Below are 71,922 nucleotides of genomic sequence, written 5' to 3' on the forward strand. Positions count from 1 at the left end.
CTTCTGCTCAATCCATAATTGATCAATATATTTTGAGATCTTTCAATGTTTTATTCTAATCACAAATGCTCAAGCATCCAAATGCTCTACAGCACTTTAAGCTTTAAAAACATTTTAAATTAACCATATTCTTATCAGATTGTTGTTTTTTTTAAACTTAGGCATAAATGCTATACTTTGCCAAGCGACAGAGAGTGTAGAAGGACTGGGGTTCAGTTTCTGCCATTTCCCATTAAAAGGATCTTGGGTGGCCCATTTGGAAAAGGCCTCGGCCTGAGACCTCAGAGAGATCCTGCAAGTCTGAATAGACAGCCTGTGCTTAATGAATTGACTGATTAGAAGATGGTTGGATATATTGAGGATAGGTTTTGCAACACTGTATTGAATTGTCAACTAGGTAGGAAAGGTAAAATGGGGGAAAGTATTTTTAAGGAAGACTCCTCAAAAAAACTTTATTTAACTGGTGTTTTCTCTAGTGTGCCCTAATTTCTGTTTGTTTCAAGAGAAAAAATGTATTCGGCAGAATCTCAAATACCTTGTGGTGCAGGCCTTGTGTACACACATTTCTTTATACTGTGAACCGCCCAGGGACTTTTTTGTATGGGGAGGTATACAGATGTACTAACTAACTAACTAACTAACTAACTAAATAAGGGCCAGGAGTTGGATCCAGCCTGCAGGAACTGTTTTGTTGGCCTGCAAAACAAGGCATAAGAATATCTTACAGCAACAGCAGAAGCCATGAAGATCTCTTAGCCTATTCTGCTGACAAGCAGCTGCAGCTCAGTGCAGTTGGCCTCTCGAGCCCAAATGCGCCCCCCCACCATAGCCACAGCCCATGGACACCATCCCACATCCCCCTCGCCTTACCCCCAGACTCCGTCCTGGGGTTGGCATGCAGTTCAGGGGCCCCATTGACTGAGCAGGGACAGGGCTGATTTTCTGGTCACTAATCTTGGTTAAAATTGTGAGTCCCATCATGATGCAGAGATCCACAAGTAACTAATAATAGTTTACATTACGATGTAGATAATTTTTATGTGAGTTAATGTGCTTGGCCCCCACACACCAAGTCATAGGTGCTTGTGGCCCACCAGGGCATTTGAGCTGTGCATTCCTGTTGTAGTGCTACTGAAGTCTCCTTTAGCTCACGTCATTCACTTTCTTATAACAGCTCCTAGTTGCCCATGAAGGCCAGGTCTCTGTACTCCTTCACCACCTAGTAAGGCATAGAAGTCCTCAGGGCAACCATTAGCAGCAGAACCTCCTTCAAGAAGATGCCATGTTAAGCCATGTTAACAGAAATTCAATGTGAGGTCATTAACTGTGCCAATTGTTTTCTCACTGTGGATATCTTATTTCTTTAGAAATAGATATAGGAATGTTCTATAGAAATGTATATACCAGCTGTAATGCCTTGCTGAGTTGCAAGGAATGCTTTCCATGTGTGTAATGTTTTCCAAATATTTTTGTATATGTTGTCAATTAGTTTGCACTCTTGCAGTTTGTGACATTTTAATGTTTCTCCCCCAGATTTCACACAAATGGAAACAGAGAAGCAAACTGTGGTGATGGAATTCATTCTAACTGGATTTTCCAGCTTCCCATATCTGCGGATTGTGCTTTTTGTGGTGTTCTCCCTCATGTACATGGTCACTTTGGCTGGAAATATCATCATCATCACTACAATAAGGGTTGACCACAGGCTTCACACACCCCATGTATTTCTTCCTCTCCATTCTCTCATTTTCGGAAATCTGTTACACACTCACCATTATCCCTAATATGCTTGCAAATCTTGTAAGAGAAATAAGACTATTTCATTCTTTGGCTGTGCTACTCAGATGTGTATTTTCCTAGGCTTTGGGTGCTCAAATTGCATGCTTCTGGCAGTGATGGGCTATGACCGATATGTGTTCATATGCAAACCTTTACATTACCACGTTCTAATGAACCAAAGACTCTGTACCAAAGTGGTTTGTTTTTCAGCAACAGATGGATTTCTTTTTTCCACAACAGAGACAATAATCATATTTACATTGCCTTTCTGTGGACCAAATAAAATAAACCATTTCTTCTGTGATTTAGCCCCTTTGCTTGAGCTATGCTGTGCCAGAAACTATATAGGGGAAGTTGTGATTTTTGTTATTTGTTTTTTGGTGGTATTTTGCTCATCCCTACTGATTCTTCTCTCGTATATTTTAATCTTGAACACAATCTTGAAAATCCCCACAGCAGACGGGAAGCGGAAAGCCTTTTCAACATGTGCCTCTCTTCTTATTGTGGTGGTTGTGCACTTTTCAACATGTGCCTCTCTTCTTATTGTGGTGGTTGTGCTCTTTGGATGTGCTTCCATTATCTATCTAAGGCCCAAATCCAGATATACTCTGGACGAGGACACATTGATAGCTGTCTCTTACACAATGGTGACACCCTTGCTGAACCCCCTGGTTTACAGCCTGAAAAACAAAGATGTCCAAATAGCACTCAAGAAATCCATAGGCAGAAGAATATGTAGCAAGAGGATCTGATAGAGAAGTAGTATTAATGGACCTCTGGAAATGCACCCATCTTGCCCAATGCTGTGTTATAGGGAAGGAAGCAATGTTATCCCATGAAGAGGAAGTATGGTGCGCAATTAATATTGTAGCTATATGGACCAAATATAATTTTAAAGTAATTTTTAATTATCTGCCTACTTATCTGGATATTCAATATTCATTTGCAATATTCAATATTCATTTGTTTATTTTAACTTTAAAAATAATTTCTAATTTCCTGTTAAATAAATAAATAAATAAATAAATAAATACATGAAATGGTTTGAGAAGACTATGAAGCTCTCCTCACAATCAGTGCTAGAGCTGCACAAGTGGAGCCCATTTTAAGAACCTGATATCTACCAATCAGTTGCTTGAGAGGGATGACACAGAGTGCTGTATTTAGTCCCCTCTCTTTCTCCTACATAGGTGCTCTTACCTCTAGACTTCCAGGCCAAGGTCCAAGGCCTCCACACCCCCAGGGGGCTCCCAAATCCTCTTTTGTCTGTCTCGGATGGTGTGGTCACCGCACTGCCGGCCAGCACTGCACCAGGTGTGCTTATTGTGACCTGTGCTGGGCAGCCAAATGTGACCTTGGCTTTAGAGACAAAGGGAAAAGTGGGGAAATAAATATTTGGGATCGGAATTGTGGAGGAATGAGGCCTAGACCTCTTGGGTTTTGTAAATAAGCCCTTGTAGATGCATTGTATTATTATTGCATTGATATTCCTAAAACCCTTTTTATTGTAAATAGTATGTATAAAATGCTTGCAAAGTCCCTATGTTGCAAAGAATGCAGGCAGGGCCAAGAGTTCATGCCTGCTGTATTTTAGTTTCACATTTAGGATGTCAGTTTGACAGTTTGGTTTTGCAGGGAAGACCTTTTTGGAAAATGGAGGGAACTTTGTGTTACACTGACTGGGTTGTTTAAAAAACTGTTGGAGAAAATTATGTATATATAGAAGGCTGCAGGGGCGTAACGAGGCTGGAGTGGGCCCAGAGACAAAATTTTAAAATGGGCCCCTCTCTGATGCACACACACACACTTCACATGTGACTTGCCTCTGGGGGGGGGCCCTCGAAACGTGGGGGGCCCCAGGCAGCTGCCTCCCCTTGCCTAATGGTAGATACGCCCCTGGAAGGCTGTTTTTGCAGAGAATGAGTCAAAGTTGGAGAGTCCTGGGAAAAGGCAGTGTGCAGTTTTGGAAAAGAGAGAGAAGGAGAGTCTCTCTGAAGACACAGCTGGGGACTCAGTGAGCTTCTTCTCACGAGCAGTGAGAAGGGCTCCAGAGTGGACTGCAGGGAAGGCAGGTTAGACGTACCTTCCCTGCAGACGAGGAGCTCTTTCCCCCTGGGCGAGTGACAATAATGCGTTAATGAGTGTGTGATGCATTATTGGGATCCCTCTTGCCTCCCCCCAAGTCTGCCAGCCAGCTGACACACGATTGGCAGAATGGAGTTAGGAGAGTGCTCAGTCTCCTAACCCCATTTTGAGGGGAGGCCCCACAAGCGGGTTTGCCACTGTGGTGTTGCCGGGATCGGACATGATCCTGGCGCTTCACATGCGTGTGCAAAACCAGGCTGGGCTCCTTTAGCCCAGTTTTGCACACACATGTGAATAGCCTCAGAGATTGAAGAAGTACATCTTGGTGAGCTGAATGAACTGGGTCCAGTCAAAGTGGAGAATGTGAGGCCAGTCAAAGCTGAAGAATTGCTAGCCCAGGCTGGGAGAATCAGTGCTGTGGCTGTAACAAGAGCTGAAATCACAGAATAACCAGGCTGGATTGAACCCTAGGCCTGTACTGTGACCAGGTCAAGAGAAGGACAAGCCATAGTTGCTAAAGGTATTCTTCAAGGAAGTTAGGTTAGAGTCAGGTTAATAGATGCTTTTATGCCCACATTTTGTTTATTCCCTATGTTTTTTTGGTTGATGGTTATTGTTTTTTGTATTAAACTTGTGTAACAACTTTAAATTTAAATTGAACTAATTGCAAAGTAAAAGTACTTGTTTATAGCAAAATTGTAGCTTCTATTTACTCCACCCCATGCCTATAGACCCCACTACTCTACTAAAGTTTGTTTTTGGCCACAGAGGTTTGAAAGGCTGTTGTTGTTGAGTCAGCTAAAGCCTAAATGTCTACCTGGTAGCAGCAGTTAAACTTGTAATTTTCAGGGAGATGGGTGTCTCATGGTAGCAGCAGGGCATGATTCTCCACACATTCTCCACATGATTCTCCACACAGAATCTCCATAGATTCTCCAGTTGGTGGGATAGGCTGCTTATTCCTCCACAGGAATATGTTGTGTGTTGAAATGTTTCACAGAAACATTGCCTGCCTGGAGAGATGTCTCTGCCCTTGTGGGATCATCTTTTACCTGCAGTTAAGGAATGGATATGGAGGGACAAATTCATTGATGTGTTCCACCTTCTCTTCAGAGAACTAGAACCAGTAGTCAAATAAGGGGAGGAGAATAGGGATCTGGAAAAGTCTAGACGGAAGCCTATCATGCATAATTGGGCGAATTGGCTGTTCACTTTCATGATTTACATGGGGGTGGTGTTGCAGGTGCAGCCCACCAAGGGCTCTTGCTCACCTTGTAGATTCTGACACAACTGTGGGTTCTGTGGGGGACAACACTCAGGGAGCAGTTCCTCTTGTGCCAAAGGGTTCAGAGGGGGCTTCAGGGAACAGCAATCAGGCAACAAGAAGGGTGGAGGTAATGGAAAAGGGACCCAGCCCAATTAAGATCCCAGTGCTGGTCTGCCTGTTGTGCAAGTATTTGCTGCAGGACAGGGCATCTTATCTGTTGCATGGTTTTACTTTTGGGTTTCGCATCCCGTGCTCTTCCCCCTAGGTAACATAGGTCAGCATGAAACTTAAGATCAGTGCAGGGCATGGAAGAGGTGGTGGTCAGGAAAATTTGGAAGGAAGTAACACTTGGCTAGGTCTTGGGTCCATTTCCTATTCGCTTCCGAGCTCAATGTAAGGTCCTGTTCTGACCTTCAAAGCCTTGCAAGACCTGGCGCCTGCCCACCTACAGACCCGCCTCTCTCATCCAGTTACATCCCCCTACAGATCTGGCTAGCCCCTTCCTTACCAATCTTCAGATCGCTATTGAAGACTTTTCTTTTTCGCCAGGCTTTTGCCCTGTTGTTTATTTTTCTGTCCTTTGGTAGTTATTTTAGTTTTTAATTTAGAATGTAATTTTTAATGTTGCCTGTTTGCATCTTTTTGTGCACTGCCTTCGGAGTGGGTAGTATATTAAATGTCTCAAATAAATGAATGAATGAATAAATAAATAAATAAATAAATTTCCCGAGTTGCCTCTATCCATATTGAGAGTGTCTCCCCTGGGCGTGGTTAGGTACCCAAGAAGACCTTGGGGAGTTCAGGTTGATTCACCATCTATCCTTCCCTCGGGGTGCTTCTGTGAATGATGAGATACCCCAGGAGCTTTGCTCAGTGAGGTATACAGCATTTGATGAAGCTGTGCACATGGTCTACTCTTGTGGGAGGGGTGCATTATTAGCCAAGTGTGACATAGAATCGGCCTTCCGCCTCTTTCATGTGCACCCTGCCGACTTTGACCTATTGGGTTTTTGTTTTCAAGGGCAATATTACATCAACCAGGCCCTTCCTTTGGGATGTTCCGTGTCCTGCTCTGTGTTTGAGGGAACAACTTTCCATGTTGGAATGGGCAGTGAGGTGCAGGATGGGACTTAGTTCTTCTGTTCATTTTTTTAGATGATTTTCTTTTTTCAGGAAAGGAGGGTATCTATCAACATTGGGTTGTGTACTGAGTTGGAGGTTTCCTTGGCCCATGCAAAGACTGAAAGGCCTGCTACTAGGTTCACCTTCCTGAGTATTGAGTTAGATACTAGGGTGGGGTGCTCTGAGCTTCTGGAGGAGAAGTTGGTGTCTTTAAGGGCCCTTTTGGCTAAGTGTTCGCAGGTTTGGAAGGTTACCTGGCAGGCCATCTTAATTTTGGTTATCGAGTGGTGGCACCTGGTCAGGCTTTCCTGCAGTGCCTTATAGATGCGATGAAAGGGATTAGGGAGCTGCATTTCTGCATTTGGGTTACTGCAGCTATGAGGGCAGATTTGGAACTGTGGACAACCTTTCTTGGCTCATATAACGGGGTGTCATTTTGGTGGGATATGATGCTGCTAGAGGCTGAGCTTCAAGTGCAGTCTGACGCTGCGGGTGGCTTTAGGTTTGGCGTGTTTTTTAGGAGGTGCTGGTGTGTGGCTGGGTGGCCTAAGCAGTGGGAGGTCATGGGTATTACCAGGGACCTGACCTTCCTAGAATTTTTTCCTATAGTGGTGGCAGTCCGCATATGGGCTGATCAGTTTCAGAACTCCGCTATAAGATTCTGGCATGACCCCTGCAGGAGCTACCTAGGCTGGCGCTGCATTTGCAGTGCAGCCAGGAGCGGCTCTTCCCTGCCTTAAAGGCAGGGAAGAGCCGCTCCTGGCCGCACCGTGAATGCAGTGGCCATTTAACTCTTGAATGGAGGCTGTGCGGCCCCTGCTCGGGAGCTAAACCAGCACCATCAGATGTCAGATGCGGGGGGGGGGGGTCGGGGCCGCGGCCCCTTATTGGGCACGGTCCAGGTTCTTTGAACCCATTGTCCCAATGGTGGCTCCGCCCCTGCCTGAAATAAAATCCTTAATAGATGCACTGAAGATATGTAAGACCTCAGAAGCGATTGTGTTTTACCAGAGGCAATCAAGGCAAATTTAGAATGGTGGATTCCAGTTTTGGCCCCATTATTCACCCACATGGACTGCAGAATACATGTCTCCAATGACTGGGGTGGGGGGAATGACATCATAGTCCCTCTATACAAAAGTGGCAACAAGGATAACCCAGCCAATTATCACCCAATGAGTATGCTAAGTGTAGTAAGCAGATTGTACGCAAGACACCTCCTTTGGAAATTTTAGGAGTGGTTAGAAACAGAGTACTTTCTTGGCAAGGTACAAGCTGGCTTTAGAGAAAGGCACTCTACAGTTGATCAAGTGTTGGTGCTGCAGTATTTAGTAGCGGAATATTCTGATAGATCCAAGTCCGCTCTTTATGTGGCATTTGTGGACTTTAGGTTTGCGTTTCGTTCAATTTTTAGGTCGATTTTATGGGGGGGAAACAAAGCAACCAATATAGACAGACTTTTACTTATTCAGAAGTTGCTTTTACTTATTCAGAAGTTGTACTCTGATAACTTATGAGTAAGATGTAACCCTCAGGGGTTGTTATCTAATGCAATATCTGTGAAGAAGGGAGTCAGACAGGGGTGTATCCTGGCCCCCTCTCTTTTCAATTTTTACATTTCCTCATTGGCCACTAGCCTGGATAAGCCATTGTTTCATGCTCCAATTTTGGCAGGTATCCACGTTCCCCTTTTGCTTTATGTGGACAATACTGCAGTAATTTCGCACACACCAATTGGCCTGAAAAGGGCTCTTAGGAGCGTCTCACAGTATTGTTTGGAAATTAGCTGGAGGTTAATTACCAGAAAACAAAAGTTCTGATATTCACCAAAGGACATCAGATAATCAAGTGGTCAGTTGGGGGTAACAAAATCAAACAGGTGTAATGCTTTAGATATTTGGGGATAGTTCTTAGTGCTATGGGCTCTTGGAAGCCCCACATCTGCAGTACCATGCAGTCAGCTCAGAGGAGCTCCACAGTTATATTAAGATTCTTCTATGGCAAAGGAGGGGAATTGGTACTAGCTGCCCTGAAGCCATTTGAGGCCAAGTTGGCCCAAATTTTGTATGGCGCACAACTAGGAATTTACATCAAACATAAGGAGATGGAGACTGTCCAACCAGATTTTTGAGGGCAATTCTTCGTGCACCTAGATGTGTGTCCAATGTAAGTTTGTGGTTGGAGTCAGGGATTCTAAGAGTGGAGGCAAGAGTATGGAAGCTGATGGGCAACTATTGGCTGAAGCTCAAATTGTGCCCTGTGGGTTTGGCCCCTCTGGTGCCCACTGACAATTATAAACTGGGATGAGAGATGGTGCTTAGGGACAAATGCTTGTCCTATGGACTGTCCCCTGAGTACCTGTTGTCCTTGGGCTTTGTCCAGGCCCAGAGGGTATTTGCGCAGAGACTAGAGCAGGGCTGCTCAACTTCGGCCCTCCTGCAGATGTTGGCCTACAGTTCCCATAATCCCTGGCTATTGGTCACAGTGACTGAGGATTATGGGAGTTGTAGTTCAAAAACAGCTGGGGGGCCTAAGTTGAGCAGGCATGGACTAGAGGATGTAGAACACCAAAAGGATCTCAGTATGATCTCAGTTGAGAGTATTATGTAAATATCAGCTATTCTCCAGCAAAATATCTATCATTACTTACCTTCTTCAAATTACATAAAGCATTCTTCAGAGCCAGATTTTATGTGCTCCCCTCGGCAGTACCTTTTGGCAGGTATAATAAAACACCTCAAGCCAATAGGATCTGTCCTTGTGGTGAAGGAATGCTTGAGACAATACAACATGTTATTTTGTACTGTTCCTTCTATGCCAGGTTGATTACACCCTTGTTATTGAATAGGCCAGGTAGGGATGGGTCTTATTACACACGTTTTCTTATCTCTGGTGAGTGTGTAGATATTACCCAAAAGGTAGCCAACTTTTGTTTGACAGCCATGAAAATCAGACAAAGGACCACCGACGAGATGTAATTTGATCTTGCTACCATTATTATACTTACTGATTTGGTGGGTGTTTGACTTTTGTGTGTGTATCTGATCATTGATCATAAATGAAGTTCTTCTTGTGTTTATGAGGGAAGCAGCTATAAAACAAGGTGGATCACATGAAGTAAAATCTTGGACTTCTAAGGGGCCTAGAAGACCATCCAGTCCAACTCTGTGCTTCATAAAGGAAACCCAGATCTAGAGCCTCCACAACAGATGGTTGGCTGGCCAGCCTTTGCTTAAAGACCTCCAGTGAGGGAGAGCCCGTTGTTCTCCTAGATAATTTGTTTCATTGTTGAATTGTTTGTACCATTAAGAGTTTCTTTCCATATTCAGCCAATTTCTATCTTGTAACTTAAGCCAACTAGATCTAGTTCTGCCTGCTAAGGCAGCAAGCAACAAGTTTTTGCTCTCATCCATGTGACAGCCCTGTGTGACAAGGCATTTGGGCAAGCTAGGCAAAGTTGGAAAATCACACCTCTAATGGAAATACGAAATACACAATGTTACCTCTCAGAACAAGTTCCCCCACCTGTTCCCAACTTCTGCCCAGGATTCTTTGCCCAACTTGCCACTGACATTTGAAGCTGGGCAGAGAATCTTGGGTGGAAATAGGGCAGAAGTCAGGAACTGGCACAGGAACCAGAGGTTGGTGGGTTCAAACAACATGCCCTGCAGGAGCGCACACTCCTCGGGAACCTCGGGTTCCCATCTTACTTACTTCATGGTAGTCATGTCAACCACCGGTCCTATATGTAATAGGGTCCTGCTATTCCTTCCTGCCATAAACAACACATTTATAGCTTTCCTGAGAAGCAGTCAGATGTACATGCATTTCAGGATAAGTGAATTACTGTTGAAAGGAGGATAGGATTGTAGGAAAGAAGCATTGAAGGAAAGGAGGTCTGCACTGTAGCGATGTCTGTCCACCTTTTGTAATAGTTTGGGTAGCCCCTCCTTTCCCCATAACACAAAGTGCCAAACATCCATGCAGTATCATTCACTGAAAGGCTTTGGGCCTTCATTTTAACACCTGTGACTTGAAATACCACAAAATATATGCCATAGAGGAAGGCATTTTCTGACATTTAAAATATGTTTACCAGGTATAACACTTAGTAGCTACAATTGTCATTTGTTCCACCTAGGGTTGCCACATATTCAGAATTGGCCTAGACAGTCCATAAGTCAACGTCCTGTCCAGGATGTAGGAATAGTGTCCAGAGGTGTATCTAGGGAAAATAGCACCTAGGGCAAGGACTGAAATTGCGCCCCTGTCCAAACCATTACTTTTTTAAAAAAACACCAAGTTTTCAACTTCTAAAATTCAAAATTACTGATGGACTCTGAAGATATCTTACTGCCACTGCTTACAGACTTTACACCACAGGTGAGAGCCAAAAACTGACAGTCCTTTGTTTTGCACCAAAAGCTCACCCCTCTGGCAAGTCCCAAGGCAAATATACCTGTGGAGAGGGCAGAAACAAACACTCTCTCAGATACTGACCCAGCTGCTACAAGTGAAGAATATAAGGACATAAGAACAGCCCTGCTGGATAAGGCCCAAGGCCTATCTAGTCTAGCATCCTGCTTCACACAGTGGCCCACCAAATGCCTCTGAGAAGCCCACAGGCAAGAGGTGAGCCCATGCCCCCTCTCTTGCTGCTGCTCCCCTGCAACTGGTATTCAGAGGCATCTTACTTCTTAGGCTGGAGGTGGCCTATAGCCACCTGACTAGTAGCCATTGATAGACCTTTCCTCCATGAATTTGTCCAAGCCTCTTTTCAAGGAGGAGGAGAGCTGGTTTTGTGGTAGCCAGCATGAATTGTCCGCTTTGCTAAGCAGGGTCCACCCTGGTTTGCATTCAAATAGGAGACTACATGTAATGTAGCCTCTCTCTCTAATGTAAACTGCCCTGAGCCATTTTTGGAAGGGCAGTATAGAAATCAAATACATATAGACATACATATATACATATGAGTACAGTAAGATATTCCCTTAGGGGAATGGACCACTCTGGGAAGAGCATCAGTTTTGCATGGAGAATGTCCCAGGTTCAGTCCCTGGCATCTCCAGACTGCAGGTAGGAGTGGAAAAGACTCCTGTTTGAAACCATGGGAAAGCTGCAGCCCATCAGTGTAGACAATACTGGGAAGTCAAGCATCTTTCCCCCCTATACACATACACAACATGGCACTCGTGGGTTCTTGAGGGCACAAACAGCAACTGAACTCACAAGAATGTAATAATATAAAACAAGTATATTCATGCAAATATGCATTAGCAGAAATATTTCAACACACAACTTAACACATTCTGCATAATTCTTTATCCACTCCCCTCTCTATCGCTAAAGAAGCCAATATTTAAACAACTAAATTTCCAAGAATATAAAGATGTAAAAATAAAAACAAGGTAATGGGTTTTTTTGAGGGAGGATGGGGGAGACCTTGGAATTTTTGTTGTTTTTTAATGCAATTACTGTATATAATTTATAGCCATACATATGTGCTGCAATCACATCTCAGAGATTTTCACACAATGCGTGATCCACTTGTGGAACTCTCTGCCACAGGATGTGGTGACGGCCAACAACCTGGATGGCTTTAAGAGGGGTTTGGATAACTTCATGGAGGAGAGGTCTATCAGTGGCTACTAGTCAGAGGGCTGTGGGCCACCTCCAGCCTCAAGGGTGTGCCTCTGAGTACCAGTTGCAGGGGAGTAATGGCAGGAGAGAGGGCATGCCCTCAACTCCTGCCTGTGGCTTCCAGCGGCATCTCGTGGGCCACTGTGCGAAACAGGATGCTGGACTAGATGGGCCCTGAGCCTTATCCAGCACGGCTGTTCTTATGTTCTTAGAGAGAGAGAGAGAGAGAGAGAGAGGGAGAGAGCGCGCAGCTAGAACTGTGGTGTATCGCTCATTTGACAAATGAAACCTTCCACACCACAACATTGCAGAGTTATCTAGAAATATGCTCCTCACTTGTGGCTGACAAACATACTTAAGCAGAGAGCAAAGACTTCAGTGTAAGTTTAGTCACTCTTGTGTTTTGATATTTTTCCCACTCTAAGCCCTTTCAGACTCTACCTGCAGAATCTGCATAAAGAGATTTGCATTTCTGCCCACCTCAAGCAAAGAAGCAAGTCTAGCAATGCTGGAAACTTTTGAAAAAGCAACATGGAAATGATATGAGAAATGAAGAGAGGATTGTTAATGGATTGTATAAAGTATAAAGTTTACTAAAAAAGAGAGTGCCCGTTAAAGAATACAACCCTTCAATTATCAATATCTAAATATCAATTTAGTCTCCAGTTTCAGAGTAGACGGCTACGCTATTAGTTGAAGTCATTTAGCAAAAGGAGAAAGAGAAAATTATCTCTCTGCATCCCCACCCACTTTGCTTTTGGAATTTAAAAACTCTCCAGGGAACGGGCAAAAAACTGAAATGTGCTTGTCGGTGGCTCAGTCAGAAGAGGGACACTTTTGGAAGGCAGCAGTAAAACTTTGCTGTGTCTCACGCTGAAAGCCTGAACACACTTACTGGGGAGCAAGCACTCAGTCCAGAAGGACTTCTAAGTAAACAAGCACTGGCAGGGCTGCAACCCTGTGCACATTTACTTGGAGCAACCCGCGGGGCTCAATGGGGCTTGTGTTTGAGTAAAAGTGCTCGGTCGGGCTGTACAAGGAATGGAGAAGTTGGTTGCTCTTCATTTTCTTGCAGCCAGTATATAGCAATAGCAATAGCACTTACATTTATACACCGCTCTATAGCCGGAGCTCTCTAAGCGGTTTACAATGATTTAGCATATTGCCCCCCAACATTCTGGGTACTCATTTTACCGACCTCGGAAGGATGGAAGGCTGAGTCAACCTTGAGCCCCTGGTCAGGATCGAACTTGTTACAGGGCGGCAGTTTTACCACTGCGCCACCAGGGGCTCTATACTCGTTCCTGCCTCAGGACAGAGAGAAAGCGCCAGGAAAGCAGCAGCAGCAGTGAAGAGGGGATGGGACCGAGGCTCCCTGTGGAAGAAAAACACAGGGGGGAGAGGGAGAGAAGCGATGTTGCCATCAAAAAAAGGAGGTCGGGGTCCGGGGGAGGGAGGAGGAACCCTCAGGGGTGATTGAAGGGAAGGAGGTGAGAGGTTTCCCTCCTCCACAAGGACAAATAGAATAAAAAACAAAAGCACAAATGCTTCCTCCTCCTCCTCCCTCCCTCCACTTGCACAGGACCCTGGACTTTCTTTCTCAGGTTGCAAGGCACCTTGAGCAAGCACAGAGCAACTAACTTCTCCATTCCTTGTGCAGCCCGACTGAGCACTTCTACTCAAAAGCAAGCCCCATTGAGCCCCGCGGGTTGCTCCAAGGAAATGTGCACAGGGTTGCAGCCATACAGCCCCTGCCAGTGCTTGTTTACTCAGAAGTAGAAGTCCCGCAGCCTGCTTCTCCTTCTCTCACCGCCCTGAAGAAACACAAAAGCTGCCCCGGCGGCAGCAGCAGAAGGGAGGGAGGGACGGGAGGCAGGGGGGAGGAGGATGGACTACAGCTGAAAATCCTCTTCTCCCACTCATAAAGTTCACTAGCTGACCAAGAGCAAGCCACCACTTTGCGCCCTGACTAAAAGACAGTTCCAATAACAATAATGGGGTGAGGGAGAGGAGCATATATGCCCCCTGGGCTCCTTGGAGGGAGGTGGGGAAGAGAAAGAAGACTCAAAGCAGCGACATAGCAGCAGGTTAAGTTTTCCTACAGAGAGGACACAAACACTGATAGCACGTACCGACCACAGCAAGCTCCTAGTCTCTGTCTCTCTTACCCACGTGGCCGTCTTGTGCGTGCAGGCATGTGCTGATTCCGGCACCGGGGTGCCGCCCATGCTCTCCACAAGCCAATGGGAGAACGCCCACCCACCGGAGCCAAGCGCCAGGATTCAGAGATCTCGCGACTCGCCCTGCATGAGTGTGTGGGGGTGCGGGCTGTGGTACGGCGGCAGTGGTGAGCAGCGGGCCCACCTGGTGGCGCTTGCTGGGATTGAATTGGGGGGGTTTAATTTTTTTTTTAATTGTGTTGCTTGGGGGCATGGCATGGCAGGCATTTTGCGCCCCCTTCAGCTGGTGCCTAGGGCACGTGCCCTGCCTGCCTCACCCTGGTTACGCATCTGAAAGTGCCATCCTGGATATGAAATGTCTAGGAATGTGAGTGGGAGGTTTGCTTTGATGAACTTTACCAATTTTTCCTGGTGCCCTCTCCTCCCTCCCTCCATATTCTCATTGCTTCATTTTACTGATTTGATTCAAAGTCCCCTAATGTTCTTTCATCACAGATCTTGTGTTTCTGATATATATATATATGGTTCCAAAAACAGCAGCAAATGAAATCATGCACAAAAACGTGAATTAAAATTTCCAGTATGAATAAATGTATTAAAACAATCAAATTGGAAGAAGCTGCAAGGCAAACGGCAAGTGTCTTTGCGGTACTTATGCTTATTGGAACTTTGGGTCAGAAAGGTAATGGTGGTAGAGGTAAAGTTGTGCCGTTGAGTCGGTGTTGACTCCTGGAGACCAAAGAGCCAGTGGGTTTTTTGGGTAGAATACAGGAGGGGTGTATCATTGCCATCTGCAGCATGAGATGATGCCTTTCAGAATCTTCCTATTCAAGCCAGCAACCTCTTGCTCCCTAGGCAAGTTACTTCCCCGCTGCACCATTACGTGGTAGTAGATAGAATATTCAGAGTTCTTCTTAGGTGGGCAAGAAAGCTAATCACATGCCAAGCTTAGCTCTTACAAAAGGATGATAAAAACATGATGTTCAGCACACATTGGCTGTTTGTAGCCTCTAGCACAAATATTACTCTGCAGTGACACAATTCTGCCAAGAATCCTGAATTGTCATCATGTGCTGCTTTGATTTCACAACTTTGTCATTTCCTTATTTCTAAAGAGACTAGTGCGTGTATGACAGAATTACAATGTGCAGGAGATGTTACAGTCATTTGAGGAATAAAATGCCCCCCCCCTCATTTCTCTGGTCCACCTGTAGGCAATAAAATTGAGGGGCATTTTGAGCTGAGTGAGGGGGAGATTTGCCACTGGCAAGAGCAGCACTCCTTCTTTTGGCTGCCAACTTTGTTTTACCCATGGTGGGGCCTCCAAATGATGCTTTGCTATTAGTGACAAAACATTGTCTGTGGGTCAAAGAATTATCTATGCATCCTGAGCTGAACAGCCTAGAGCTCAAATAAGCCCAATATAAAATCAAGTCCTGAAAATGAATGGGGCTTTGAACTAAAATTGTCTTATGTACACTCCCCTAGAGCAGGGGTGTGCAATTTTGATTTTTGGTGTTTTGATTCGGATCTGAATCGTTACACCCCCAATTCATTTTTGCATCCGAATCTGACCCATCCAAATCACCCCAGATTTGATTCGGATTCAAATTAATCCAAATCCAAATCCAAATCAGAATTGATTCAGATCAAGAAAGTGGGCCCTAGGACCAAAAGAGTGGGGTGGGGTGGGGTGGGAGTGCCTAATGGGTGGAGACTACCACCCAAATTGCAGAGGGATTGAGCAAAGGGCTGATTTTTGGTGAATTGTTGAAGTTTTAGTGTCTTTGGGGCAGGATATTGTGCAGAACAGTGGTGTGGTGTGGTAGTGCCTAATGGTGGAGGCTACCACCCAAATTGCAGAGGGGTTGGGCAAAGGGCTGATTTTTGGTGAATTGTTGAAGTTTACGCATCTTTAAGGTTCCCCCCATAAGGTATAATGGAGGTGTATTGCTTCACGTTGGGTGGAAAGGGGTGGGCTAGAGTGGTGTGAGGTTGGTGGTAGTGCCCAAGGGGGGCATGGAAGCTACCAGAATTTTTTCAAAGGATTTGGGCAGAGGGCTGATTTTTGGTGATCTGTTAAAGTTTATGCATTAAGATTTTTCCTCATAAGGTATAATGGAGGTTTCAGCAGCCCCATAACTGCACTTGGGGGGTGCTGGAGTGATCCCGAGCGAGAGGTGGTGTAGTGCAAATAGGGTGCCAACCGCCCCCATGGGTTTCTAACCCATGGGGTACAAGGTTCTGTTGTTTCTGAGGTGTTCTGAGTGTAGATTCATTGGTAGCAAATGAGAGTGGATTCATGGTTTGTATTGAAAATCTCATTTGCTACCAGATTTTTTTTTTTTTTTTGGCAGTAAATAGCTCCTTCAGGGGCAAATAGCTGCCTCAGGGGAAGGGACAATTTTCAGTGGAAAGCTTTAACCCTCCCCCTTGCCATCTGCTGGAGTCTTGACTGCATTGTTGCTTCTATTGACCAAATCAAGAGCAATTCCAGCCCATTTTCATTTTTATGCTGTCAGTTAGTAATGCTTAATTATGCCCTATGACTGTGCTTAGGAAATGGTGTCAGACCACAATGTTACAATATTTCTGTCTGCTCTGTTTCTGTGCTCACTTGTTAAAAAGGGAACCTTCTCTGCGATGTGTTTATTTCAAAACTTCCTAAAACTTCCTAAGGACCAGAATGTTTTATGGTTCTTAGTTCACTTGCAAATTTTTTCTCTTCAGCTATGACAGAGGAAATAGAATATGCACAGCTGAATTTTCACAAATCTCATGGACTAGAAAATGTCCATGAACTTCATACTGTTGAAGTGAAAGGTACGTTATCTATGTTCTTTTGTAAACTGGTGGCTATAACTTAGGTATGAAAGAAGGGGTTTTGATTGGACAATAGAATAAGCAGGCTAACTTGATTATTTTGTTATAATGTGCTTCATTGCTGACTTTGATTTCTCCAATGGGCTAATTTGGGTGTTTTTGCCATTGTCGTCAGGCTGCAGCAGAGCATGAGGCAAGCAGCAAGGCCCCTCCATAGGCCTGGGGAGGATGAAGTACACTCTGGACCCCCCCTCTGAAACCCCCCCCCCAATGTTTGTTTGCTTTTTAAAAAATATTGTGAGCCCTTTGGGGACAGAATTATTCATGCTAAAGAATATGGTAAGCCACTCTGAGCCTTTCAGGAAGAGTGGGATGTAAATGTTAAAAACAGATAAATATAGAAGAATTTATCTATTCATTAAGCCCAATATTTATTTATTTATTTATTTATTCATCATTCATTCATTTTATTTTATTTTATTTACATACTGCCTGAGTCCAAAGGCTCTAGGCCATATTGAGGCAAATATGTTTCTGAATGGGTTGTGCCTTTTGTTGATAAATCTGTGATGTGTATATCAGATATGCAAAGCTGAACAGGTGTTTCTTGTTTACCTCAAAAAGTACTCCTGCATGATTTTATAGATGTCTATGTTGTTAACAGGTCTGTGTGGAAGCATGGTAGTTACTACCCTCCATGGCCGTGCTTTGCTCTAAGTGAGGGGAATTAGCTTCAAATGGGTGCAGACCAGCCAATAGTTATATTAACCTTAAAGTACTTTGGGAAAGTTGGTCACAGTGTGGGTATGTTGGAATGGAGAAAAGAGAGTAGACACGTGCCTTGAAAATGAAGAGTTCCTTTACTGAGGGGGTAATAGGGAGATAGAATGTGAAAGGAGGGTGATTTGCTTAAAGCACATAGCCCTGGGAAGGGGAAAGAAGCCTGTGGGGGAGCGAAAGAGGAAAGCTGTTTTTCACAGCCACCTGCTCTAGCTGGGGTCCTTCTCTCTGGCTGGCTCAAGCTCGGGGCAAGCAATGAACTGAACACAGGCACCGTGGGGTGCAGAGACCGATGGTAGGGTGCAAATGCAAGCAGTGGCACACCTAGATGATTTTGGCACCTGGACCACCCTCGCCATGAGGCTCACCCACTGCGAGGTCCCCCTCCCACCGCCACTGTTCCAATAGATCATTACAAGCCCATGATGTCATGAAACTTTCTGAAGTTTAAAACTAGGATCTCTCACCACTGATATACAGTCATCCCTTCTCAACCACAGTTTTATCAACCGAGGTTTTGAGTATATGCGAATAGGAAATTGTGACAGGTCTTGCCAATTGCAACCCAAATATCCACAGTTGGCAAAGTTTTTCAGTGATTTGGGGGGGGGGTGTTCAGCGATTTTGGGGGGTTCAGAGGTTTGATCTGCTCATTCCTCTTGGTGACCCTTGCTGACCTTGCTGCTCCTTGCCAATTTAAATTTTCCAGAGGTTTGATCTGCTCATTCTTTTTGGTGATTCTTGACAATATTACAAGATTTTTGTGAGGGTGTTTTTTGTTTTTTATTTCTCTCTTAACATTTTGTTTACATTTACAATACAATTTTTTTGTATTTCCCCCTTTATTTGTAGGTCTTTTTGCGGTCAGGGTTCCCTTAAACCCCTGTTTCCCATATACTTTAATGCCTCACCAACTACAAATTTGCCAACAAAACGGTTTTGCCAGAATGGAACCCTAGTGGTTGGCGAGGGATGACTGTACTGATTGTCGACTAAACACACAGGCATCATTTCTGAAGGAAACCAAGTTTTGGAGGGCAAGTGGAGGAAGGAAAGATTTAAAGAAAGGATCATGCAAAGTTTAAATTCAAGTTTAAATTGTAGCACGTGGGGGGAGCAATTTAAGAACATTTTGTGGTTCTTACATTATTAAAAATATTACTTTTTATATTATAAAAAGTACACTTTAAATAAAACTTTTACAATTCCATTAGTAGTCCCCATAGTAAGAGCTATATTGATCTCCCCATGCACAAATAAAGTATTGCAATAACTGGGAAGGTGATTACTGTTGGGGAGAAGATTTTAGTCCTCATTGCTGTTCTACAGGAAATGTTAGGATATAATTTGTTCTGTTCTGCTGATTTCCTATTGGCCATCTCTCCCAAAGGTCAGTCTTGGAGATAAATAACTTGCATATTCCAAGCAGTGTATACATTTGCAAATGTTAAGTTTTATATTTCCTTGTATTCACAGAGCCATTGAAACCAAAAGAGTTGCAGTGCAAAGAACCCTTTCAGGGTAAGTTGATATCAGCTAAGTGTTGCTCATGCTTCTGTCTTACCTGCAATGAGAGTTGGTGGAAACTGCTCCATTCAAATATCTCTGCACTGGACATCCCATAACCAAATGATATTAAACAAGAAGGCAGAAACAATCTGAAGATTGCAAAACTGAAGGATCAAAGCAGGGGCATACCAAGGTTGGAGTGGGCCCGGAGATGAGATTTTAAAATGGGCCCCTTGCGGTATATTTATATACTGCTTTTCAACAGTGGCAACAGGCACTGCAGGGATGCTGTTCTAGGGATGGATAGGGCCAGTTGCTCTCTCCCGTCTAAATAAAGAGAATCACCACATATTTCTTTACCCACTGCCCCTTCTGTCTCTGAAACCATGAAGGACCAGTGAAAGGACGATCTGGGGATCAGGGGAGTGTCTGGGAGTGGGGGAAAGTAAAAATGGCATGAGATCTCTGCTTAGATTTCCCCCTTTTTCTAAAATTAAAAGTGGATCTTTCTTATTTAAACAGGCAACAACAGCCATTTTTGAATGGCAGCCTGAAGCTCAGAGGTGGGGGTGCCATTTAAAACATGTGGGGTGCTTATGCTTAGTTTTAGAATTTGAACCAAGTTTATTGCGCCCAGCCCAGTGATATGAGTAAAGAACACATGCCAAATTCAGAAATGGATAAAAAATTATATCTGACCCAGAGATTGTCAAACTGGGTCTCCAATTATTGTTGGACCTACAATTCCCATCATCCACAGCTACAATGGCCTTCGGGCTGGTGGGAGGTGGGAGTTTTAATCCAACAACATCTGTGGACCCCAATTTGACAATCTGATAATTTACTGAATTAAGTAGATCTAATGTACTGTAGAAGCTTTAAGCCATAAAGTGGGCATTTATATGGCTTCTGAGAGCTCCTTTGTTTAGTGTGGTGGAAACCCCTTCATCAGTGCACGTGCGCAGTCCCCCTCCCCTCCACACACTCCGTTTAACCCTGTGTTTTCTTGATTCCACTCTTTCTATACCTCTGCTGCTTTCTCACCCCCCACTCAACCGCATTGTGAACACTTGTGCACATCCAAAGGGGGCATTCTCCCAGTATGGGGTCGAGGTGGTTCCCTAAACCTATTTGGGGGATTTGAGCAGAGAAGCTTCAGCACTCGCTAGAGAGCTGTTCTGACTGAAAGAGGTTGGGTGGGATCCCGCGCCTCTTTGCACCCGATGTCTTGCATCTCTCCCACCTCCCACGAACCTGCAGCTCAGCCCCCACACACTGCCATCCTCTCGCCTTCCTCCCCCTCAGCAACAGCAGCTTTTCACAGCTCCACCTGAGAGCAAGTGACACTCTTCCACAAACAAAGGCAGCATGCTGGGAGATACCATCTTCCCTGCAAGTGGGGGAGAGGGTGGGGAAAAAGCCGGGTGGGGAGATATGAAATTGCATTGCTTGATGGGGAGAGTGCAATCAAGGGGGGCGGGGAACAGACTGCCAGGCTTCTTGGGTGCTGTTGGGGGGACTGGCCTTGGGGAGCCCTCAGAGGAGGCTTTGCCAGGAGACATTTGTCTTCCTTTGCCCCTGGATCAAAGCTTGCACTTCCTTATTTCAATTCTTGTTTGTTTGTTTGTTTTCAGATATTCCCACATCATCCTTTAGATGGCGCATTTGTGCATTGGTTGCATTAATTCTGTGTTTACTGTTACTGGTAGGCCTGCTAGTGCTGGGTATTAAGTGTAAGTATTATTACATCTCTAATTGGTCAGTTTGGTGTCACTAAACCTCAACTGCTAGAAAATGATGCTCCTGGTGGAAACTGGTGTGAGCATGGAGATGTTCTCTGTGATTGGGCTGATTCACATATACAGTAAGCCAAATAAAAATATGGAAGCCCTTCCAAATAGGAGAAATATTTGTCAAAATGTGAATCTGACGCAAACCAAAAAATGCAAGAGTAATTTTTGTTCAGCTTTGCTTCTAACTAGAGCTGAGACAAATTATCACCTTATTTTGACCTTGCATAGAGGGCCCCTTTCAGTGATTCATATGGTAGATCTGCATTAAATCACTCTCTTCACTCGTTTGGCCAATTCTCCTCTGGTTGCCTTAACTAGCTAGAATGGGGGAGGGTTGAACAAGCAGGTGGTCAGCCTCAGATTTCCAAGAATCCTCTTGACATCCTCAATTGCACAAGCTAAAAAGCATCCGTAACAACAGCTTCCAAAGATACATCAACCAGTTCTGTCAATAAAGAGTTCAACTCAAAACAGAACATTAAAAGCAACTAGCGATGCTGCCAAGCATTAATATTCAAGCACAGCTCAGAAACTGAATCAGGCAGGTTCATAATGCTCAACTCCAATGAAAGGCCAGCATCATGACCCAAAGGTTCTTGCTCTGCTTATATTTTAATCAAAGCTGGAGATGACTTTAAGTCCTGCTTCCCACCAAACCATCTTCACATCCCCTAATGGTCTAAAACCTATTCTTCATTTTCAGTTCAGGTTAATATTTATTTATTTAATTTATTTTTATTTTTGCATTTATATACCGCCTTTCGTTAAAAAGATAACCCCAAGGCGGTTTGTTTATTGTAAACATTACAAATATTGTAAACATTTGAGATAATCGAATGCAAAAGTTACATTCTGATCACTGAACTGCAAGCCATGAACACTATGAGGCTACTCTCACGAACATCCAAAACTGGGCTAGGGCAGCTAAACCCCGGCTTGGCTGCCCATGAGAATGACCGGGAGCCAAGTTACTCCGGCGGGGCCTCGGCAGCAAGCCCAGCTAAGAAGCCGGGCTCTTAAACGAGGTCAGTGGAGCATGAGCGCTTCCTTTACCCCGTTGAATTGATGCTGTCAGCATTGGCACTTGCACGGTGCATTGTCGGGATTTCTGGGGGCCGGTTGCTCATCTGGGGGAAAGTGAGCTTCTGCTGCCTTCCCCACTGCCCACCCTCAAGCCCTCTCATTCAGTTGTGAGAATGGGCTCAAGATATAAATATCTGAATGAATGTTAAAGAATTCCTGTAGCATCAAATGGGAGAGAGAGTACTTGCTTTTTATAGTTCTGTAAGTCAACAATCCTTATTTAAACCATGAAAAGTGGTGCCAAATTTCTTAATGTGTTTCCATTCTGCACTTCTTGTTCTTGCTTAAAAGGGTTTAAAAACTGCACAAGGTTTGCTCTGACATTGCAGCTAAGCAACTTTTTGCCTAACTTCAGTTATCCAGGTTACCATGGACTTGCAGGTACAGCACAGAGACCTCCAGTTGGCTTGGGAAGATCTGAAAATGAATTCATCAAGGAAAATCTTACACATTAAAGCAAATTTGTGCCTGGAAGGAGAGAAAGTGGACACAAACAGTGGTGAGAGGACTTTGTCTCTTCTACTTTGACCCATCATGTAGGTTTGAACATAAGGAGACAAATGCAAAACCTCTTCAGCCAAAAATATAAAGAGCAGAGGTGTGGTAAAAGAGAAATTGTCAGATTTTTGTCACAATCTACTAGGTCTCCATCTGCGTTTATGCAAAACCACTAGCAAGTTGTTCATTGGTGGTATTATGTATGCCTGGGGGCGCTGCAGATGCAATCTATTATATGCTGTAAATGCCACACCCTGGATGTGCAAAGACACAATGCCAAGAGGAATCACAAGACCAAACTGAGCCACCCTGTGCTGAACTAACCTTTCTTCTGCTTCCTCTTGCATTGGTTTTTCTGATAATGTGGACACTGCCTAAGGCAATCAAAATAGAGTGCTTCTCCATGGCATTGTTTACTGGAGACAGTTAGATGTTTACTGGAGGCTGCCTCAGAATATCTGCATGGCTTGAGATCAGAACCCTAAGAGGTGAGATAGGCAGGCTGTTGCTTGAATCTGTACAGCCCTCAGGGACAGATTCTTGGTGTGAAAAATTCCATCTGGGCACTTTTCAGATCACGCGCTTTACACTGGTAAAAAGTGGTGTAAGCTGCAACACTTGTCAAACCACAGTCAAAATCATTTTTGATGACATAGTAGGGCAGGGCAGGCCATCATACATTGCCCTCCATTGCGACATTTTCCCCAAGAAGTTCTGTTCACATATCCCTGTTGAATCCTGTTCTCCGCTCCCTCCTCCCACCCAGTTTTGGCCAATGTCTTCCTAAACAAAGTCAGATTTTAACGCAGTGTAATTGAGAAGAGGTTCTGCATTCCTGAAAGTCTGATTTCCCAAGAGCCTTACCACACCCACAGAGAAAGACACTTGCCTTCAGCAGTAACTGTTTGCCATTTATTGCAATAATCACTATTTGAATAACTAGAACTAGCATGATTTTAAAGTCTTTTTTTTTTTTTTAAGGAACTGGAAGCTCTTTCAATGGGTATACCCCTTTCCAAATCACCAACAATGCACACTCACTCAGTAATAGGAATACAAATGCACCTCGGTTGAAAAATTCTCTTCTTAAACATTAATTTCCAACTAGCAATAATTCCGCACACAAATAGACCACTAACTTAGTTGGATCTTTCTTTAGATATTGAAGAGATTCCTCCCCGAGAAGCCTGAGCCCACCCCCAAACTGTCAATGGTATGCTAGGAAAGAGGGCATTCTTAGCACTCTTTCTAAATCAGTTCTCTTAACAGAGAGAGGGGGAACCTATAAGCCATGTCCTGAATGGAGGGACATTCCAAAACAGTTTTATGCCCCAAGGGACCGAGCATAAGATAAATTCTCTGCTCAGAACAATTCACAATCCCTCAATTTAAAAGGCCATGCAAATGCAATAGCAATAGCAATAGCACTTACATTTATATACCGCTCTATAGCCGGAGCTCTCTAAGCGGTTTTACAATGATTTAGAATATTGCCCCCAACATTCTGGGTACTCAGCGATTGTTCCTGCTGTCGGAAGGGAATGGAATGCAGTGATTGTTCCTGCTGTCGGAAGGGAATGGAATTTATATTTCACTGAAATATAGTCTGCGAGATCAACGTACAATTGGCAAAACGCAAAACCCAAACCACAAAGCAAATAAAAAGGAGATTGGGCCATAGCACATGATTCTGTGCAGATAATTTTTTAAAAAAATCTCCTAAAAGGAGTGGGGAATCAGAAATCAATAAACCCTTAGCTGGTTAAATTACACAGGTTTTTCTTTCCAAAGGTTTAGAAAGAATCTCTTGACTTGTTCAGGGGTCTTTTGAAGAGCTATTTTTTTCTTGGAGTGGAGAGCTGGTCTTGTGGTAGCAAGCATGACTTGTCCCCATAGCTAAGCAGGGTCTGCCCTGGTTGCATATGAATGGGAGACTTCATGTGTGAGCACTGCAAGATCTTCCCCTCAGGGGATGAAGCCGCTCTGGGAAGAGCAGAAGGTTTCAAGTTCCCTCCCTGGCTTCTCCAAGATAGGGCTGAGAGAGATTCCTGCCTGCAACCTTGGAGGAGCCGCTGCCAGTCTGTAAAGACAATACTGAGCTAGATAGACCAATGGTCTGACTCATTATATGGCAGTTTCCTATGTTCCTATGTTCCTCCCCTCAAAAGATGATCCTTCCAAGAGCTAAAGAGAAAGCAATAAAAGAGGAGGAAGCAAAAACATTTGATAATGACGATGAGGGGAAAGCATCGCACCGCAATGTGGAACATCAATACAACACCACATTGTGATGGGGCAGACCTCCCACAACGGAAGAAACAGCTACTTTTCTGCAACTGAGTTCCGATGTTGTTGCACTATGACGAAGTAATAAAATCCAAAGGAAGGCATCAGATATGTGAACAGCCCTTGCTGTCAGTGCAGCCACTGCGGTGTCACAACACAGGAAGTGCGGAAGCACACTTAGTGGATCCATAGCGACAACGTTGCAGAGGGTAATCTGGAAAGCGCCATGGAGGGAGGAAAGAGCAACAAAAATGGTGCCCTCCTCCCAATCTGCACCTGCTGAGACTGCAGAGAAAGACTGTAGAGCTGATAATCTCACTCTTTTTTGCAGTTCCACAGGGTTTCTGTTTTCATCGCTCTGTGGAAAATGTCAGGTGGCAATAATAAAAATAATTAATAAACAGATGAAATTATAACAGTTTAAATATTTTGCATTTCATACACTGTCGAATGAGCATAATGGCGAAATGGAGAATATGCAAAGACACAGGGGTGATATATAAAATACTCTTGTTATGTTGTACACATTCCTTGACCTCATTTAACTAGGAAAATGCCTGCTTCACATTGTTCATTTGTGCATATTCTACACCCTATTAGGGATGTGCAAAAAATCGACCGGATTGATTCCACCCAAAACTCCTTGCACAGAATGGGATTTGTTTGAATTGATTCAAATTTGCCTAAACTCGAATTGAATTCAGATTGAATCTGAGTGAATTCAGTTCGAAGAAATCCCATTCTGTGCAAGCTGTTTCAAGTTGAATCAATTTAAATTTGATTAAAATTCAAATGGATTTGGTTAAATTTTTTGCACATGGTGTAGGGATTGTGCTGATGAAAGGCCAGTGTTCAGCTCTGATTTACCACAACATAAATATGCTATTTTGGTGTCAAGGCAATGCACAACAGATAGCAAAATGCTCCTGTTAAGTAGAATGATCACTGTTTTCTCTTCTAGATCTGAAGTGCACACTCTGTCCCACCAGTTGGCATTTATTTGGTGCCACATGCTACTATATTTCAACAGGCAAGAAGACTTGGCAGGAAAGTAAGAATTTTTGTTCCTCATGGAATTCCACCCTTTTGATCCCTCAAGAGAAGAGCAGAAACTGGGTATGTGCCTCCCTAGATTATTTTTTCTTTCATTTTTAGTGTACAGGTAATTAACAGGGCTGTGGATTAGCAATCCTGGCCATTTTTGCATCATGCAAATGATGCAGAGGGTGGCCAGTATTGCATTGAGCCAATCATCCTTATTGGCTTGACGCAGCAGGATGCTGAGGGGTGGGTGGGGTGAGAGAGGCTTACCTTTCTGGCAGCTGCAGCAGCAATGTTACAAAATAATATCTTTCCTTTCCTGATACCGCCTTACAATGCACTGGGAAAGGGAGCAGCATCATGACGTTGCTTCCTGTCCTGTGCACTCTAGGCGGAGAAGATGGAGGGAAAGGCAGTGTTTTGAATTGCTACCACTGCAGCTACTGGAAGGCATCATCTTTCTTCACAGAAGTCAGCTATTCATTTAAGGTAAGCCCCGTCCCCACCTACCATTCCTATTCTATACCATGTCAGTATGATTCAGTATGGTATCGAATCCACTCCCAATGTTGGAAGAATCTTTCTCCACAATCATTTCTCCAGAATGTCTATAGGGAGGGCATTCCACAGCCTAGGAGCTACTACAGAAAAGGCCCACTCCTGAGTCACCGCCAGTTGAGCTGGCGGCATACGGAGACGGACCTCTCTCAATGATCTCAATAAGCGACGAAGGGTAAAGCCATACGGACGCTGTAAAGCCATACGGAAGGGTGTCGGTTGCAGAGAGGTAGGAGCAAGGCAGCATCCCTGATCTGTCAAGCCTCAAGAGATCAGCCCCTCCTCCTTTTTACAGCTAAAAGCTTACCTAAGGTGCCACACCGCATTAGCCGTTCACCTCCGCATTGTGCCCGCCAACCCCCGGGCAAAAGTGACCACACTCTATTTACCCGGCTAACTAATCTAATCCCGCAGACAGACATTGCTAGTAACTGGCATAGATTGAGGCAGGCGAAAAAAGGTGCACGCTAAGGCCAATCAAGCGTATACCCAAAAAATTCCTGCCCGGCCCCAAACGGCGACCAGCAAAGCCCAACCTATGCCAGAGGGAAGGAGGGAGGGTGCACGATCGGAAGAAGGACTGAGCCGGCGCAGGCCTGCTGCTGGCTCACTGCTGCTAGCCCCACCTCTGGGTCCGAGCCGTGGCCAATGGGAGCCAGCTCCCAGTGCCACGTGCTCCCGGAGGTGGGGCTGGGGCAAACAAGCCGCGCAGCCTAGAGAGGCTGCGAGCGGCTGGCTTGCACCCAGACCCAAGGAGACACAGACACCAAAGCATTATGGAGGAATTGGCCACTTTATTAGGGGTACAAGTTTTAAACAGTGCCTGCAGGGCACGGCAGCTGGGGTTGGCATTCACTGCAGCAACAGTGCGGTCCCGAATGGGGCGTCCACCACGTGGCGGCCCCATCCTAAAGGCTCATTGCGCAGACACCTTGGCTCCAGGCGGCCCCCCTCCCAGAAGGGGGCACCCTTCGTCACCGACCTAAGGTCAGGTCTCTGCAATAGACGCCACCCGCCCGACGCTGTAAAGCCATACGGAAGGGTGTCGGTTGCAGAGAAGTAGGAGCAAGGCGGCATCCCTGATCTGTCAAGCCTCAAGGGATCCACCCCTCCTCCTTTTTACAGCTAAAAGCTTACCTAAGGTGCCGCACCGCATTAGCCGTTCACCTCCGCACTGTGCCCGCCACAGCGGGCCCCAGCCTAGCTTGACGCCCCGCCACCCCACATGCCAAACAGCACTGTTGCCAGCCCCAGCCGCAAATCATCTAGGAAATACCTCATACCCCGGGGGGACAAGTGCACACTGTCACCCCTAAACAGCTGGGGGAGCGAGAACACAATGTCATCGTGCGGAATCACCCTCCCCCTTCAGTGGCGATAAAGCATGCCACGGCCGCGTTCACTCCGCGCCTAGCCCTGTCTACCTTGCTCAGCTTTAACGCCCCCCTCCAGACTCTCCTCTGGGTGATGTCAGACCAAATGACCACCAGCCCAGGGCACCAGGAGAGGATGACCGACAGGTCCTGGACAATCTGCCTTGATAGTGAAATGCCAGACTGGTCCACCAGGTCGTTGCCTCCAAAATGCAGCAGCAGGACATCCGGTGCCGGATTCCCATCCAGGTACTCCCGCAGCATCGGCAGGAACTGGGCCCTCCGCATGCCCCTCTGGCCTAGCCACTCCACCGTGGCCCAACGCCCCTAAACAAGCTGGGTTCCGGGGTTGGTGCTCTGGGCCCACTTGTGCGCCCAGAAAATGAAGGAATGGCCCAGTATGAGGACTGTGGCGCGCTGCCTGGCCGCCCGCGGTCCCGTTGGCTGAGGCCCTGTGCAAGAGGAGAAAGTGTGGTGAGTGGCACACATAAACATGCTAGTGATGGCTATGAGAAGACAGTCAGGGGGGGTTGGGGGGCGTATGTGGTAGGCCCCAGACCGCCACCTGCCCAGCCACCGTAATTCCGGGCCCTTGTAACCCATGCGCGCGGCGGTGGAGGCCACCCCAATCCGAAAAGAGTGGGGGGCCAAGCTCTGTGTGGGCACCCCGGCCACCACAAAAGCCTTCCTCATAACCGCCCAAAATTGAAATTGGGTAACATGGTGCCCATCGGCATCGACAGAGGCATCCCATAGCCACTTCCCTGGCTGCTGTGTAGGCCCCCAGCGCACGCACAGGGCAAAAGCTCGGATTGCCCGCAGCGTGCAGCACTACCCTCTGACCCCTGCCCCTTTGATCAGTTTTTGAAAACCGCAGGTGGAGCACTACTCTGGAGTCACCTATGATGAGATGGCTAAATTGGAGTACCCTGCCCGCGGGGCCGCGCCTGCCCCTGGGGAACATCTCCCCCACCCTGAAGGCTCCAAAGAAGGCGACCAGGGCTGCCGCCCGGAACAAGGCCTCCTCATACGGGGACGAACAAACCCCAGCTAGTTGTTGCAAGGCCAGCTGCAGCTCCTCCGGGGTGACCAGCCTACGTTGATCCGGCTGCGTGGGCGTCTCCCTTGCCCATCCTTCCAGCATGCGCCAGACCCTGAAGTCCCCGGAATGGTCGGGGAGGCCCCTAGACTTAAGGAAGAACGCCAGCGCGGCAAGGTGGCCGGCCATGGTGCTCACCGCCAGCCCCTGGGCGCGAAGGTGCACCAGGTATTGCATAAGCTGCTCGGGTGGCACTGGCCACACATGGACCAATCCTACCTGGGATCTAAACTGTAGGAAAGCCCTGACCCTTTTGTCGTAGGCAACTCGTGTCCTGGGCGCTATAGAAGCTTGGATGGCCCTAAACGCCTCTACATCCCAAGGTTCCACAACCATTCGGGCACCTGCTTGGGCTCCTTGGCGGCTCCGGGGGCCAGCATCTGGAAGCGCTGCATCTGGAAGCGAGACAGGGCATCTGCCACCTCGTTCTGGACCCCGGGAACATGCTGGGCAGTGAAGAGCGTGTTGTGACAAAGGCATGTTAAGACCAGGGCTCGCACCAACCCCATCACCCTCTGAGACTTGGATGTCTGGCTGTTGACGATCTGGACCACGGCCATGTTATCCCACCAAAACCGCACCACTGAGTCCCTGAAGGACTCAGCCCAAATGTGCGCCGCCACCACTATAGGGAAGAGCTCAAGGAACGTAAGATCCCTTGTGATACCAAGCGCGGCCCAATCGCTCGGCCACCGCTCTGCGCACCAGCGCCCTCTCAGGTACAGGCCGAAACCGAGGCCCCCAGCTGCATCGGACTGCACCTGAAAATCGGCCTCGAGTAGCTGGGAGGACCGCCAGAAGGACACCCCATTGAATGACTCTAAGAATGTAAGCCAGAGCCCCATATCATCTCTCATGGCGGCGGTCACCCTGATGAGGAAGTGGGGTCAATTGCACCCTAACATGGCGTCACACAGACGCCGTAAAAACAGACGGCCAGGAGCTACAACTCTGCAGGCGAAGTTAAGGTGGCCCACCAGCGACTGTAACTTGCGTAGCGTGACCTTCTTGGCCCCTTTACATTCCCTGAGCAGCTCCCTCAGTGTCCCAAGTTTGTCCTCGGGAAGGCGGGAGAACTGCCCCACCGTGTCCAGTTCTATCCCTAAAAATGTGAGTTTCGTGGTAGGGCCCTCTGCCTTGTCCTTTGCCAAAGGCACACCCAGGTCACTGCAGAGTGCCCTGAACATATGCAGCAAGTGTAGGCATTGGCCAGAGCTCTCCCTTCCTCCAAAAATAAAATCATCTAGAAAGTGAGCGGAGGAGCCGAGCCCCGCCTCCCGGCGCAGCACCCATTCCAGCATGGTGCTGAAAGCTTCAAAGGCCGCGCAGGAGACCGAGCAGCCCATGGGGAGGGCTCTATTGATGTAGTATCCTCCTTTAAAGGCGAAGCCCAATAGGTCAATGTCATCAGGGTGTACGGGCAGCAGGCGGAAGGCGGACTCAATGTCGCACTTTGCCATCAAGGCCCGCGGCCCGCAGCCCCTGATCATGGCCACGGCCTCATCAAACGATGTATACCGGACCGAGCAGAGCTCCGCCGGTATGCCATCGTTGACCGAGTTGCCTCTTGGATAGGACAGGTGGTGGATGAGCCTATACTCACCCGGCGCATTCTTAGGAACCACGCCTAAAGGGGATACACGCAACGTCGGCAGCGGCAGCCTGGTAAAAGGGCCTAGCACCCTACCCAGCAACACCTCCTTGGCAATCTTTTTAGCTACTATGTGCTCCATTCCCTCCACGGATTTTAGGTTGCGGGCGAAGCTATGGACCCGCTTGGATTGGCATGGTATCCGAAATCCCTCAATAAAACCTGCTTCTATGTAGCGTACGTGCTCCCTTTTGGGGTAGTCGCGCAAAATCCTCCAGAGTGCCGGGATTCTAATTGGGCTGGGGCCCTTTTCCAGCAGCGGCTGCTGGGCCCTCCCCCCCCCCAGGGTTGTAAGCTCCCCCTTTTCCTCTGATGGCTTTGGCCTTTTGGCAGTAGAGGCCAGCATGCCGCCTGCCGCAGAAACCACAGTCATGCCGGTACTTGCACGGGGAGCGCGTGCACTTCCCGGCCTTGTTAAACTCCCAGCACACCAGGGGCCCTTGAACCCCCTGGGCGCCCGCGACTGAAGCCGCTGACGCTGCCGGAGTTTTGGAAATGAGGTGCCTGCTGTCGGCGCGCTCGCCCACAAGAGGCCTGGCGGGCGTCATAATCTGGAGCCATAGTTCGGGGTGTTGTCGTTCCCAAGATATCCCTGCATTGTTGGAGGCGCGCTCGCGGAACGCCTGATCGTAGCGTTCCCAGGCATTACCCGCAAAGTCCATAAAGGCTCTGTGGATGATGTCAAAGTATTTGACGAGCGCTGGGCCCCTCTCTGGGTATTTCTGCAGTCAGACGCTCATGTAGATTGTGTACCCCGACACCCAATTGGCCCAATTATGCTCAATGGGCTTGCGCTTTGTCCTCTCCTTGTCCCTCCCTTGGGACCCTTCCTTCTCCCGCGGTTCAGGTTCCTTGAAGAGCAATTGGAGATCTTGGAGAAAGACCATATCCTCTCTTAGCTCCTCCACCTTTTTCTGAGTGGTAGATAATTCTAGGGCATTCTTATTAGCCAAATCAAAGGTGCTGCTAGCTGTTTGTCCGATATCAGAGATTTGCATTGCAAGGTCCTTAATTGCTTGTTAATTTGATCAGTTATACTTGCCAGATCTTGACGTTGTAAACGATTTACTCCATTCCACTTGCATTTCTTTATTAAGCTGCCTTATCAGGTGTTCAGTTGATTGTAGTTCCAGTGTTTGCCCGGGAGTATCCAAAGGCTTTTCTTGTTTTTGTAACTCTGGTTGAGCTTCTTCTTGGATCTCTTCATCATCTTCCTCCTCTACATTGTGAAGGGGGGGGGCATATCAGCTGGCTTCAAATCATCCAGGAAGGCTCTAATTCCTTTTCTTTTTCGTTTCGGCTCTTTCTTGGACATTTTCTTTTAATCTCAGTTCAAATTAGCAAGTGCAGCTGCCCAACTCTCAAGGCCAGGTCTAATAAATGGGCTGAGACAGAGAGAGCGATTGAACTAACACGCCATCTTGACTGTGGCTTGCTCTGCCCTGGTTCTGCATGGTGATCGAACTAACGATCGAACTAATTCGCCATCTTGACTGTGGCTTGCTCCGCCCTGGTTCTGCATGGTGGCTCCTCTTCATGAAGCTCCCCTTCATCCTGGCTGACTTGCGAGAGGAAGGGAGAGAGAGAAGGAGGCAGGTCCAAAGCTAGGAGAGTGGTGAAACGTTTTGCAAGTTACCGTTGCCTCCTGCTGTCATTGCTCTGCTCAAGTTAATAGCACCAACTCTTGTGGAGCAGCAGCAGCTGCTGCTTTTGCTGTAGTCAAAGGTCACTTCCCTCCATTACCCCAAAATATTGGGATAGGTATAGGTAGGTGATAGTGGGTGTCGCGGCCATCTCTCTCCTCTGCCCCCCTCCCAACCCCTGCTGCTTCCATACGCATTAGATTTCAGGAAACAAGTCCTACCAGACATTGAGATTTGAAGCCAAAAAATGGCTTGAAATGTGCCTGATGGAAAACAAGGAGGCTGGGGAAAGAAAGAGAGGATGAAGCTAAACCAGCCTGGCCTTTGGACCTAGGAGGTGGGGAGAGGGAAAGGGCAACTGACGGCTTCCTGTTTGCCAAAGGCATCGAGTAGCCGACTGGATCTACGACTTTGAAAGCTCTTTGATGGTGAGAGGGAAGCCTTCCTGGATATGGATGGGACATTTTCCTCTTGCGCTGACCCCCCTAGACGCCCTGCAGCAAACGTGATGGGTGCTGGTCCCTGCATTAAACAGCATTCTTCGCAATACCTGCTCAGTCTGTGAAGCCCTCTTTGACATTTCTTTCCCTGTCTCCAAGGGAGTAGCCTCAATATCCTATAGCAACTAGAACACACACACACACGCACACACACACACACACGCGCGCGCTCTGGTGCTTAGGGAAGACTCAGTGGCAGGAGCCTTTCTGGGATATGCATTAGCTGCAGCAGATAGATAGATAGATAGATAGATAGATAGATAGATAGATAGAACAAAGCTGTATAATCAACCAGAAACAAATTTGGTACTTCATCATTAGTTCAACAGTGTTTTCCCCCTGAGATCATAGTTCTGGCAGTGAACTATATAACTATATAAATATAGTTATATTTATAACTATATAGTTATGTTTATAACTATATAGTTATGTTTATAACTATATAGTTATGTTTATAACTATATAGTTATGTTTATAACTATATAGTTATGTTTATAACTATATAGTTATGTTTATAACTATTTGCCATATTCATACTGGAGTGGTGAGGGTGAGTGCATTATCTATTGTGAAGTGTGTGTGTGTGTATGGATGGATAGATAGATAGATAGATAGATAGATAGATAGATAGATAGATGATAGCAAGCAATGAGGGGCCCATTTTAAAATCTCATCTCTGGGCCCACTCCAACCTTGGTACGCCCCTGGGTAGAGATCATGCAGAAGAAGGAGTTCTCCAAGGGAACCCAGTTCTAATCCATTTAGGGCTTTAAAGGTTATCACCAGCTCTTTGTATTTTGCCCAGAAACCTATTGGTAGCCAATGAAATTGCTTTAAAACAGGCATAAGATGATCTCTCCGAGACACCCCGGAGACCAATCTAGCTGCTGCATTTTGAACCAACTGAAGTTTCTGAACGACATACAAAGGCAGCCACATGGAGAGCAACTGCAGTAGTCAAGCATAGAGGTTACCAGAGAGTGCACCACAGTCCTGAGATCACTTTCTTCAAGGAATGGATGCAGCTGTCATATCAACCAAAGTTGATAACAACTGCTCCTGGCCATAGCCTCAATCTAAGAAACCAGAGTGAGACCTGGGTCCAGAAGGACTCCCAAGCTATGTACCTGTTCCTTTGGGGGGAGTGCAACTCCATCCAGAAAGGGAAGATCTATTGTGCCACTCTAAGTAATACCCCTTACCATGAGTACCTCTGTCTTGCTTGGATTCAGCTTCAATTTATTATCCTTCACCCAGTCTGTTACTACTTGTAGGCAGGTATTTAGGGGGGGTATGCCATTTCCTAAAGATGATTTCATTGGCATATTAATAGCAACTTGCTCCAAATCTCCTGATGATCTCACTCAGCGGTTTCATGTAGATGTTAAAATGCATTGGAGATAGGATGGAGCCCTGAGAGACACCATACAGCTATCATTTCAGAGAGCAACTATCTCTGAGCGACACTATCTGGAATCTGCCAGAGAGATAGAAACAGAACCACTGCAAAGCAGTGCTACCTATTCCCAAATCCCCCAGAAGGATACCATGGTTGATAGTATTGAAAGCTGCATAAAGGTCCAAAAGAACCATCAGTCACATTCCTTCTGTCCATTCCCTGGTAGAGATCATCCAACAGGCCGACCAAAGCTGTCTCCACCCCATAGCCTGCTCTAAAGCCAGTTGGAAATTGATCTAGATAATCAGTATCTTCCAAAACTGGAAATTGATCAGCCACCACCGTCTCAATTATCTAAACCACTCAAGGGAGGTTGAGAGCAGGGGTGTAACTATAACAGGGCAAGTGGAGACAGTTGTCTGGGGGCCCACTTCCTTGGGGGGGCCCCAGAGGCAAGTCACAAGACTGACTCACCCAGTCGTGCACCCGCCCAGGCTTCCTTCAGTTGTATTCATCCGAAATTGATGTAAATGTTAAGACCTGGTGCTACCAGAACAGTATGTCTTTCTCTAGTACCATTAAATGACTTGCATCGTCCACAATTTACAAAACCTTTTAAAAATCATTTAGGATGATGTTCTATTGTGGCACAAAGGTTATATATCTATATAAATCTATATAAATTTTACTTCAGTGGGGGGGGGCATTTTAAAATCTTGTCTCTGGGCCCACTCCAACCTTGCTACACCCCTGGTTGAGAGACTGGCCTATAATTATCCATCACTGAGGGCTCTAGGGCTGGCTTCTTAAGCAAAGAATCTCACAATTGCCGCCTTCAAACATGGAGGCATGCTGCCCTACCTAAGGGAGGCATTTATGATGCCAACTAGGCCTCCCTGCTAGATGTTATAAGCCACGTTGGGCATGGATTCAAAGGACAAGTGGTAGGCTGAACACCTCCAAGGAGTTTATCCACATCCTCAGAAGTCACAAATTGAAATTCCTGGATTAAGCGTGTCTCTTTAAAATACAATTAGCTATCAGTCTTTCAAAGGAAAAAGAGCTCCCTGTGTTTTCAAGTTAATATTCAAGTTAATATTCTCTAAGAATTAAGATTACCCAAACTCTAGGAACACAGCTTGGACAAGGAATAAATATATTTATTATATATTTACTTTCTGAAGGGGTTTTATGTGAGATTCCATGAATATGAAACTATGCTAAAGCATGTGATTGGCTGGCATCATGATGAAGTGCATATGAAGCAGAACAATCAAAAGTATCATTTCTGGAAATCCTTCTGTGAGACTGAATTATGATTGATTGATTGATTGATTGATTGTATTTTATTACAATCTTCATGGAATCACAATAGAATATTGCCACTCCCTGGCAGATTATAAAATATACATACAATAGTTTATATTCTTTCACAATGTATTATTCTCTTATTCAGTGATATAGTTCATAACAGGCAATCCATGTGTCAGTTATTGAAAAAATGTTTTTCTTTCCCTCCCTGTGTTTTTAATTACAACAACAAAGAAGAGATTAATCTTACCTTCCATTCTCTCACAATTAAGGTACAGAACACTTTCCAACAAACAAATTTTTGGATTGGAATATATAAGGACAGAAGTGGCCAATGGTTTGGGACTAATGAAGTACCTTGCAGTAAAAAGTACCTTTCAATGTCATGGTATGTTTGGGGTTTTCTTTGTTTAACAAGTTACATCTTGCCTCTGAGAATAATCAGTCTTGTCTCCAAAACTGTTCCAGCATTCAGAATCAAATCAAGCTATAGTCCAACATCCGACATGAAATTTCAGTCCAAAACTAGGGATAGCATCAAATTGTGCCTAAAAGAGACTGTCATCATACTTACAAAGAGGGTTTTATGCTGCATGTCCTAGATTACAGCTAACTACTACATGCTACCACATATCATATTAACCTGTACATTACTCTGACCTCTTTGGAGGAAGAACAGAATGTGTGTTGTGTGTGTATATGAGTTAGCTCTCAGGGACTTTGGGGTAAATTTGGCTGATATGTGAATGCACACCTCCATTTCTTCCTCCCTACTTTTATCCTCACAACAATCCTGTGAGGCAGATTTGGAGTGGGGAGAGAGAGTGTCTCAGCTAAAGTCCCACAGTGAGTTTCATGACTGAGTGGGGACCACATTCCCCCAATCCTTTTCTTAACACTCTAATCACTGTACCACACTGCTTCTCAATTGTATGCATATTGATTGCAGGAGAAATCTGATGCAGGAGAAAAAGATTCATTTTTAGCTGTGAAGCAAGCTAGTGGGGAGGGAGGAGAGTGTTGGATATCTTTAAGAAAGCATGAAATGGTTTATTTATCAAAATGTGAGGAAGCTGTGAGCCCAAGCCCTGGATCTCTAAAATACCTAGCAACATCTCTGTTAAGGGAGAGAAGAAGAGTGGTAGGATTGTCCATGCAAAATCTTATATTGGGAGCTATGTTTAGAATTTCTTCCAAAAATAAAATAAATCAAGCTTTCCCTGAGTGAGTTTTAGTGTAAAAAGTTGTGAATTCGGCGGGGAGAGAATGAGAGAAAGAGCAGAGAGGAGGGGGAAGATAGGTGGTGTGAGGTGGGCGCAAGGCTATGTGTGGCTCCCCAGAGGTGCATCAGAATCTAATCTGGCCCACCACCAGATTTGAGCTTGACACTCACTGGCATAGTGCATTTGCAAAAGAGAGAAAATCCAAGCCCCAATGTTTTTATATGGGGGTGGGGGGAATCTTTTAGGGGGGGGGAATTCCTGTTGAACCCCTTGTAATTTTCTTCTGGATCCGCTTCTGGTCTCAGCATTGCAGCAACAGAGAATTCTATCACCTCACTCAAGAGGTTCAGAACTTTGCCTTCTATTCAGAAAGCATAAATCCCAACAATCAAAGCAGTGATTGAAACTTTTGTGATATTGTTATTGTGATTAAACATTTACATGTTGAATTTATAGAGAATAAATTTCACAGATGCACAACCTCATTAGGTGTCATTTGTCTCCCTTTAGGTTTTACCTCAGAAATGTCAGGAATCAGGAGGAATGTGCCTACCTGTCCTCTTGGTATGTCTATAGCGAAACAGGATGTCATTCGGAAACGATCCATCACTGGATATGTGAGAAGGCAGCCTATGAGTTGACTTAAGAAGAAGGTCTGACTAACAGGATGTTTGCTTATTAAGAAGCAATAGTTTGTTGTTTGTTGTTGTTAGGAAAACTCTGCTGAATTGGCTTCCCTGTTGAAAGGAGGGGATTGCATGAACCATTCTATCTATAATTTCGTTTAAAATCTAAAACTTACTGTAAATTATATTTAAATGTTGTGCCTCACTGCAGGCTCCTTCAGAAATGCAAAACAGATAAATATTGTAAAAGAGTAACTACTATTGTCTGTTGTTGTTGTTGTTGTTGTTGTTGTTGTTATTGTTCTTTGCTCTCTCTCTCTCTCTCTTAAGGAGACAGAATAAGTATCAGAAGGTAGAAGAAACATCATCTTCAAAGCACAATATTCACCAAAACGTCACCAACACTGTAGTTCCCAGATCCCACTAATCCTAAAATCTGGGCATCTACTCCTGGAAACAGCCTCTTGTGCAAAGTGATTTCTCAAACATGGTCCTTTTCTAATTAATTGAAAAAGAGCTGTTTGCAGGGCTGGGCCATGGATTACTGGTGCCCCAGACAAAGTCTGGCTTTGGCCCCCTTGCCCCCTTTGGCCCCCTTGCCTCCCGTCATCTGGGTAAGTGGTTAGGTGGCTGGGCAGAGCCCATTGTCCGAGCAGGCTGGCAGGCGGGTGGTCTCCATCACCCTCCCAGCTGCCCACTTGCTGCCCTCACCGCTCTGCTGCCGCGGCTGGCTGCTTCTGGACAGCCGCCTCTTATGCCGTGTTATGATGACATCACCACGCAATGTAGCAACATGATTATAAAGCTGGTGTGCACATGTGTTCTTTTGTGCATTTGAGAGAGGTATAGTATAAAACACTCAAATTAGTGCAAGGAGACATTATTATTTCTTTTAAATACATATGCTGCATTCTGTACACAATTCAGAGAAAAAGTCAAAAGATATGCAGCAGCAAAACAAATGACAACCCACCACCACCTCCTTCTTTGCAACATGCAATGAATCTCTGCGTGCCTCATGGGATCTTCGCCCTCCCCTCCACATAGCATCACTGATGGATAATGATGGATAAACACAGGCCCATCTTTTCTTGTGAAGAGACTTTGGGGGAAGCAAGCCAGTCACTACAGTGGTGTCAGCAGTCATGAAAACAGCACCGATGGGGTGTGTGTGTGTGAAGAAAAATGCTGCAATGGAGGGGCACAAGCATAGGCAACTATGTGAGTCTATATGTATCTGTGGCTCTCCCTCTGTATGAGTGAATTTGTGTCTGTCTAAGTACATGCTCACTCACCCCACTTCTTCTGTGCTCAGGAATGTTCAAATCTACTGCCATGTGCTGCTGTATCAGAAACACTGGTCGATATGCCAGTCCTCCTGGGCACTCTTCCCCATTCAGAACATACATCATGTAGAAACAACCAACTTCCTGCCTCCCGAATGTTCAATCTCCATCAAGAAGATTGAATGTAATGTAAATTACATCATTGTAATGGAGGTCTCTCCATTACAATGCGTTCCCCTGGGACAAGAGAGCATCTGCTTCTGTGTGTGAGTCACAGACATTGTCACATGCACACTTACTTGAGGATAAGCACATTGAGTTCTTTGGGATGAAGGGATGAAAATTAGCTGTTGACGGATCTTAGCAGCTGCACAAAATCTGGCAACTTTGTGGGTGATAAGGGTGTGCACAGCTGGTGTGAACTGGCTGGTTCGGTTCAGTGTGAGTCTGAACTGGACCTGGAACGGAATGGGCCAGTTCAGTTCGGCACCCCCTCACCCCCCCCCCGCCCAGCTCGTGAGTTTTATTTATTTATTTATTTATTTATTTATTTAAGACCCTACCCCTTCTGGGGGGTAGGGGAAGGGTCCGCGAAGGTTCCCCCTCTGTCTCCACAGGAGCACCAATGGCCATAGGGTTGGATTTTTGGCTTGCTCCTGCTCTCCGTTTACAATCCTGCTGGAGGCTCAGCACTTGATTAGACAAGAAGACATCTGGAACTTTAGCTGCATGGCTTGGTGATGCTAGCATGCCCTCTTTATTTCATGCCGAGACATTGGACAGCTGGCACCAGACCTTTATTACCAATTCAGGTTTTCTGTTAGGCAACTCCAGAACAGCATTCCTTCAGTGACTGTCGCTAGCTTCTTCCCTTGTGCTTCTTTTTAGATTGTGAGCTCTTTGTGGGACAGGGGGCCACTTTCTTCTCCTTTTTGTATGTAAACCACTTTGAGAACAGTTGCCTTGAAACATGACATATAAATAAGTAGTTGTTTGCTTCTGTATTCCATTTCTGCAACATCTTTCCATCATGGAGTGGGGCAGCACCAGTTGGACTTCCAAGGAGACCCTGACCTGGATGAAGCCGGCTCAGTTTTTAACAATATCATGGCTTGAGTTGCCCTCCGAACAACTTGAGTTGCCACCCGTAACGTCACGGGCTTGTGACGATCTCTAAACTGCACAGGCGTGTATCTCAGTTGCTTAAAGACACTGGCCCGAACAGATGAGCCCAGTGTGGCTCCTGCTACACCCCATCACCGCCGGGGGAGAGAGAGAGAAGGGAGATGGACTGCTCCATGCCGTCCCGCCCCCCTCGCAGCCACCCCTCAGCCACAGTAAGAGTTTTTTGTTTGGTTTTTTAATGGAGCTTTGGTGGCGTGGGCCCCCCATAGGAGGTTTTGGGGAGCCTCGGGTGGGGGTGGGGGCTCACAGCTGGGTGGTCTGGATGCCCAAATTACCTTGGTGCACCTCTGGGAGGATCAGCTCTGCTGCTAACACCAGACATGGATCTCCCAGCCAATTACCCATTTAACCACTGCCACCAAGTCGACTTGTGTGTTCTAGACTGAATCTACCACAATGGCCTTCCAACTTTCTGTTGCAAAAGCAAACTTTTTTAAAGGTAGCAAAGCCTATAGGCATGGGGTGGAGTCAACAGAAGCTATCATTTTCCTTCAGCTATAACAAGAAATGTTACTTTGTAATTAGTTGAATTAAAAGTTGTTTCACACGTTCAGTACAAAACAAAAACAACATCAACCAAAAGAGCAAAAGGAACAGACAAAATGTGGTCAAAAACGCATCCACTCACTAGTATTCGTTGCAAGATTTTCATGTCCACTCCTGAGATAGATAGATAGATAGATAGATAGATAGATAGATAGATAGATAGATAGATAGATCCCTGTCTTCTCAGCATGTGGTTATGAAATGTGGTTATGGTTAGATGTCCGGTCACAACATACCTATGCATCTTATTGATCCGTTGCTTCTGGGATTGATTCATGTGGACTTGGTGCAGCTCAGGATCTCCCCTGATGGCAGCAACTCCGAATGCACGTACTTCGCTGCTCCCCGGGACTTCACTACTTTTTGCACTGTTGGACAGAACCTGGAAACTATCCGCACTATATGAGGATGACTGGAAATAACCTCTGAGGTCATTTCATAACACTCACGGTCTAATTTTTTGCTATGTCCATGTATTCCACAGCAGAACCAATTGTTTGGGTTTGTCATCATTTAGCAAAGTGCCAAAAGGAAGCTACCCACACCAGTTACAGAGTAGAGTGGAGAGTTTAGTTGTTGCCGTTATTAGAAGAACACGCATGGAGATTGTTGTACAATCTAAACTAAAAAGATTTATTGGTGAAGTACATTTAGATAGGAAAGACCTAGTCCTATCTATCAGCTACATAATGAATAGGAAGGGAGAGAGAGATGTTTCCATCTACTCTCTAAGGAAGTGGACTGACTCTTTACTGGAAATACCTGAAGAGTCGAGGCAGGGGCCATAGAGTAGAGGCAAGCAGGGACAGGTAAGGAGACCCTCACTAACTACCTCTACTCCCAATACCCCAAGGGGTCACTAGGAGAGCTTAGTGCAAAAGGTCGATGCACTGGGACTCCATGTCCAACACTAATAATAGTAGCTTCTTTACAGTAAGTGCAATTTCTGACCTAATTCCAAAGGAGCATGGGAGTCTCTTGTGCAGAGTTGGATCTCTCTCTCTCTCTCTCTCTCTCTCTCTCTCCATCAAAGTTTCATGGTCAGTATCAAAACTCCCATATGATCTAGAAAGCTGGGCTTTGGAACCTGTTCACAACCATCTAACTAGCTTGAGACACGTTTACCCTGTAGCAGAGGCCTGTAAAGAGCAAGCCAGGCTGCACATGAGACATCTCAAACTATTTGGTGTGGCTTGTCATGCACCGAAATCACACTAGATTGTGGAAGAGGGGAGTGGACTTCAATGTTCTAATCAAAGACCTGCATCTTTGCAGGCACAATACAAGCGGGAGTTGCTATTCTCTTATAATGAGCCAGCCCTATTGTTATCCCAGGTATATTTTGGTGTACTTAAGCTTTGCCCATATATGGAAAAACTTTTCTTCAAGCAAATCAGAGTGTGAAAGGTCAGACCTGGTACTGGTGGTCACCAGGGAACTGTTGCTGAAAACGGCCTCCTAGGATCTGATCTCCATCTTGTTGCTAACAGTCAGAAGCCTTCTGTACAACTTGACAATCGCACTGGGATTCTCCATGTCTCCTTTGAATGGGCTTGTGGAGATTTACAATGTGGTTGCTGCATTGTAATTTCACTGAGTACACATACACAAACCCAGTGAAGGTCATTCACTTCAAGGAGGCTGTTGTTGGGGTTTGTGATTATTTAGCAAAGCACCAAGGAAGCTACCAGGCATTGGAGAAGATCCTTTATCTTCTGCTTCTGGTGGAGAAGGAATGTCCCATCCCCTTCTCTTTTGTATTTGTATGCCAGGGTAATAGGAGATGTTTCAAAGTTCCTTCACCTCTCTTTCCTTGTTCCGGTGCTGTACAGTCTCATGGCTGTCTTGTTTTTCCTCACATGTAATAATCAAGTCAACAACCCAAAGCAGGATGTAAGTCCATCTATTGTCTCTGAATCTGGAATATAGGCGGGGGTCAGCTTTTCCTTGCATCAACCCCTCCTTAAGTAGCAGTTGATTTCGTTTCTCATTCCACACTCTGGCTGCTTGTTTGAAGCCATAGATGCTCCTTTCTGGTTTCGACACAAGCCCCTTCTTTCTAGGTACCTCCTAGCCTGGTGGCTGTGGCATGTAGATGTCTTCCTCGGTTTCCCCATGAAGGAAGGCAGTCTTTACATCCATATGTTCAACTTGCAGCTTTCTAGCTGCTGCTACGCTGAGCAGTGTCCTAATTGAAGTGTATGCACAAGTGGTGCAAAGGTCCCATTGTAGTCCTCACCATAGATCTGGGAGTATCCCTCGGCTACTTGCCTTGCCTTGTAGCGCTCTACCTCCTGTTCTGCATCCTGCTTAACTCTGAAGACCCACTTGCATCCCACAGTCTTTCTTCCTGTGGGTATTGACACAAGTCTTCAAGTCTCATTTTTGTGCAGGGAATCAATTCCTTCGAATGCTGCTTTTGTCCAAGTCTCACCTTGTGTCAGCTGGCATCTTTTCTTTCTCTCACCATGTGGTGGGTTCTTGTAGTACTCCTCCTTTGGTCACAAGTGAGAACCTTTTGGGTGCAACACTTTTGTTGGGCCTCTAGCAGCGCCTCAGTTCTGCCTCAGGCTGTGCAGCCCCTTCTGAATCTGTATCCCCTTCTGAACCTCCTTCTGGTTGTGGCACAGATTCTTTGAGTTCATTGTCTGGCTCTTGCATCATGAGACTCCACTCACGTGGTTCCTCTTTCACCTGCATCTCTGGCACAAGTTCTGGCACATCACCTCTAGTTGGCCCTTGTCTCTCCTCAAAAGACACCACATTGCAGATCCTGACCTCTCCATTTGTAGGATCAAGGATTCTCTATCCCTTTGGGCCATGCGAATATCCAACCAACACTCCCAGTTCGCATTTGTGGTTGAGTTTGATTCTCCTGGCCTTTGGGACGTATGCATAAGCTTTTGATCCAAACATTTTGACATGCTTTAGAGAGGGTTTGTGCCCAAGCCATCATTCAGATGTTGTCTTGTCTATTGCTTTGGCTGGCAATCTGAGTTGCAAGTACTTAGGAACACATGGGAAGCTGCCATAGACTGAGTCAGACCATAGGTCCATCTAGCTCAGTATTGTCTACACAGACTGGCAGTGGCTTCTCCAAGGTTGGGAGAAGGTTGGGATCCACCCTGGTTGCATATGAATGGGAGGCTAGCACTGTAAGATATTCCCCTTAGGGGATGGAGCCGCTCTGGGAAGAGCAGAAGGTTCCAAGTCCCTTCCCTGGCTTCTCCAAGGTAGGGCTGAGAGAGATTCCTGCCTGCAACCTTGGAGAAGTCGCTGCCAGTCTGTGTAGACAATACTGAGCTAGATGGACCAATGGTCTGACTCAGGAGATGGCAGCTTCCTATGTTCCTATGACATCAGAATGTATGAGCTCCAAAGGATGCTATGACTCTGTCTGTCTCTGTGCAGAAAAGCTGGGTCTCACCCCTTTATTAAGAAAGCAACACTGACCCCTTGTGGCAGCTTCTCTGCATGACTCCACTTTAAGGTCCTTACTAAGGCCATTTTCCCCAAGCTCCTTTATCACATGTATTTGCCTATGTGCTAGTCTTTTAGGCAATATGGTAGAACAGTTCTTGTGTTTGCATGAGGCTGCAAGCCTGGTCTGTTCAGTTACACAGTCCAATTGAAAAAGCACATCTTTACGCATGCACATAGGCTGTCATAATGAAATCATCATCTTTGGTGATGTAGCAAACTTTGTCCTCCAAAGTCACTTTGCAACTTTGATTGACTCCATGTCCCACAGAGGTCAAGTTATTCTCCATATCAGAGACTAAGAGGGCATCTTGGATCAAAATCTTTTCAACTTCCCCATCAAATTGCCTACAATACAGTTCAGCAGGTCCTCTCCTGGCTGAATAACTATTGTTCCCATCAGCAACCCAAACAGCAACTTTGTCATTTTTGTCTAAATCTATACACAGTTGAGGGGAATTCAGGATATTTGGGGTAGCGCCTGAATCAATAACAAAACTATTCCTCTCATTCCTGGTTGCTACATTGAAAGACTTGTCTTTTTATTGCCCCCCCCCCTCCGCTCTGTTTCCTGTTCTTTCAGTCCAGCCTGCTGTTTGTCTGTCAGAAAAGCGTATCCTCCTTTCTATTGTGTAGACAGACTGTCAGTCATCTCTGGAGCTATGCTGACCAGGTTTTCCTCCTCTAGGTTTCTTTCTGCAGTTGCCGCCTTTAGGATCTGCGCAATGAGCGTTCAAGCCTGGAGCATGTCCCTTTCCTGAGAGAAGTCCACCATCAAGTGTGTCATGTTGTCACTCACGTTGGGGTTCAAAGGCAGGCCGGAAGCTGGTGCCATTGTGACACTGAAGAGCAGACATCAGGAAACAGACTTCCCCAAGTCTTCAAACGTCATCAGGCAATGGCTATGCTGTTCACCATAATCTCAGTTGTCAGCTCTACAGCCCTATGAAAGCAATGTAGCTGCAGCTTATAGCAGCGAGCAATGTTGGTATCCAAGCAGCTGTGGAAAGCTAAACAACACTTGAGATAGACCATCATGGTTGCCCACTTGCCCTTTTTAGGACAGGGAACTCCCTCTACTTGTAAACCTAATGAGCTGGTGAGGACTCAGTTGTTAAGAGTTCAGAAAACTTTCGCTCTCCACCTGGAAGAGACATCCCACTTCTCAGAGAAGTTGAAGGTCACCCCTTCAAACCTGCACATACACTTCACTCAAGCCATTTCCAGACTTCTCTTCCTTGGGTCTGCACCCAAACAGACCAACTCCAGTATCCATGAACTCATTCTTCTACCTGAATATTGGCCCCTCTAGATGCATTGCCTCCAAGCAGGTTCTGGAGTACAAGTCCTCCTGGCCCAGCCCCTGCTCTTGGGATCAGAACTGAATCCGAATCTATACGGATCTTTTGCATACTGGTTCTCAAGCTTGTGAATGGTAGCTGTATGTCACGTGTCATTCCTTCTTCCTGCTTTTCTGCTGCCTTCCACCTGTGAGGAGACGTGCTCAGCACTAATAGACCAGGTTCAGTACTACCCTCCTGCCCCTCTACATCTCCTCACCCCCTTCCATTTCTTCTCATTTCTGCATTGCAAGGTAGACAACTGGAGCACAAGTGGAGTAACTCACCTCAAGTCCTATACATTGCAATCTCTCAGACCCCACAATTACTCCCATGTCTGATACAGAGCTTTCCAGTGACTCCTCTTATGTGATTCGGCTGATCAGTTTCAGTTTGTGACTCCTGAGGATGTGGACACACTGCTTGAAACGGTGCAGCTACCACCTCTTCTTCTGACCCTTGTTCGGCAAGGCTTATACTATCTCCAGCCAGTCATATATTTTTGTTAATCTATTGTTAAATGTATATACCACCTTTCATTCAAACAATCCCAAGGCGGTTCACACAGAAACATTAAAACAAGACTATACAAATAAACAATTAAAATATTAAGCTAAAATATAAAAACATAAATATGATTTAAAATACAAGTATAAAATAACCATACAAAATACAAAGAAGCAGCAGTAGAGACAATTATATAAAAGCCTGGGTAAAAAGCCCAGATTTGACATGCTTTCTAAAAAATGTGATCAAGACTGAGGAGCGAATAGCCACAGGGAGAGCATTCCAGAGTCTGGGAGCAGCCACAGAGAAGGCCCTGTCCCGCGTGCAAGACAGCCGAGCCTCCCTCCTTGTCGGCAGCCCCAGAACAGAGTTTTGGAAGGAACTGATTATCTAGACCCATTTCAAACTGGCTTTGGGGAAGGCTATGGGGTGGAGAATGCCTTGGTCTGCCTAATGGATGATCTCCAATTGGGAATTGACAAAGGGAGTGTAACTCTGTTGATCCTTTCGGATCTCTTGGCGGCTTTTGATACGATCGACCACAGTATCCTTCTAGAGTGTCTGAGGGGGGTGGGGGTGGGAGGCACTGCTTTGCAGTGGTTCCGTTCCGACCTCACAGGCAGATTCCACATGGTGTCCCTCAGAGACTGTTGCTTTTCAAAAACTGAACTTTCATATGGTGTTCCTCAGGGCTCCATATTAGATTAGGGATACAAGAAAGGCCCTGTTTTTTTCCCCTGCTGATCGCTGCTGGCTCTTTGCATGGGGCACCTGGTGAGAGGCAGCATGGAGAAGACAAGCGGCTGCCTCTCTGTGGTTGACTGCTGCACTATTACGTCAGTAGCCTCCTCCCTCCTTCACTTCCACGGGGTCTCCTCCTCTCCAAGCATGGGAAGGAGAGCCCTGCTGTTCCCCAAACAAGAGGGTCCAGAGGGAAGCCAGGCAGCTGTTCAGAGCTTCCTTCCACTTGGGGCATCAGCTCTTGGCTTTGAGACTCTGAGGGAGGGAGGGAGGGAGGGAGAATCCTGCTGCTGCCTCTTCCGCCACCCTCCGCTGAATAATGCCAAAGTCAGCGATGAAGAGGCAGAGTGGAGAAGGCTAAGCAGCCACCGACCTGCTCCACGCTGCCTCCTGGCAGGCAAGTGACAGCATCGCCACACTCTGGAAAGAGCAGAGAGCAGTGGCCAGAGGGCAGAGCCAGCAAAGTGATGTGTGTCCCCTCAGGTGAGAATCAGTGTCAGGATTGTGCTGAAGGAAGGAGTCCCCGTGTCGGGCTGAAACAAGAGCACATCCCAGCAACCAAGGTGGCTCTCGGGATGAATGGCAGTGGGCGGAGGTGGAGGGGTCTGCTCTGAGGGGCCTGTGGTGGTTTTGCTTTCAACATGGTGGGGAAGAGATTCCTCTGATTTCTCAGATCAACAGACATATGCACAGGAAGGGTGAGGTGTGGAGGAACTTCTATTACTACTACTATTGATATACCGCTTTTCGACACAAGTTTCCAAAGCAGTTTACGTGGAGTAAGAATAAAGGAATAAAGATGGCTCCCTGCCCCCAAAGGCTCACAGTCTACAGAGAAACCTAAGATTGACACCAGCCACCGCCACTGGAGGGTTACTGGGCAGGGGGTGGGCAGGGCCAACTGCTCCCCCGTGCAGCCTCTGCTCAATAAAGAGAATCAGCCCTTTGAAAAGGTCGCTCTTTGCTTGGTTGGCAGGGGAGGCCTCCAAGTCCTGAAGCAAGTCCAGTCAGCTTTTAGTAAGAGGAGGGATAGTTAGTCAGGGGGGAAGAGTTAGACAGGGAGGGAAATGGGGGAGAAGATGAGGAAAGACTTCTTCGCAATGTAAGTAGGATCTCATCACAGCTTTGCCTTTCTCCTTCTGTTCCTGGGCCAGGTCTGACTTGGGTCCCCTGCCCACCCAATTAGGACGGGCAACAGCTGTGAACACGCCTATTATGACCTGCTTCACAGATGTCCCAATTATAAGGGAGAATTTGAATCCACTCCTCATTTAGCAGTTGGATGAGCTCAGAGAAGAAGTCGGGAGATGAGTGTTTTTTAAAGTCTAAGACAGCAAGGGTTTGTTTTAAAGAAGTTATAAACTTAGATAGAAAACCTGCACCCTGTACTAACTAGCTCATGGGGAGGGAGGGAGGGAGGGAGGGAGGGGAGGAAGGAACAGAGAGAACAAGGAAGAAGGGAGTGTACCAGGAGTGTCAGCCCATCAGATGAAACTCAGAGTAGAAATGGACAGAGCGAGAGAACAAGGGGACAGTCCTACTCTCTCTGCCTCTATTCCTAATCTATGAGTGCTGAGAATCCATGGTTATGGAGTCTCCAACACTCCTCCTCATCAATCTATGGGTCCCATCATCTCTCATCAAGTGTGAAGACGGTCTCTTGGCAGTGGTTTGGTTAGTCTATCTGCCACCACATTATCTGCTGGACAATCTTTTAGCTCCACAAACCCTTTCTCTTGGACTTCCTACCGTCTTTCTTCCTGGAGGCAGCTCTCTGAGTGTCCATGTATTATTTTTGTGTAAAGAATCAATTCCTTCTTTTGCAGCTTCTCTCCAATTGTGACCTTCACTTACTGGTATTTCATCAATGTCATCAAACATGCAAGATTCTTGTGTCTTTCCTTTTTAGCAATATATGAGTCTATTCAATGGAATCCCTAAATTGCTTGGCCTCATTAAGTGCCTCATTTCTTGTTGAGTTACAATGTCTCCTTGTTCGAAACCCTTCATTAGCACAAAACTCACAATGAACTCTTCCTTTGGTTTGTCCTGTAGGGATGTGCATTAGGGGTGTGCAATTCGGGAATTCAGTGATTCAGTTCGGGACCCGAACCGAATCACCCCTGTTCTGTTTTGTGCCCGAATATGGGCCACCCGAATCACCCTTGATTGGGTTCGGATTTGGATTTAATCTGAATCTGAATCTGAATCGATTCGGGGGGTAAAAAATGGTCCCAGGGGCAAAATTTTGGGGTGGGGTGGTAGTGCCCAATGGGTGGAGTCTACCACCCCAATTTCAGGGGAATTGGGCAAAGGGGTGATTTTTGGGGAATTTCTGAAGTTTTCATGTCTCTGGGGCAGATTGGGGCAGAAAGTGGGGCCTGGGGCATAATAGTGGGGTGGGGTGGTATTGCCTAATGTTTGGAGGCTGCCACCCCAATTTCAGGGGGATTGGACAAAGGGCTGATTTTTTGAGAATTTTTGAAGTTTTAGTGACTTTGGGGCAGTTTGGGGGCAGAAAGTGGATCTGCCCCAAAAGAGTGGGGTGGGGTGGTAGTGCCTAATGGGTGGAGGCTACCACCACAATTTCAGGGGGATTGGGCAGAGGGCTTATTTTTTGGGAATATTTGAAGTTTTGGTGTCTTTGGGGCAGATTTGGGGCAGAAAGTGGATCTGCCCCAAAGGAGTGGGGTGGGCTGGTAGATAGTGCCTAATGGGTGGAGGCTACCACCCATCCCCAATTTGAGAGTGATTGGGCAGAGGGGTGAATTTTGGTGAATTTCTGAGGTTTGTCTTCATAAGGTGAAGTGTGCTAAATTGATTACTTCCTCATATTCATAGTAGTAGAGAGTGTGAAAAAGTGAAAGTGGGGTCATGAGAGTTGTCTAATTGAAAAAAATCTCATTTGCTATGATAGAATGAGAATTCACACCTCAGAAGCGGTGAGTGGGATCTTTAAAAGAGAGGAGAGCAGGTCCCTTCCTGCTTTCCGCTGCCACATGCAGCTTCCTGCTGTGAATCAAATCACTATTGGCCTCAGTGGTGCTTTTTGAGGTCCAATCGAATGGACTCTGATTTGAATCCAATCGATTTGTTGATTTGTGTTGTCATTTTGTTTGCCTATCATCACAAAATCTGATTGGTCTTCTGGCAGTGATTTCCGATTGGCTGGTGATCTCCTTGCTTCTTGGTTGGCTAGTTATGATTCCAATCCATTGTTGGCATGGGTAACTGTGCCCCCATTGGCTGGTGGGAGGGAATATTAGGCAGGTACTAGGACTGTCAGGAAAGTTGGGAGCAGAGGTGCTCTTCCCTCCCACCTTCCGCTGCCTGCATTTTAACTTCTTCTTCTTCTTGCCACTGCTCTGTTTGGAAGCTGCTGTTTAACTCTCTTCTTCCGGGGATCACTTTCGCTTTTTGCCTCTTTAAAGTTAGGGTCTCCCTCTCCTCACAGCTTCAGCTCCTCTCCAGCTTTGCATATGTGTAAGATTTGTTTCTGAGCTGATGTATTTACAATACAACCATCTGCTGAAGTTGTGAGAGCAGAGCCCGTGTTTCCCTCTTCTTTCTGGTGGTGTGAATTTGCGGGTGGGCTTTAAGCCCAAGGAAATAACAAGAGACACCACTCAGGACACCACTCATGGTGTAAAAATTCTCATCAGTTTGTTTAGAGGAAAGTGCAGGGAGCGGGGAGGAAAATGCCAAACAAGCAGGAAGAATAGATGCTTCTTTCTATGTTGACTCTGATCTCCCTTTGCTTCTCAGTTCTTTTTTTCAGCCTGTGTTTCTGCTGTGTGTGTGCAGCTTCTCCTTTTCAAATGAGGAAATTATTTTAGGGGTGGAGGGTGTAAAAACAATTGCATTCAGCTAATTTAAGTGCCAGGACTCTCAGTGCAAAATATGGTATGTGCAGGTCAGTGGGAAGTATCGTCTTCATAATTTTTTTCTTTAAAAACAACAACAACCCTTTGGTTTAGTCACATTTATTGCAACACTGCAAGAGAAGAGTGAAGCATCTCGAACTTCTTGCCTGCATTTCTGAATGGTGGGTCTGCTTTCCCACCCAGCCCCCCAAGCTGCATGAAAACACAATTAAAAATCCCACGCTCTTCTCCATCCGCCCTCCAAAAACACACAAAAACACAGCCTTGTTTTTTACATCTTTACATTCTTGCAAATTCAGTTGCTTAAATATTGGATTCTTTAGAGACGGGGGCGGGGGGAGTGCATAAAGAATTATGTGAGACGGGACTATGTTATGTTGTGTGTTGAAATGTCTCTGCTAATGCATATTTGCATAAATATACTTGTTTTATTTTATTACATTCTTGTGAGTTCAGTTGCTATTTGTGCCCTCAAGACCCCATGTGTTAAAAATACCGTGTGTGTCTGTGTGTTTCTGTGTCTGTGTGTGCGTAAGGGGATGATGCTTAACTTCCAGAGGGGGAGGGCTCCAAAGGCCTTTAATTCCAGGCTCCAAAATTATCTAGGTGCAGCACTGGTTGGGAGGTTATCTCAGAGAGATGATCAAAATATCATCAATATGATCAAAAGCTGAGTTGGTGCATACGCTGTAGCACCAAACCCAGTGTGAGTCCCAGAGACTGGACTGCAATCCCTGTGTGATCTGGCAGTTAAGCTGGGCACTGAGTAGCATTTGGGGCTTCATGGTCTGAAAGGCAGATGTTGAAAGACCTCCTTTCTTTGCCTTGGAAGATTCTCACTGCTCAACTCATCATAGGAACTTTCCAGATATTTACTTCAATTCCTTTACGTAACATTTCTGCATGGCTGAGCATCCATCCATCTTTCTGTTTCCTTTCCACTTGACCAATCTTTTTCCAAACAAAAAAGTGGGTTTTCACTTCATCACCTCATCACCAAAGGCCCAAATGCAGGGATAGAAAAAGACCAGGAGCCTTGACCACCATGCATTTATCTACCATTAGAAGTAGCAAGAGAAGGGTACCTCCCTTACAAATACAAATAAATAAAAGGAGAATGATATGGAGATGAGGAGACAGGGGGCGTGTCCACTGACTGTGGGGCAGCCATCTCAGTGATGGTGGGAAACCGAAGAAGTAATGTTGGCAGGTCAATGGGTCGTTACAGGGGATGAAAGCGCTGGGAGAGATCCTCAGGAGATTTGGTGCAGGGTGCTATCAGTATGCTGATGACACCCAAATCTATATCTCCATGTTGGCATCATTGGGAGAGGGCATAACCTCCCTAAATGCCTGTCTGGAGTCGGTAATGGGCTGGATGAGGGATAACAAACTGAGACTGAATCCAGATAAGATGGAGGTACTCATTGTGTGGGGTCAAAATTTGAGAGACGATTTTGATCTGCCTGTTCTGGATGGGGTCACACTTCCTTAGAAGGAACAGGTACACAGTCTAGGGGTGCTTCTGGATCCAAGTCTCTCTCTGGCGTCCCAGGTTGAGGCAGCGGCCAGAAGTGCCTTCTGTCAGCTTCAGGTGATACGCCAGCTGCGCCCATTTCTTGAGATAGACGACCTCAAAACAGTGGTACATCTGCTGGTAACCTCCAGACTGGATTATTGCAATGCACTCTATGTGGGGCTGCCCTTGTACGTAGTCCGGAAACTACAGTTGGTCCAGAATGTGGCAGCCAGGCTCATCTCTGGGTCATCTAGGAGAGACCATATTACTCCTGTATTGAAGGAGTTATACTGGCTGCCAATATGTTTCCAGGCAAAATACAAGGTGCTGGTCATAACCTATAAAGCCCTAAACAGCTTGGGCCCTGGGTATTTAAGAGAACATCTTCTTCGTCATGAAGCCCACCACCCATTGAGATTATCAGGAGAGGTCTGTCTGCTTTTGCCACCGGCTCGTCTGGTGGCTATTCAGGGACGGGCATTCTCTGTTGCTGCCCCGAGGCTTTGGAATGCATTCCCTAGTGAAATAGGAGCATCCCCATCTCTGACAATTTTAAAAAAGTTTTTAAAGACACATCTGTCCAACCAGGCATTTAACTGATATTGTTTTAATTGTTTTAATGTTGTCTTTAGAATATTCTTTTAAAATTTGTTTTTCAATTGCTGTGTTTTAAATTTTGTTTTGTTTTCTTTTGTTCTTTGTTGTTGTTTTTAAACTAATGTTTTATCTTTGTTTTTAATCTGGTTGTAAACCGCCCAGAGACGTAAGTTTTGGGTGGTATAGAAACATGTTAAATAAAAACAAACAAACAAACAAATATATATAAGACCCTAGGTTCAGGTGAGTACCTAGCTTACATCATAGGAATGCAGGAATGCTGGGCCCAGGTCATGTGACACATCTCTGAAATTGCCCGACATGCCCAGTATGATTTTTAAATTGGTTTAGCATTGGTATGTGATAGTAGAGTATCATGTATCATGTATAGGTTGCACACCCTTAATTGCTCCAAGGGTGCAATCATACAGAGCAGCCGTAGTGCACATTTGGAGGGGGCAGAAATGGGGTGTGTGACCACTCTACAAACATGCCCCACCATCCTTGACCAGCTGGAATTAGTTTCATTGCTCTGAATTGCTCCGTCTTGCTTCTGTGAAAAAAATGCCATCTTGTGCCTTTTTCAGGACACAAACTGGCCAGTGTGACCTCTTTAAGAAGATGAATAGGAAAGAGTTTTGTGAACACACGACACGTTATTGTGATGAACTAAGATATTATTCTCTTATCAACAGACCACAAGTTTTAAGAAAAAATTCTTCAAAGTCAGAATTTTTATGCATACATGATAAATTGAAAGCATTACGCCCCCCCCCCCGCCATGCACGAAGCTGACGGCAAACATGCTGGGAAGCGGGGGAGGGCGAAGAAGCTGGGAGGATGGCCGCCCATGACTGGGCCAGAATGGCCTGACAAGCCATTGCCTGGCTGCAGCCAGGACCTAGTGGATAGAGATGTGCACAGAAACTCCAGGCCCGGTTCGGTTGGAGTCCGACTCGAACCTGACTGGACCAGTTCAGTCCAGCACCCCCTCGAACCCCCCCCCCTTCGGTCCGGCCCGGCGGGGTTCTTTTTTTTTTTTTAAGTGGGGGAAAAATGTTTTGGGCCCATAGTTTGGGATGTTGCCCAAAATTGTGGCGGCTGCACATGCACAAATGGTCTTTGTGAGTCCCTGGGCCATGCTAGGCCCCACAGAGGCCATTTTCGCATGTGTGGCAGCCACCATTTTCACCACCACGCCAAACTACAGAGGCTCGAATGGGCTCAAGAACCAGCTGAATGGGCCGGAGAGGGAGGAGGCCAGCGGGGGAAGGGGGAACCTCCGTGGACACTGCCCCCCAACAGTGCCCCAAAGAAATCCCCCAAAGGGTAAAAAGATTTTAAAAAAAGGGGAGTTCACATTTTAAAAAAAATCACGAACCCCTCGAACTGTCGGGGTTTGGTCTGATGTTAGACCGAAGGGGGGTGATTCAGTTCGACCCCAAACTGTCAAACTGAACAGGTTCGACATCGAACTGGTTCAGGGTCGAACCTGTTTGCACATCCCTACTAGTTGGCCCTTCCCCTCTGCAGAGACCCTGGGGGGATGATGGAGAAAGAGGAAATGGAGTCCTGTAAGGCAGCCCCTTTAAGGACTAACAGGCAGAATACAGGAGGACGGGAATGGAAGGAAGGGGAGGGGCTAAGAGGGGTGGCGGCTGACCCTGGGAACAGATATAATGGGCTTGAAGCCAGTGATGAGGAAGCCAGGGGAGATGGAGGGTGGCTTCCTGTATGGGCTCCCGGGGAAGAGCAAGGCCTTTCCTCTCCCTGGCAGATGGAGGAGAAACAGGGTGCTTGGAGCCCCCTCCCCATCCCTCTGAGGCCTGGATGCCCAGGGATGGTGATGCTAGTGAGGAGGAAATGCCACAATTGGATTTGCCTTTTTCACACCTGCTGCACACTGAGTTGACACTTTCAATTTCACAAAACACCCAGGATCCCTCTCCTGTTCATTCACCAACAGATAAGACCCTCAGCAGGGTATATGTCAAGCTGGAGTGTTTTGCCCATAAATACCTATTCAGGATAAAAGATGAAAGCATTTGATGCCGGATATTTCACCTGCTGGTACTGATGTGAATTCGATTCGTCCCTGGGTCCGCCTTTTTGCCAATCAAACAGACCCAGTGGGAATACATTAGAGGCAATTTTATTGCACTGCAGTTGCAACAGGTAATCAGAGGGCTTTACGCTCTTAAACTGATTACAAATTGGTTATAGGTGCATCTTACATTTATACAGACAATCTGAATGATGCTGACACCCCAGACATAGTATACGTGGCAACAAAATGGTGGACTAAGTATCTAGTACATAAGAACATAAGAACAGCCCTGCTAGATCAGGCTCAAGGCCCATCTAGTCCAGCATCCTGTTTCGCACAGTGGCCCACCAGATGCCGCTGGAAGCCACAGGCAGGAGTTGAGGGCGTGCCCTCTCTCCTGCCATTACTCCCCTGCAACTGGTACTCAGAGGCACACTCTTGAGGCTGGAGGTGGCCCACAGCCCTCGGACTAGTAGCCATTGATAGACCTCTCCTCCATGAAGGCATCCAAACCCCTCTTAAAGCCATCCAGGTTGTTGGCTGTCACCACATCCTGTGGCAGAGAGTTCCACAAGTGGATCACGCGTTGTGTGAAAAAGTACTTCCATTTGTTGGTCCTAGACCTCCTGGCAATCAATTTCATAGAGTGACCCCTGGTTCTAGTGTTGTGTGAGAGGGAAAAGAATCTCTCTCTCTCTCCACTTTCTCCACGCCATGCATGATTTTATAGACCTCTATCATGTCTCACCGCAGTCGTCTTTTTTCTAAACTAAAAAGCCCCAGGTGTTGTAGTCTTGCCTCGTAAGAAAGGTGCTCTAGGCCCCTGATCATCTTGGTTGCCCTCTTCTGTACCTTCTCCAGTTCAACAATGTCCTTTTTAAGATGTGGTGACCAGAATTGCACGCAGTACTCCAAGTGTGGTCGCACCATAGTTTTGTATAAGGGCATTATAATGTTAGCTGTTTTATTTTCAGTCCCCTTCCTAATGATCCCTAGCATGGAATTTGCCTTTTTCACAGCTGCCGCACATTGAATAGACATTTTCAACGAGCTGTCAACCACAACCCCAAGATCCCTTTCCTGGGCCGTCACCGACAGCTCAGATCCCATCAGCATATACTTGAATTTGGGGTTTTTCGTCCCAATGTGCATCACTTTACACTTGCTAACATTGAACCGCATTTGCCATTTTGTCGCCCACTCCCCCAGTTTGGAGAGATCCTTTTGGAGCTGCTCACAATCCGTTTGGGATTTCACTACCCGGAAGAGTTTGGTATCATCTGCAAATTTGGCCACATCGCTGCTTACCCCTGCTTCTAGATCATTTATGAATAAATTAAAAACCACCGTTCCAAGTACAGATCCCTGGGGGACCCCACTTCTTACTTCCCTCCATTGTGAAATTCTCCATTTATACCTACCCTCTGTTTTCTGTCTTGCAACCAGTTAGCAATCCACACATGTACTTGTCCCTTTATTCCATGACTGCTAAGTTTCCTCAGGAGTCTTTGATGAGGAACTTTGTCAAAAGCTTTTTGGAAGTCCAGGTAGACTATGTCAACTGGATCACCTTGATCCACATACTTGTTGACACTCTCAAAGAAGTCCAAAAGGTTGGTGAGGCAAGATTTACCTTTGCGGAAGCCATGCTGGCTCACTCCCAGCAGGGCCTGTTCTTCTAGGTGCTTTACAATTTTATCCTTGAGGATGCTTTCCATCAATTTGCCTGGAACGGACGTTAGGCTAACCGGCCTGTAATTTCCCGGATCGCCCCTGGATCCCTTTTTGAAAATCGGTGTTACATTTGCTACTCTCCAGTCCTCTGGTACAGAGCCCGATTTCAGGGATAAGTTAAATATGTTAGCAAGGAGGTCGGCAATTTCACATTTGAGTTCTTTGAGGACTCTTGGATGGATGCTATCTGGCCCTGGTGATTTGTTAGCTTTCAGTTTTTCCAGACAGTTTAGAACATCATCCCTTGTCACTTCTATCAGACTCAGCTCTCTAGCCTCCATCCCTAAAAAGCCTGGTTCAGGAACAGGTATATGCTCAGTATCCTCTGCTGTGAAGACAGACGCAAAGAACTCATTCAGTTTCTCTGCAACCTCCATATCCTCCTTAATAATCCCTTTCACTCCCTCATTGTCTAATGGCCCAACTGCCTCCCTGGCAGGTTTCCTGCTTCTGATGTACTTAAAGAAGTTTTTGTTATTCCCCTTGATACTTTTGGCTAAATGTTCCTCAAACTCTCTTTTTGCCTCCCTTATTGTCACCTTGCATTTCTTTTGCCAGAGTTTGTGTTCCTTTCTGTTCTTTTTGTTTGGACAGGCCTTCCAATTTCGGAAGGAAGTCTTTTTCCCTTTTATGGCTTCCTTGACGGTACCCGTTAGCCATGCTGGCATCCTCCTGGACTTAGTGGTACCTTTCCTCCTTTTGGGTATACAATCTAACTGGGCTTCTAGTATTGTGCTTTTGAGTAAACGCCATGCACTCTGGAGCGAAGTGACTCTCCTGATTTCCCCCCTCAGCTTTCTTTTCACCATACTCCTCATTTTGGAGAAGTTTCCTCTTTTGAAATTTAAAATGTCTTTGTTTGACATCCTTGGTGATTCTCTCCCCGCATGTATGCTGAATTTGATGGCACTGTGGTCACTGTTCCCTAAAGGGTCGATGACACTGACATCACGCACCAGGTCCTGGGTGTCACTCAGAATTAGATCCAAGGTCACCTTCTCTCTGGTCGGTTCCATGACCAACTGTTGACCAACTGTTCGAAGGCACAGTACGCATGCGAGTGATTCATTGTTCATCTGGTGATCACTCCTTTTTGGTTACATCCTGTTTTCTAAACTGTCAGCAAATAACAGTGAGAATCCTGTGAGAACCAAGTTTCTTTAGATACATTTTAGTGGAGAGAGATATGACGTTGATCATGTGAGGCCTTGATGGCTCTGAGCTGGGGTTACTTTAAGTTAGAATTAGGTTTTCTAAGTAAAATGGAGTTGCTTTGGTTTTCTAAAACACATCAGTACCTTTCTAGGACAACCTTATTTCACTTCTGGGTTGAATGCAAAAGAACTTCTTATTTTGGGGGAAGAACTCCTTGCATAAATTTCATAATATATTATCAAATGTCAATATAGTCACTAAGGACGAGTTACAAAAAAGGTTGATAGAGAGTTGGTCTGAGGAGGAGAGCTGGTCTTGTGGTAGTGAGCATGAATTGTCCCCTTGGCTATGCAGGTCCACCTTGGGTGACTGCATGTGAGCATTGTAAGATACCCCCCTTAGGAGATGGGCCCATCGTTGAGTGGAAGAAGAGCACCTGCAGGCTTGCATGCAGAAGGCCCCAGGGACACACGCCCTGGCAGCATCTCTGGTACGGCTGAGAGAGGACCCCCCACCCCGGCCTGCCTAAAACACTGGAGAGCCACTGCCCGTCAGTGTAGACAATATTGAGCTGGGGGGACCAATGGTCTGACTCAGTATAAGGCAGCTTCCTATGTTCCTAAGGGGAAATACCATGCTTGAGTGTTTTCAAGTTAGGAACTTAATACTACATTTGGAAAGCTCTAAGATTTTGGGTAGAAAACCAATGGATTTTTAGAACTTATCAAAAACAATATTTTCTGTTCTAAAGGCTTAACATCTATTCTCTGTGAAAATAGATGGAACCAAACAGGCCGCAATTACATGAAAAAGTGGGAGTTGGATTTCAATACAGTTTTTTGGGACCAGAATGCTGGGGTGGGGGATGGAATCAATGCTATCTTAAATCATGATCTTTGGATAGTAGAGAAGTAAATGCAAAGCTTTTGTGATAATCAGAATCAGAGGCAGGACTCGGCCTCACTTAGAGGAACTGTTGGGAGGTGGGCCTGCCCTACAAAGGGAAGAAAGCCCGGGAAGTTCCAGTCCAAGGGACCAATCCAGAGGGCTGGGCTGGGTTTTCTGGCCCCACTCCTTTCTGGAGCAGAGGGAGCTTTGCTAGGCTGCTGCTGGTTCAGGTCTGTCCCAGGAGGGCCCTGAGGAAGCCGCAGGCTGAGCTGCTGGGGATTTGGGAAGGCCGCAGCCTGTGAGTAATAAGGACCAGTGCGAAGCTCGGCGTGTTAGGAGGACGGTGGCTTTTCTTTTCTGTCATTGCTTGGAGTGTGAGTTGCCATTGAATGAAATCTCTCTCTTGCAATCTGCTGTGTGAAAAGACACTTGTTCTTATGACATACCTTTCCCTTTCAATCTAATCATAAGTCCTTGTTACTGAAGTGTGCTACTCTTCATGTTGGGTCTGTCACACGCCTTTGGAGGCCTAGGACTGCTCAGCCTTTGGGGGGAGGATTGGTTTGTGTGTAGTTGTGTGTTGTGTTTTTCCCCTCCCAGGTTGAAAAGGGGTATGTGAGCAGCCTGTGTGATTTGAAAGCCAGCCAGTTTATGTGTGTGTGCTCTCCTTACATTCCCAGCTTCCTCCTGTCCCTGGTCTGGAACTCGTGCATGTGTGTGTGTGAGAGAGAGAGAGAGAGATCCCCACCACACACACACTTCTTGTTGAAGCCTCTGTCTCTGTGTGCATGATGTGTGTGATTTACCATGTAGTGGCTGGTGTGTTGGGTTTACTTTGAAGACTATTGCTTATTGCTCTAATCTGGTGGTCTCTGTGTTCTTAGAAATCCTCTTGACTTGACAGTAATGGCAGGGAGAAACCTTTCTGGCCTCCTGTCTTTGGTTGGTTGGCTTCCCATACAGTGCTGCTTCCGGACGGTATGTGACTCTAGATGTGTTTGGAAGATAGTTTGTCTTTCCCAATGGAGAGACTATTTTAAGAGCATAAGAACAGCCCGGCTGGATCAGGCCCAAGGCCCATCTAGTAGAGCATCCTGTTTTGCACAGTGGCCCGCCAGATGCCGCTGGAAGCCACAGGCAGGAGTTGAGGGCGTGCCCTCCCTCCTGCCATTACTCCCCTGCAACTCGTACTCAGAGGCATCCTGCCTCTGAGGCTGGAGGTGGCCTTTAGCCCTCCGACTAGTAGCCAATGATAGACCTCTCCTTCATAAAGTTATCCAAACCCCTCTTAAAGCCATCCAGGTTGTTGGCTGTCACCACATCTCGTGGCAGAGAATTCCACAAGTGGATTATGCGTTGTATGAAAAAGTACTTCCGTTTGCTGGTCCTAAATTTCCTGGCAATCAATTTCATGGGATGACCCCTGGTTCTAGTGTTATGGGAGAGGAAGAAGAATTTCTATCTACTTTCTCCATACCATGCATGATTTTATAGACCTCTATCATGTCTCCTCGCAGTCATCTTTTTTCTAAACTAAAAAGCCCCACCAGGTGTTCTAGCTTTGCATCATAAGAAGGGTGCTCTAGGCCACTGATCATCTTGGTTGCCCTCTTCTGCTCCTTTTCCACTTCTACAATGTCCTTTTTTAGATGTGGTGACCAGAATTGCACGCAGCACTCTGGGTGTGGCTGCATAATATTATAATGCCCTTTTGTATTAGGGCATTATAATATTAGCAGTGTTATTTTCAATCCCCTCCCTAATGATCCCTAGCATTGAATTGGCCTTTTTCACAGCTACCACACATTGAGTCAACACTTTCAACAAGCTGTCCACCACGACCCCAAGATCCCTCTCCTGGTCAGTCACCCACAGCTCATATCCCATCAGTGTATACTTGAATTTGGAGTTTTTCGTCCCAATGTGCATCACTTCACACTTGCCAACACTGAACTGCATTTGCCATTTTGTCGACCACTCACCCAGTTTGAAGAGATCCTTTTGGAGCTCCTCACAATCAGTTTTGGATTTCACTACCCAAAAGTTTGGCATCATCTGCAAATCTGGCCACCTCGCTGCTTACCCCTGCTTTTCTCTTCTCTCACAACAGCCCTGTGAGATGAGAGTGTTCCCTCCTCCCTCCTGTATTTATTCAAATAGAAGATGATTCCAAAGTTAAGACAACCCCCTTGAAAAATACAGTTATAAAAGGAACAGGTGTCTAAATTTAAGACACACACACACACGGGATGTGCACGTAACCACGAAGGCACGGTCCAGCGCTGGCGGGGGTCTCCCTTTAAAGGCGGGGGGTTGCACTTACCTCTCCCGCCGCTTTTCCCCTGCTGTCGCTCTGTTTTTTGGAAACGATTTTGGGGCAGCAGCATTCCTCCCTGCTGCCCCTGCTCCCATTGTTAGCTGGAAATACCGGAAGTATCAAGCGCCCATGTACTTCTGGTATTTCCGGCTAACAACGGGGAAGGAAGGAATGCTGCCGCCCAAAAATTGTTTCCAAAAACCAGAGCACCAGTGGAGGAAAAGCGGCGGAAGGGGTAAGTGCAAACCGCCGCCCTTAAAGAACCACCTTCCACCAGCACCGGATTGCCGGACCAGGCCAAGTTCGAACCGGTTCAGAGGCCTCTGTCATGGCCTCCAGATCAGTTCAGGTAAATATGTTTGCTTGTTTTTTAAATGCAGGTTCCCTCCATCTTTCTTCTAAATTTTTATCAGGCATCCAATAGCATACAAAATCCTGTACATGTAAATTAAGAGACCCTGCTAACTGAACAAGAAAAATCTTTTAAAGTTGTGATTCTCTCTAATATATCTTATATTATAGAGGGAGATAATATCGGGGAGAGCATCTGACTCTATCCAGCCCCAGCACAGCATCTGTCCCGTGGCTGTTGTGGGTGTCTATCACATATTTCTTTTTAGAGTGTGAGCCCTTTTGAGACAGAGAATCATCTATTTATCCACTATTTATTTTTTCTATGTAAACAACTTTGAGAATGCTGATTGGAAAATGGTATATACAGTAAATGTTCACTGTAGTGTTAGCTGTGAGTTTGTGGCTTGGTCTCCCATACTCCAAAATTACTACTTCCCCATACCTACCAGAACACTGAAGGGTTTATAAAATTCAGAACTGGTAGACACTCCATCCTAACACACAAAATCGGCACCTCAGACATTTAACTATTTTTAATTACCTTACATTATTTTATTTATTTATTTATTTATCAGATTTATATACCACCCAAACTTTCGTCGCTGGGTGGTTAACATAAAATAATTAAAACACATATAAAAAGTTAAAACAATTTAAAATCAACCACAAAATTAAAACTGACACATTTTTAAAAGCTGAGAAAGCTTGGGTGAAAAGATGGATTTTCAGATTTATTTATTTTTAATTGCCAGAGATGGGGAGGATCGTATCTTAGTAGGGAGCGCATTCCACAATCTCGGGGCAGCAACCGAGAAGGCCCGTCTCTGTGTAGCCACCAGATGAGTTGGTGGTAACTGGAGACGGACCTCCTCAAATGACCTCATTGGGCGGTGGGAATACCTGAGGGACCGCCTGCTTCCAAGGGTTGCTGCCCGCTTGACGAGGTCATCTGAGGGGGCTCTGCTCCAGGTGCCGACAATGAGGGAGGCTCAGTTGTCGTGCACGCGGGACAGGGCCTTCTCTGTTGCTGCCCCCAGACTCTGGAATGCTCTCCCGGTGGCTGTTCACTCCTCGGTCTCCATCACAGCTTTTAGAAAGCATGTTAAATCCTGGCTTTTTACCCAGGCTTTTATTTGATTGTCTCTGCTGCTGCTCTTTGTACTCTGTATTGCTTTTATGATTTTGTTTTAAATTTTTAATCAGATTTGTTTTATATTTTTAGCTTGATAGTTTAATTGTGTCTTTCTTACAATCTTTAAAAAAATGTTTTGCTGTAAACCGCCTTGGGGTTGTTTTAATGAAAGGCAGTATATAAATTTAACAATAAAATAAATAAATAAATAAATAAATAGTGGAGAAGAAGCACTCTTAAATACTCTCAAATAAAAATTAGATAATAAGACATTCTCTTAAATAAAATTTAAGTCTCATTGTTCTCAGTGGAAGGACTACCTAGTCAGCCAATACAGCTTTTAGGCAACTTGAGTCCTGTGTAGTGTTTTGTCCTAAGCACTGCACAAAAGGCAAATTGTGGCATCTTCTTTGGCATAAAGAATGTATCAGCTAGTAGAAGAACCCCGGTTGCTATTGGCGCTTCCAGAAGCTAATCTTTTTATGCAATCCATAGTAGATCCTGGGACGGCCCCATGTACAGAATAGATGGCTACTAGAATCGTATAGCTACTTATCTATAGATCTATACAGAATAGATGGCTAGTTATCAGTGGCTACTAGTCTGGAGGCTATAGGCCACCTCCAGCCTCAGAGGCAAGATGCCTCTAAATACCAGTTGCAGGGGAGCAACAGCAAGAGAGAGGGCATGCCCTCACCTCTTGCCTGTGGCTTCTCAGAGGCAACTGGTGGGCCACTGTGTGAAACAGGATGCTAAACTAGCTAGGCCTGATCCCACAGGGCATGTTCTTATGAGTGAGTTTGGGTAGACTGAGGTGGGGGACGGGGGGCGGGATTCTGTAACTTGCAAGTGGTTCCTGCTACACAGAACCTGATGCCTGGAAGTTACCAAAATACGTTTTAATATTTTATTAAAATGTACTGAATGAAATAAACAATAAGACATACAAATGTATGGATTTTAACTATATACAAACTGGGTGGGGAAAAGGTTTTTAACTATATAAGAAGCGGGGGGGTTTGCGCCAGAGCAACATTGGCCAAGGGTGCCACAACCCCTTGAGCCGGCACTGCATCTCTCCACGGACAGGGTTGTCCAAGGCGGTGGAGGGAAGGGAAGGCAGGAAGGCAAGAGGCGCCCGCCCATGCCGGAGAAGGATGGGGATATTTTATATGCCCTTTTGGATATCAATAACACTGAATTTTGTTTGTATATTTTTAACGTGATGCATTGTTCATATTACTGTTCATTTTAAATGAGCAAATGAAACATGTTGTTATTGAAATCCCGCCATACTACAGCCCTGACAAAAATAGTTAAGCTTGGGGAAGAAGCTTCCTTTGGAACCCACAGAAGGAGAGGAGAGCTGATCTTGTGGTAGCAAGCATGAATTGCCCCTTTGTATTTCACAAAGCTGAGACTGTTGGATGATTTGGTTCTGCTGCTCTTTACACCTTGTAGCTGTAGTCTCCTGTCCTCTGTTAAGCTGCTGCTGTACTATATTACACATGTCCTTAATGTTCGTCTGCAGCAGAGACATGGGGCCAGGAGCAGGAGAGGAAGGCAGCGAGGGATCCATTTAAAAATCTTGTCTCCAGGCCCACTCCAACCTTGGTACGCCCCTGTATAGAAAATAAATGAAATACGGCACTAAGTTTGAGATATTAATAACAGCAATAGAATGAAAAATACACTGAGCTTTTCATTTAAGGCTGCAATTCTGTACATACTTACTTGATTGAAAATCTGATTGAAACCCTAAGCAGGCATGCATCAAATGGATTGCGCTATAAATCCAAAAACTTTAAACATTACAATACACAGATAGCCAATCAATCACTCAATCAGCCTTTATTACGGTCATAGACGAGTATAAAGTATAAGGGTGATTACATGATAAAAATGGGAGTAGATAAAAAGTGTGTGGTACTTAAGGTACATATTAATACTAAAACTACTAAAAATAGTAGCAAGTACACCAGAAGCATGAGGGCATAAAAGCCTGAAAATACCCTGAATACTCCCGCTGAATAAAGGCCTGAATACCCCTGCTAACTGGGCAAAGAGCCACGTTTTACTGTGGTGATTCTCTTTATTTAGCAGGGGGAGAGTAACTGGCCCTATCCACCCCCCAGCACAGTATTTCCAGTGACTGTTGCTGCTGTCTATCTTATGTTTCTTTTTAGATTGTGAGCCCTTTGGGGACAGGGAGCCATCTTATTGATTTGTTATTTCTCTGTGTAAACCTCCCTGAGCCATTTTTGGAAGGGCGATATAGAAATCGAATGATTGAATGCATGAATGAAAAGTAATAAAAGGCATGGGGGGGGGGATAAAATGGATGTAAAAAGATTAAAAGACATGAGAAGACAGAAATACATAAAAGCCTAAGTATTAAAACTGGTATTCTATACCATTTGCATGGTATATGGTGCATGTTGTTCTGTTGATTGATTGATTGATTGATTGATTGATTGATTGATCTTAATCAAGTCTGATTGATCTGACATCAAGTTGGTGTCAACCCTTCGCAACCACATGGTATTCTATACCATTTTAGTAATAACCTTTGCATTTAGTTCTCTAATATTCAACGATAATGTTTTAAGATAGCATTGATTCCATCCCCCACCCCAGCATTCTGATCCCAAAACTGTATTGAAATCCAGCTCCCACCTTTTCATGGAATTGTGGCCTTTTTGGTTCCATATATGGATATATGTTTTTAAGAGAGAATAGATGTTAAGTAGGGTTGTGCATTTTGTTGTTTTGTTTTGTTTGGTTTTTGGAACGAATCCAAAACACCCCAATTTTGTTCTTTGTTCGAAATTGCAAAATCTGAATCCGAAACATTTTGGATTTTAAAAAATGGCCCCAGAGAAAAACCAGTGGGTGTGGGTGGTAGTGCCCAATGGATGGAAACTACCACCTAAATTTCAGAGGAATTGGGCAAAGGGCTGGTTTTTGGTGAATTTTTGAAGTATAGGATTTTTCCCATAAGGAAGAATGGAGGTTTTAGCAAAAGTATAGCTTGATGTTGGGGGGAAAGGGGTGGCCCGGAGCAGAGTAGGGTGGGTGGTAGTGTCCAGTGGGGGCTAGGAAGCTGCCAGAATTATTTCAAAGGAATTGGGCAGAAGACTGATTTTTAAAGATGTAATGGAGTTTGCATGTCTGTAAAGTTCTTCCCCATAGGGAATGATGGACCTCCATAATTCCTGCCCCATAACTGCACTTGGGGGCCCCAGGTAGCCCAGAGCAAGTGGTGGTGTAGAGCACATAGGGTGCCAACCACCCCCATGGGTTGCTAACCCATGGGGTACTGGGTTCTGTTGTTTCTGAGATGTTTTGAGTGTAGATTCAGATTCTCTGGTAGCATATGAGAGTGAATTCATGGTTTGTCATTGAAAATCTCATATGCTATCAGAGAATCTACACTCAGAACACCTCAGAAACAACAGAACACAGCACCCCATGGGTTAGCAACCCATGGGGGTGGTTGGCACCCTATGTGCACTACACCACCACTCACTTCCGGCCACCCCTGTGCCCCCCAGGTGGCGTTATGGGTCTGCTGAAACCTCCATTATTCCCTAGGTGGAGGGGAACCTTAAAGAAGCGTAAACTTCCAACAATTCCTAAGAAATCAGCCCTTTGCCCTATTCCTTTGGAATCTGGGTTGTGGCAGGCACCCCTTGGGGCACTGCCACCCAGCCCACTGTTTTGCCCCTCAGGCCCACTTTCTGCCCTGAATCTGCCCCAAAGACATTTCAACTTCATAAATTCTTTAAAAATCAGCCCTTTCCCCAATTCCTTTGGAATCTGGGTGGCAGTAGACACCCATTGGGGCACTACCACCTGAACCACTCTTCTGCCCATAAAGCCCCCTTTCTGCCCCCAATCCACCCCAAATAACATCAACATCACACATCAATAACAGCAGAGATTTGGGAAAAATCAGGCAGATTTCCAAAGGTCATGCACATCCACATCCCCCCGCCGCCCGAAATGCAATTGATCTACACACAACAATGTGAAGCAACAACAACGAAATGCACACTGCCCCACTGGCCAATGAGAGTAAATGCACACTGCCCCACTAGCCAATGAGGGTAAAATTTACCCTTAAATTTGCTTAAAAGGAATAAGGAGGCAATTGCCAGCAGATCAGCCTGTGCTTTCGCTGGCCAATCTGCAGGCTGGAAGGGCTGGAAATTCAAACAGCTGTCAAAACTCAAAATGGAGACTGAAGGAGAAAGACTTTTTGTGATTGCAAAATGGAGTTCCAAAACAGCCGAAACAACAAAACATTTTGTATCCAAAACAGGGATGTTTTGTTTTGGCTACAAAATTTTCTGTTTTGAGCACTGGGTGTTTTGTTTTGGCTACAAAACAGCCAAATGGCCTGTTTTGTGCACAAAACATTTTGTATCCAAAGCAAAACACACATCCCTAATGTTAAGCCTTTAGAACAGAAAAAAATATTGTTTTTTATAAGTTCTAACAATCTTTTGGTTTTCTACCCAACATCTTAGAACTTTTCAAATTTAGTATTGTAAAGCTCAGTAAGTATTGTCTACACCAGGGCTGCTCAACTTCGGCACTGCAGCTGTTTTTGGACCACAGCTCCCATCATCCAGCCACAGTGGCCAGTAGTGAGGGATGATAGGAGTTGTACGCCAACGTCTTCAGGAGGACCAAAGTTGAGCAGCCTTGGTCTACACTGATGGGCAGTAGCTCTCCAAGGTTTTAGGCAGGGCGGTGGTGGGGGAATGTACCTGGGACCTTCTGCAGGCAAGCCTGCAGATGCTCTTCCACTCAACTATGTCCCCATCTTCTATGGGGAGTATCTTACAATGCTCACATGCATTGTAAGACCTGCGGAGCAAACGGGACAATCCATGCTCACTACCACAAGACCAGCTCTCCTCCTCAGACCACCTCCCTATTACCTTTTTCCCCCTAACATGTCCTTAGTGACTATATTGACATTGATGAATATATTATGAAATCTACGCAAGCAGTACAGTAGTAGTAGCAGTCTTTGAAATAAAACCATTTTAATCAGGATGTTTTTAATAAGCAGTCAAGCCATGCTTCTTCATTGCTAAAATAGATGTCAGTAATTTTGGATCTTGGTTTAAGAGCGAAACTGGTCTATCAGATCCTCCAAAGGATTCGTATCTGTTATATGGATTACAACAATCCTAGCCTCAGACCAGGAGTGAGAGAGGCTATCAGTTCTTAATATTCATTAATTAGCTGACCTAATGTAAAAAAAAAAAAGTCTGCCGCACATGTGCAGATGCCTCTGCGAGGCCCTGGGCCATGCCAGTACTTGCGGAAACCATATGTGCATGTGCGGCGGTGGACAAAATGGCCCCTGTGCCAACATACGGAGGCCCGAACAGGCCAAAAAATGCGGTAGGCCACAGTGGTGCTGACCAAGGTCGGTGGGGGGAGGAGGAACTTTCATGGGTCTCCCCGTGGCCTAGAGGAAGCCCCCCGAAGGGACTAAAGATTTTATTTTATTTTTTAATTTTTTTAAATCGTGAACTCCCTGAACCGTCGGTGGGGTTTGGTCCAAGGTCGGACCAAACCAGGGAGAAGGGGGGTTTGATTTGACCACAGAACCATTGGACCGAAGCCCTTTCGAACTGTTCGCACATCCCTAAACTAGATCTGGACTGGACATAACCTTCTGAAATTTGACCACGGAACCATTGGACCGAAGCCCTTTCGAACTGTTCGCACATCTCTAAACTAGATATGGACTGGACATAACCTTCTGAAACTAGATATGAAATGGACATAACCTTCTGAAATTTCTTGCAAAAATCTGATGGTAACTCATCCCTACTTTGCTAAGCTTTGTATTTGAGAGCCAGCATGGTATAGTGGTTAGAGTGCTGGACTAGAACCGGGGAGACCCGAGTTCAAATCCCCATTCAGCCATGAAACTAGCTGGGTGACTCTGGGCCAGTCACTTCTCTCTCAGCCTAACCTACTTCACAGGGATGTTGTGAAAGAGAAACTTAAGTATGTAGTACATCGCTCTGGGCTCCTTGGAGGAAGAGCGGGATATAAATGTAAAATAATAATAATAAGCTGATTCAGAAAAACTACTAGAAGAATATAAATGTTCATGATAAGTAGCAAATTGATTGGAAATATCATCTGACAGACAAAATATTTGATTTCATTCTTGCAATCTTGAGTCCATTTTTGTATTTAATCCTCTAACTAACTGTGATTAATTTGTGGGATTTATGTATGAGAGCTCTTTTATATGTTTCATATGTTGTAGAACTATATATTTGTATATATATATTTGAAAAGTCAATGATTTATAAAAAATATATAAAAACCTTCATTAGGCTCTGTTCCTATTCACCATAACATGCCATGTGCTCACAAAAGCCTCCATTGTCTGAGTGCAGAATTTGAGGTTTTCTCCTAAATGTTTGCAACATTAACAATATTTGCATGTGTTTACTGATATCAGTGTGAGTTGTTTCAAGGGGAATATTTCTCTCTTTTTCCTTGCATTTGGAAAAAGTCGATCCGATTCCCTTTGCTTTCACACCGCATATGTATGCATATGCATAGATTGTACAATGCAGGTGTCGGTTTTTAGGCCTCTGACTAAAGCCTCTTTCTCCAGCTGAGATATAGCTTGGGAGTTGTCTTGATGACCTCATCTTCTGTGCCACAGCTTTGATAACTCTCTCTGTATGAGCACAGTCTTGCAGCTTTGCTTTTTTCTTTCTCACAGTCTACTTCAAATAGGCCATTCACCCAAAGAGATTGTGAGGTGCTCCAAAAGGCTCTCTCCAGACTGTGGGAGTCGGTGACAAAATGGCCAATGTGGTTCAGTGTAAGCAAGTGAAAAGTGATGCATATTGGGGCAAAAACCCCAAACTTCACATATATGCGGACAGGGTCTGAGCATTCGGTGTCTGACCAGGATTGAGATCTGGGTTTTTGGTGGACAGCTAATTGAAAGTGTCGACTTAGTGTGCGGCAGCTGTGAAAAAGGCAAATTCCATGCTAGGGATCATTGGGAAGGGGACTAAAAATTAAAATGCTAATATTATAATGCCCTTATACAAATCTATATAATGCCCTTATACCATAGTACATACAGTTCTGGTCACTGTATCTTAAGAAGGACATTGTAGAACTGGAAAAGGTGCAGAAAAGGGCAACCAAGATGATCAGGGGCCTGGAGCATCTTCTCTCTGAGGCATGACTACAATATCTGGGGCTTTTTAGTTTGGAAAAGAGCAGCTATGGGATGATATGGTAGAGGTTTATCAAATTATGCATGGAGTAGAGAGAGTGAAAGTTTTATCCCTCTCTCACAACACTAGGGGCCATCCTGTGAAACTGAGGGCCAGGAAGATGAAAGGACGTATTTTTCCGCACATAGCACATAATTAACCTATGGAATTCTCTGCCACTGGATGTAGTGACGGCCACCAGCTAGGATGGCTTTAAAAGGGACTTAGAGAAAATCATGGAGGACATGTCTATCAATGACTACTAATCTGGTGGCTATAGGCCACCTCCAGCCTCAAAGGCAGGATGCCTCCAAATATCACTCTCAGAGGAGTAACAAGAAGAGACAGGGCATGCACATACCTCTTGCCTGTGGGCTTTTTGGAGGCATCTGGTGGGCTACTGTGTGAAACAAGATGCTGGTGTAGACAGACCTTGGCCTGATCCAGCGGGGCTGTTCTTCTGGAGTCCATTCATAAGCAATTCCTTTCCAGTTATAACCAAACAATGCTTTCCCTTGAACATTTCAGAGCCTTTCTCAGTAGCATAAGTACTGTCAAGTGACTGACATTAAACTGGCTTCAGGTATGGTACCATATAAGCGTCTTCAACTCTTAGTTTAATGGTTTCTCCATTTCTCCCAGTTCCCAGTGCAACTTTGCAGGCCCTCTGCCTTCTGCAAATACTTGTGTTCCCTTTTCTAGATCAGGGGTTCCGAACCAGTGGTACTTCACATGTTGCTGAACTACAGATCCCATCATCCCCAGCTGCAATTTATTGTGGCTAAGAATGATGGGAGTTGTAGTTCAGCAACATCTGGAGTATGTTGAGATATGGTGAAACTCCACCTTTTTCTGGCTCCAGCGCCTACAGAAGCAAGAGGTGGACACATCCATGCCCTGGCAAGGAACTGGGCTTGGGAGTATGCCAACAGTCCAACGCAGACAGGAAGCTCATTTCCGAGCTTGTCATGACACTTGAGCCGTTCCTTCTTGCGATGAGCAGCTTGTGTGACGAGGTGGCTGCTCTTCTCCTGGAGAAGATGATGAGTGTGCTCCAGCCCTCCCTGACCACTGGGGAAGCACCTGCCCCCCTGGCAGGTCCGTTGAGGACTGGAGTGGTGGCATGGCTCAGCAGCAAGTTGGGTCAATTGGCAGAGCATGGTTTGGCCTGCCGATGTGACCCAACTGTGAAGGGCAACACCCAGGTGGAGGGCCCTCCGGGTTCAAGAAGTTAGGCAGGCAGAGGAGAGGAGGCTGGGTCTGAACCAGGAGGAGGGTGCTGGAGTGCCTACTTCTAGTGTGCAGTCCATACCCAGCAGCAGTGTCATCTCCACTTCCTAGTCCAGCAGCATGGTGTCCCTGGCTGCGCCAATGCAGCCAGCACATCAGTAGTAGTTGGAAGTGAAAAGCGACTCCTGTTTACGTTACTGTTCTTCACTTCATCTTGTGGCAGCATACTCCAAAAACCCATCCCAAACATGATGCACGATGGTGCACCTCTCTCATGCCCCCCATTCTTTCTAAACGAAAAGGTCCCAGTTGCCTCCACCTTTTCCCTTCCAGGAAGGAGCTACACCCCTGAGCTCTTTCATGGTCCTTTCCTATACCTGTCCAAGCTCTAACATAAGCTTGGTGAGTTGGGTTGAGCAGAACTGCACACAATGTTCCAAAGGTCCCTGCACCAATGTATTTTGGCGGCTGTCTCTACTTAATTCCTCAGCCAGAAAGAAGACAATGCGATACCTGGAAACCTATTAGGCTGCCCCGGCTGTTCTGCAACCCTTCCCTGTCCCATTGGCTCCCTCTCCTCCAAATGTGTGCTTAAAGGTCTCTTTTTCACCTTCTCCCTGCTCTCTTCTAGGCTGCGAAGGGTCTGCAGTTGCTGCAGGGAACTGTGGAAAGCCTCCCCCACAGGTGACTCCAAGCCCCCCAGACAGAGGTTCTGGAAGAGGAGGAACTGGATTGAGCCCACTCCGGCTCCTCCTCCAACTGTGGCTCCTCCACCAACTCCAAAGGGGGCCAGACATCTTCGGGAGTCACCATCGGTGAGGAGGTGCCCCAGGCTCCTGGGGAATGGTTGGGACTGGGGGTGACACTTTGGGGGGGATGGGACAGCTAGTGCTTAGCAGACTGGCAGATTTGTGGGCCTTAATTTAAAATGTGTGGGCCTGAATTTCTTCTTCCCTTCCAGACTTGAGCACTGCAGCGCAGAAAAGAGATAGAGCTAAGGTAAGCTATCATTGAGTAAAGGGCCTTCCTCCACAGAGCCCAGGTCATTGCTGTGAGAGGCATTTGCCCCACAGGGGATCTGGGAGCACCCACCCTCTGCTCTGATCCCTTTCCCAGTTCTGCAATCTCCCTGAGAAGCAGCAGAATAACCCATGGAGGGGGTGGGGTCCCAAGAACTTGAAGCAACCCACGCAGTAAGGGTGTCTGGTCCATTTCCAGGAAGCCACAGAGAAGTCCTTCCATCACTAACAGCTCAATGCTTCTAATTTTCAGATCATCCGCTGGTGGAAATATTTGCTGGATTCCATAGTGGAGAAAGTACAAGATGCTGAATCAAGGGGCATTGATACATTGGAATTCAGCAAGGCGGAGGCTGTTGATGCCATTTTGGTGAGTGAGATGCAGCAGAGAATGACCAAGAGCAGGCTCAGT

The 71,922-nt window shown here is 45.8% G+C and overlaps 1 protein-coding gene and 1 pseudogene across 1 annotated transcript; both read left to right on the forward strand.

Annotated features, from left to right (window-relative positions):
* Positions 1 to 1,197: 1,197 nt before the first annotated feature.
* LOC128347176 (olfactory receptor 10T2-like) lies at positions 1,198 to 2,611 on the forward strand (annotated as a pseudogene).
* Positions 2,612 to 13,249: 10,638 nt separating this feature from the next.
* LOC128347177 (C-type lectin domain family 12 member A-like) lies at positions 13,250 to 37,524 on the forward strand. Its single transcript, XM_053301428.1, has 9 exons — positions 13,250 to 13,329; positions 14,087 to 14,240; positions 16,804 to 16,896; positions 19,153 to 19,197; positions 20,820 to 20,918; positions 22,417 to 22,560; positions 25,807 to 25,961; positions 35,693 to 35,808; positions 37,154 to 37,524. Exons 2-9 carry the CDS (start codon positions 14,120 to 14,122, stop codon positions 37,287 to 37,289), a joined length of 909 nt encoding a protein of 302 aa, XP_053157403.1. The 5' UTR covers positions 13,250 to 13,329; positions 14,087 to 14,119; the 3' UTR covers positions 37,290 to 37,524.
* Positions 37,525 to 71,922: the final 34,398 nt, after the last annotated feature.

Source organism: Hemicordylus capensis, chromosome 2 (genome assembly GCF_027244095.1).
Source record: "Hemicordylus capensis ecotype Gifberg chromosome 2, rHemCap1.1.pri, whole genome shotgun sequence".
Taxonomy (NCBI): Eukaryota; Metazoa; Chordata; class Lepidosauria; order Squamata; family Cordylidae; genus Hemicordylus; species Hemicordylus capensis.

Excerpts from the sequence above, each read along its gene's own strand:
- LOC128347177 (XM_053301428.1), top strand. The coding sequence starts at position 14,120 with ATGCTCTCCACAAGCCAATGGGAGAACGCCCACCCACCGGAGCCAAGC. Across the intron at positions 16,897-19,152 it reads TCATACTGTTGAAGTGAAAG|AGCCATTGAAACCAAAAGAG; the intron begins GTACGTTATCTA and ends TTGTATTCACAG. Across the intron at positions 22,561-25,806 it reads GAAAGTGGACACAAACAGTG|ATCTGAAGTGCACACTCTGT; the intron begins GTGAGAGGACTT and ends TTTCTCTTCTAG.